This window comes from Mixophyes fleayi, chromosome 1, assembly GCF_038048845.1.
Source record: "Mixophyes fleayi isolate aMixFle1 chromosome 1, aMixFle1.hap1, whole genome shotgun sequence".
Lineage (NCBI taxonomy): Eukaryota > Metazoa > Chordata > Amphibia > Anura > Limnodynastidae > Mixophyes > Mixophyes fleayi.
The window spans coordinates 358,231,272-358,303,360 of NC_134402.1; the positions used below are offsets into that span (position 1 = coordinate 358,231,272).

The window sequence follows — 72,089 nt, forward strand, 5'->3', positions numbered from 1 at the left end:
CTTCATCAGCTTTTTGATGTTTTAAATGATTTGCCAGGCACCTTCTTCCTGAGGAGGCAAGAGAATGGGCCTGCCAGTCTGGCAAGTCCACACTCTATGTTAAGGGCAGAACAGAAACAGTCCAGGGGGTATATTTACTAAACTGCGGGTTTGAAAGAGTGCAGATGTTGCCTATAGCAACCAGATTCTAGCTGTCATTTTGTATAATGTACTAAATAAATGATAACTAGAATCTAATTGGTTGCTATAGGCAACATCTCCATTTTTTCAAACCCACAGTTTATTAAATATACCCTAGTCTGAAGGATCCTGCAGGGTGATCTTTTTACCATCGTGAGGAACCTGAAAATTAAACGGGAATACTTCATTATGTTTTTGTGACAAGTTTCTGTCAGCAGTCTGAGCATCCTACCTAGTTGGAAAGTTTAAAAGGAGAGGTCCTGGAAAATTTTGATTCTTTGACCATCTTCATCAATTCCATCTCGATTTATTTTTTTAAGAATCTCTTCTTTCTGAACCTAGTAGGGCAACTGGCAGATTATGTCTCTTTGTCGCTCTGTTGGGAATCTAGGAGGTCCTAGAGCTCTATGAGCTCTGTCAAATGTTATGAGCTCATTGGGGTCTTGTTCAAGCATATCATTAAAGATTTAAGTGAGAAAGTCAATCAGACCTTGCGTTGGGATGTCCTCTGGTATGCCTCTGATGAGCAAGTTATTCGTGCGGCCTCTAATGTCTAAGTCGTCAATTCTGTTTTGTAGCAGCTTCAACTCTTTTGCTTGGTGTATCAGAGTTTTGCAAGAGTTGATGACGCTCTTCAGAGGCCTTCTTATTTTCTTCCAAGACCGTTAGTCTGGAGGCAAAATTGGCAAAGTCAGCTTGTCTGGCAACTTCTTTGCGCATGATCCCTTTCAGCTTAACCTTTAGCATTTCGAAATCATGCTTGGTTGGCAGTTTCTGTTTGGTTGGAAAAGACTTAAGAAGCTGCAAGACTGTGCCAAAGTCCTGAGACTCTTGATTAATGGGATTAGACTCTTTCCAATGGAAGAATATTTAGTAGCTTCTTCTAATTCTACTAGCGTGAAAGAGAAATCTAGTGCTAAACAAGCCTCTTGAGAAATGTTAGGGAACTGAATATGTTCTGGGTATTTGGCTATTTCTCTCTCTCTGGAAAGTAAATAGCCTTGTGAGGCCAGAGAACGCAAAATTATATAAGCGCGAGTAATAAGCCTGAATGCCCCTGCTATTTCATTGTCAGTATGTTTCACTCTACCTCTTCTGTCCTTAATAGACTGGATATAGCTAAGGGATTGCTGGGACCTAAGAGCCTTAGCTAGGAGTCGCTATGAGACGTTGTCAGTCAAGAGTTATTAAGAGCAGTCCTCGTGGACTGTAGTTACACTACAACCTCTGGAGGTAGATAATTTTTGTGCTTGGTGTCTTTCATTGACAGAAACAAAGCATCCATAGCTGCTGCCATATGTTTCTTCAGAAATCAACCCCAGATGAATAAATTTTCCCTCCCAAACTTCTAGGTCTACTGTCTGGGCCTGGGGGAGTTGAAGAGTGTACCACGATACTTCCCGATATATCTGGATCTTATGGGCAATAAATTCAATTTCTTTGAGACCTCCGGCTTTCCTGAGAATGGCCTCCTTGACCATGAAATAATGAAGCCTGCAAATGATATCACGTGGCATTTCAGATTGCAGGCCCCATGGGTGACCGGCTCTGTGGGCCCTATCAAAATCTAATTGGCCATTGAGGACAGCATTGAAGATTTTGTTAAAAATCTTTGTGAGTGCGTCAACAATTTCTTGGGGAGGGACAGCTTTCGGTATACCTCTCAAAGATTATTTCAACAACCCCTGTTGTTCAGATCATCCAATATTTTTAAGGGTCTCAGAGAGCTCTTTTGCTTGTTGATCAACCAATTCTTGGAGTTTGTCCAGACGGGAGTCTGACTTTTTTGCTGTCCTCCAGAGACATCACTGAATCTGAGATCTGTGTAAGGTACAATTGCACTATTGCTACCTGTGATTGGAGAGTTGAAAGCTTGAAAGACCTGTTTGGTTGGAAGCGTTTTTAAGTGGAAAAATTTCTCATTTTATTTTTCATATATTGCCCCGTTCTCCCTGACACTACACTCAGGCAGTAGCCAAATTAGATATTTCTTCAGTCATTGCTTGTGAGAGCAGTTGAGAAGTAGAAAAGGTGGTAATAGTGGGCAAGTTGGCAAACAATTGTTGGAATGCTGCTTGTGTCATTGACTATCTTGACTTTATTTTCCCTTCTTGTCCTTCTCCATTTAAAACCACTTAACAGCTGGTTATATACTCAAGAATTTCAGATGTTCCTGCATAATGAGGCCAGCTCCAAGTTGCTTATTGGCCTGGCTGCAGATCGAACTGAGGAATTATGTTAATATAGGTGGATCCTGCAGTATTGAAGACAACCGCAGGGTGGCAGAAGATGACTGATTAATTGTTGGGGGATAGAAGGTATAACTGGAGTGTGGTAAATTAAGTTAATTGTGCACCATTAAATTTAGGTAGTACAGTGGGTTAGTACCCACCTAAAGAGCAAGCACCTGTTTAAGCCAAATAGGGTGTGAGAAACTAATGTCCACCCTGGAAAGTCTATTGCAGGAATAGGCCACATTCTTCCCTGGGGTGCCCACAGGTAGGATGTGCTGATGCTAAGGCAGTGTGGTGAAGGTGTAGCATGGAATGGAGACACAGCCAGCCTAGATCAGAACCACACTGCCTTGCCGTACAGGTTCAGGTATGCAGATCAGTGGGATCCAGAATGCACCTACCTTAGCAGTGGAAAGGCAGGGGTCCGCAACAACGGAAAGAGTCTCGCATATCATTGCCCAGCGGGGGAAGGCCGTCACTGGAGGTGTCGATTGGCGGCCACAGTCCTCACTAGATGGAACAGACCTGTCTAAACTGGGATGGTCCTCAAACAATGGGCAATATACTAGGACAAACAAAGTTCTTGCTTGAACTAGGATAAGGCACAAGAAGACTCCAGTATTATGTTATTTCTCCTTTCTCTGCAGAGCCCTAATGAAATGCAACCGTTAACTATGAATGCCAGGCAAAACACCTCCATGTAAAATGTTAAGCAGCCATATAGCACAAGATAGGAACACTGCAGTTGCATGGGAGAGATGTTGTCACATGAACAATGGTATAGGCTAGTCTGCAATTATAACTTTAGCCACTAGGTGGCAGTAAAAAGCTTACCAGATTATGTCACTCACCAGTTGATTGTAGGAAATAAGTGCAAAATAAAATGAAGGGCAGACAGGGTCCACACTAAAGGCTCAGCTAAGAGCACAAAAAAAAGATCATTGTGGCAGTGTGTACAAACATATCAGGGACACTTGCTTGAAGGTGCACAAACTAACTGACTATTATTATGCATATGCCCAATATTGAATGTATGAAGCCTGCTCAGGCAAATGGTGGGTAAGTGAGAGCTTAATATACAGTATTAATGGAAGCTTTGGAGAGTTCACGTATTGCAGACAGCCTCAGTCACCACCAGAAGTGTAGTCAATTGCAGAGGGTAAAGGTTGGACAACCATTCCTCTTACCTGATGGACTCCATGTCCAGTCCGAGTGAAGCGCCCTCTCCTATCCCCCTCTCCTATCAAATTAATGCCCAGGTTCTGATGCCCCAGCCTATCAGAACCTGGGAGCAGCATCATAGTGGAAAAGGGACCTGGACAGTCGGGGGACAGGGGGTCAGTCAAGCCTTCTGTCCAGGCCCCTCACAGCTGTACCGGCCGTACCCACTTGATGGCGGCCCTGCTGCTGTTATCCTATGCAGCGCAGAGTTGCGTCTGCTGAAACTGCTGGAGCTCATAATGACCCTGGCTCATGTACAGATCATGCGTAAAACTCGATGCCCCAGGTCACAGTATACGGAGAGGTGTTGGCTATGCAATGGCAATAGCGAGTATAGCATTGTGACACCAACCTGTGTGATAACAGATTGACCAGGTTCAGGAGCCACAGTACTTTAGCTGATGGTGGAGGACAGAGCCCTAAAACTCAGAGGAACATGAGATGGGCAGGATGACTCTGTGAGGCGGAGGTCAGCGACTGAACAGTTCAATGAGCCAGCAGGGTAGTACAGCAGGTATGGCAAGGCTTTAAAGGTTGGGTGGTATTTTGGTTACTATATCACGGTCTGCTAGTGGGGCGACAAGAAAGGACACAGATAGAGGATCAGTTTAATGGCAGAGCAGATGATGCCAGGTGGTTTTCGAGCCAAGCTGGAGCTCCGCAGGGGAGCTTAGGCACTGATATCTGGAGAGGCTTCCCAGCAATCAATAGCTCCCTTGATTGAAAGCTCTTCTGCTCCTAATGTTGAATGCAGTGGTAGTTTTTATTGCAGCGGCCGTCTGCAGCATATGTTCGGAGATCTCATGTGGCCATCTTAGTTGCCAAACCCCATCCCCCCCTCAATCTTATTGCATAATTGCAAGCTCATTGGATCTAGGACAGCAGTCTAAATCCAAAATTTAACAGTGGTAGTATGGAAAATGTAAATGAATGAAGCTGATCATTTTATCGTCAAAGTAATAGAAGGGGCAGCACAGTAGCTTAGTGGTTAACACTTCTGCCTCACAGCACTGGGGTCATGAGTTTAATTCCCAAACATGGCCTTATCTGTGTCGAGTTTATATGTTCTCCCCGTGTCTGCGTGGGTTTCCTCCCACAATCCCAAAACATACTAGTAGGTTAATTGGCTTGTATCAAATTGACCCTAGTCTGTCTGTGTGTGGTGTTTTTTTTTTTTTGTGTATGTTAGAGAATTTAGACTGTAAGCTCCAATGGGGCAGGGACTAATGTGAGTGAGTTCTCTCTACAGCGCTGCAGAATCAGTGCTATATAAATGATGAAGTGGCAGTAGGTCATACCACCATATACAGGCCCATTTCGACTACTGATTGTGAGCAATTTTGCATCCATTGCATCTGATCGGAATAATTAACTATTTTGGTCAAAATGTGCATGTTTGAGCTGCAAACAGTGAACTAAACTAGACACTTACTGTGTAGTAATTTTATGTGATTAACTGCAACACTATTACACCAGTCAATAAATAGTACATATATTTCCTAAGGTTGCATTTTGTTTGTTTGTGTTGGAAAGCAGGCAACGTACATTCTAAATTCATATTAAAATAATTCTTCCTTCTGCAAAAAAACAAAAACAAATGTGTGGCATGACACTACATACTTTTATCTGCCTTGCTGGATACTGCTATATTAGTAACAGCTGGCCAGGAAGTAGAAGACAACTTTCTTTAGGCAGCATTAGATACAGATCAACTAAGCATTCCAGCAATTTGATGCAAAAATTAGTTGTCTTGGTTGTGGGGGTGGGTGGAGGGTAATTTGTGATATCTACCCAAGACAGGAACTCCTGTGTAAAATAAAAGAGGACATGGCTCTATCCCAGTTACAATTTCCTTCTATCTTGGCAGGTGACGGCAGCAGATCATCCAGGCTGCATTTCAGATACTGATCATCACAGGACAAATAGGATGGTCAGGAAACAGCTTTATATAATGTGTAAACATCCAGCGACAAGGAGTATAAATATATGTATAAATATATATATAATTAATAAACCATGAGGCAAAAGAGATCATGTGCCAGTGACAGCATGCTGATTGCTCTTGCACTTACAGAAACATAGGCCCAGTTAAAAATACTTGGCAAAAGGTGCTATGTGTAAGGAACAATCCTGCAGAAACTGTAATGGTAATAATACTGCCCTACAAGTCAGTTGAAAAGAAAATTAGGGCTCCAAGTAAGATTAATAGAGGAAGATGGGGGAGGGTGGCTGTGTGATCTTAGCAACTGCACAATAGTATAACAGAGTTATGAAACAAAAAAGCAGACAATCCAAAAGGTGTGGTGTAAGAAACAGTTTATCTGAATGTTTTCATTTCTGGGTGTAGGCAACCTGGTTCAGTTGAAGCTGATGGTAAATGCTGCAAACTACGCTCTTGCTCTACTTGATAGCAGTAACTTATTAGGGCATATCACTATAAAGAAGTGATTGTTTATATTTCTATGATTTAGACAAATGCATTTAAACATTAAGATATACCATTTTACCCCAGTTTGCTCACCAACTCCAACAATAAAATGAATGCTGATGTTGTTGCAGCTATTGCCGTCTTTATAACTGAACCAAGTTTACATAGACTATTTTCCTTAATGCAGATAGCTGTAGAATTCTCCATTTAAATATAAAAACAGAAGTTTGTTTTATGTTACACTTTACAATAATCTTTTCAGATTTTAGCATTTTGTATTTGTGGTGGGTGTCATTGCCTGCTTGATAGAATTTCACTATTTGCTCATAATTGATAGCAATAGGACAAATAAGCACAAAATGGATTTCTGGAAGGTTTCAGGAGTGGAAGTTCACATATTTTTTAGATTGCACCTCAAAAGAAAAAGATGTGTACTTTAATAATAAAAAAAAACACACGCTTTTTTTTGTGAATTATTTTCTAGCTAAAAATGATTTCAGGAGTTATTGTGTTTAATTGCACCACAAACAAATCCATTTACAGCTATTTCTAATATTTACAGTGAAATGTATATATCTAAAGTGGAACAGAAACATTTTATTATAAATACTATTTATTAAATAATTTCTTACAGTTTACTTTTATTTACAGATCTATTCCTGTACGTAAGTGACACATCATACATGAAATGCAAACATTTGCATTTAGAAATAAGCCATGGTATAGATAATAAAAAAACAAAACAAGTATACAAGTACTTGGTTCATGTACTCTTGCCAGCATTGTCTACTTTATATAGTCTCATATTGTGACGCATTTTCAGACTGGAAGTTAGACAGCATCACATACCTGAATTACACAATTGCTGCTAGATTTGCTCTGACAATTATATTTTTACCCATAAGAGAAGCTAGATGTGAACCCAGATTTCAACCACAGCCATTTTTTTAAAAAAACCCAAAAAGACCACTGTGCACTTTATAGGGGAAAGCTGGCACAACTTTAAAACACACCAATACATTCACTCATGTACACCTATTTTTTTTCTTTTTACATTAAAATTGTCATTCAGCAGACTTGCAGAAAGAATGAGCACATACTCACACTAATGCATATTTAGTATGTATACAGTGACATACCAATAAAGCAGTATTGTGGTAGCCAATTATCCCTTTTTCTCAATAGCTTTACACGCTCAACATTCATTTAAAACAATCACTAGACAGGATTCAGTAAGATAAGTTATGTACATGTCTCACAGAACTGATCACTAGTATCAGCTTTGATCAGATTACCATTTTCACTTTAGTAAGTGCATGGGTTTTTCCCACCTCTTAAAAATAGATTTGTTGTGCGCAGACAGCTTTAAAACAAAACAAGACTAGGCCGATATGTTAAATTGCAGAACTTCAAATGAGTGGCATTGCAAAAATAAGCATTTATAGTACAGTATTGCTTGTATAAATAAAGATGGAAAGCTATTAATGTTACCAGTCTTTGGTGTTTATGGCGAGAGAAATAAAGAACCACACTAATCGTAATTCTAAACTGATTATTTGTGTGGAGATATAAAAGCAGCATGAACAGAGGGGTTTATCCAGACAGACTGTGCATTACTTCTAAACTATAGCAAGATGCAGTTTTCAAACCCCAGTATTACAATACAAAAATAAGGGACTAATGATTTGCAATATTTATCAGTCTGATTATACACAGTTAAAAGGAGAATTAAAGTTTAAAAAGTGAATTGATGTATAATAAAGCTGCAATCCCAAAGACTTGGTTTTTTTTTTTTTTAACAGCAAGTTTCCAAAGCTCCTCTGCTCACTACATATGCTATGTGACAGTGGTTGCCATGGTAGTCTTAAGACACTTGCAAACAGTATATCAATAGCAGCCTAAAGGAGAAAAAAAAACCCAACCATGTGTTTTCATATAGGAAACCAGTTATATTAAAACAAAAATCTAGGTATTTCAGCTTTAAATAATAATCTGTGTCATTAAACATTACAATTCCAACTGTCTAATATAGAGTATGAGTATTACATGTGAAAAAGTGTGTATGGCCAGTGACTGAAGTACAGTATAGTGAGTAAAGCTATATCCCTGACAGCAGAAGGATCACTCTCTGCACTTTTTTCCAATAATGTGTCATCTGACACAAGCAGACCAAGACTGTATAGAATACATACTAAAGACTGCTGGATAGGTCATAAAACAGAAGTACCAGTTGCCTAAACATGGACATCCAGAAGTGGAAGAGTTATATTTACCATCATGGTGGGTGGTTCTGTAATATTAAAATCACTGCATTAAACATTTGGTTTCCAACAACAATCACCACCTCCTCCGACATACAGTTTTAGCTTTAGTTCTCCTTAAAAACAAGCACACGTGATATTGTCAGCACATGCTTCAATGTATAATGAATGTATAATGTATAATATATAAAGTCCAGAGACTTGGAGGAACAAATAAAGAAACAAAGAAGCAGTTGGGGTTTTTGGTTTTGTTTTGTTTTTTTTAAAGTCAAAAGAATTTACTGTTTACACTACCACCTACTGACATTGTTTTTACCAACGTCCTCATTCACATACAAGGAGACCCAAGGGCTACTATATACAGCTGTTTTTCCAGGTGCACCTCAGTTCCTCTCACCTTGCCTAGTGTGTGAATGTGCGTGTCCAATTACACCACACAAGAAAGCTCCACCCCCCTCCCTTTGTACACAGGTTAACAGCATGGATTTGTCAGTTCTGTGTTGGAAATCAGCTGCATGTAGGTGGTAATGTAGCTCAGTAACTTGTGCAACAGTGTGGTGAACACCAATGACAAAAACCAAGAGGCTCAAAATGTAAATAAGTCAACGGTGGTGGAATTCAAATTATGCTGGAAAGAGTTAGACAATACAACTCCTACTGCAGTCACATATATAAATAGATATTGGATATGGAAAGCTAGGTCAGTAGTTGTTCATGAGAATCTATTGCGTATTTTTTCTGAAAGGGTCTTTGCTCAGTGAATAGAGAAAATCAGAAAGAAACAACGTTACCCTAAATGTTCACTTGAAACGGGTCTGTTAATGGGCTCCTGTGACATTTCCAATGTTCAATACTTTAAGATGCTTAAGGGAAGATTTATTATAGTAAAAACAAAAGAAAAAACAAAAACAGAAAACAGAAAAAAGATTTTCCTTCTTTGAAATAAGCAGCAAGTAATGCTAAGTTGGACTATAAAAATCAATCTTCGATAAGTCATTGAAAAAAAAATAAATTAACATTAGACAAATCTTTAGCCATATTTACAAGGAATGAGAAGAAATTTAACAGAAGCAATTTGGTGAAAGATATTCCATTAACTTTGCATCACTATAATTTTGATGTCAAAAGTGGTGTTAAATATATGTGAATTAGACAGTAAAAATAAAGAATCCACCAACGAAAGACATTTTTGAATGGAAAGCCTTTTTCGATTACTTTTGTGATCGTTTTATTTGACGGTCTTTATTTCCTGCACCCCAATAGAACCTACATAATGAATTATTATGAACAAAAAAAAAAAAAAAAAAGGCTGTACTACCACTACACTGATCTTTAGACTGAATTTATCAAAAACCATCAAGTTATACATTAAATGTGTCAGCCCTAAGAATTGTCTAATAAAGACAGTTTGCATTCCACCACCATATTATTAACTCAAGTCTCTTGTTTACCAATTTTGGTATATCTAGCCTAGAATTTGTAAAACAGTAAAGCATTGAACTACTTTAGATGTCTGAATATTTGTCCCCAATATATCATTTAAAGGGGGGTATTCAATTGTTAGCGTTAACGCTCTCAAACGAGCACTCAAAAAATCTTGGCGTTAATACGGTAATCACTCGCGGAATTTCAGCTCGCCGCTCCCTGAAATTCCGAGAGTAAACTACCGTATTAACGCTTTTCGCGCGCAATATTACCGTATAAACGGTAATATTTTGAGCGTTCGTTTTTTAGCGTTAACGCTAACAATTGACTAACCCCCAAAGTTATATAAAACTCATATTACATCTTGACCTCACAGTAGTCAAGGATTGAATACATGAACTAATCACAACAAAGCCAAAATCGTATTGGACTTATGACATTTCAAGCTAAAATTTCTCGACCAATTAACAAAAGTGTTGATTTTTTTGAAGAGATGCAATTATCCCTAGAATGGTTTACAGTTGGGAAATAAGAACACACATATGGAAAGGAAACCAGATTTTGTGAGAAGGAAATAATGCAATTGAGAACTATAAGGCTAGTTGCAAAAAATGTAAAAATTGCCACATTGTATATCTATGTTTTTTGTGAATTCATATGCTGGTTTTCCTGCTTTGTCAAGTTTTGGGCAGTTAAGGCAATATCAGAAGTCAATCAAGGTGACCTCACATAGACGACATACCAAATTAGAGAGAACACATTTCTTGACTGCTTACACATGAATAACACATCATTGAGAATAAAATGCCTGTTACAAGCATGATGTACTATTGTTATGACATGTACATGGTACATGTTAAAATATTTAAATAAAAGCTCGACATAGGAACACAAATATACAGTACAATTTCACAAAAAATGCAGAAGAAAAAAAAAAAAGAAGTACAATCTGAGGTAACATTAAACACACCACACAGATAAAATACAATGAAATCTGTGTCAATATACTTTTGAGAAGCAATTTTTAAATCAAAAAAGCCATTAACAGAATGATTTAGAACACTATCCCAAAAATATTAGTGACTTATACAATTTCACTGCATTGTCACGTTACCCGAAATATACATTATATACATACCTGTATATAACACATATATAAACATGGCTTTAAGTTATCCTTAGAAATAACACATAATAAACACTGGAAGGAACTTCATGTCCTAAACTTGTATTATACAGCAGTTCATTATATAAAAGGCTTCTAGTTGAGGTTATTTACAACAGGTGTCAAATTAAAGATTTGCTAGTCCTGAAACTGTCTAAATATCAAATATGTAATATTTTACTAATCAGAATGTTAAAGGTTTAAAGGTGCGCTTTCTTGGGAAAAAATTAGATTGCCAGTAATCAAAAACTGAATACATCATTTTGTATAAAAGCATGGGATGTAGCTTAACAGCAAATTACAATATTGCTAATGAAAAACAATGTTTTTGACTGAAACCAACTTGTTTATAGGATGCTCTTGGAACCAAATTAAGTCAATTTTTTTTACTGGAAGGTGTACCTCAACAATTACACAGTAGTGGTTTCTACAATGTCCTCAGTTCTTCTTTCATAACAGGCCAATGAAATCTATTGAAAATAAATTGCAGTCCTGCCAGCAGGATACAGTGCAACATACAAGTCCAAGGGCTGTAAAGGAATAAAAAAAAACCAAAAAAATAAAAACCCAAAAACTACATTTGTAGCAGATGTTTCAGGAATTTCAGTCTGTATATTCAGCTACAATTGAAAGAAGAACAGTGATGTCATCTGGTTTTCCACCTAAAGAAAAAGAAAAAATATGTATAACTTGTGAACTGCAACAATATATTGCCATCTTGGGTTATAAGTCTTCATATCTCCAACCTAAAAGTCTTGTTTGTATATAGGGTCACAATATAGTGGCCTCCACCAAGCGCATTAATAACGGGCCATTCAAGCAAAATCACAGGTTTTTGCCACAATTAAACTCCATATGTAATCATTCAAATATCGATAGTTAAAATATTGCCTCTCCCATACTGTAAGCTACTGTCCCTTATTGCTGCTGAAAGCCCCCCTCCCTACAACAACCTTTATTAACCTTATCAATGCCTCATGTACCTAGAAAATGCCTCCTTCATTAATGAACCCTACTCTCAAATATCTGACAACTTTGTGTAACATTTACATATTTAGTGGCTCTAAAAATTATTCATGTCATTTAGCATATTTTAAATTAAATTTTCTGACATAATGAAATGCATTTATTCAGTAATTGCCACTGATTAAAACACATTTTCTAATGTCAAATAAGAAAAAGCTCTACAGGTTTTAACTATAAAACACATTCATAAAATACATTCATAATAAATATGCCTGTGTGTAAAACTTCATCGTGAAGATCAAAGAACATTGAAAGCAAATTAGAAAAAAGGTTATTAAACATAATTCAATCACCATTTATTTAAATTGCGCCACTAATTCCACACGCTGTACAGAGAATGCATTCACATTAGCCCCTGCCCCAATAGAGCTTACAGTCTAAATTCCCTAGCACGCACACAGAAAGACTAGGGTCAATGTGATAGCAGAGAATAAACCCATTAGTATGTTTTTGGATTGTGGGAGGAAACCGGAGCGCTCAGAGGAAACCCACGCAAACATGGGCAGAACATACAACTCTACACAGAATGGGAATAAAACTCATGATCCCAGTGCTGAAAGGCAAAAGTGCTAACCATTAAGCCAACATGCTGCCCAATTAAGTCAAAGGGGGGGGGGAAATACGATGTCAAGATCATGATAAATAAATGTAGAGAATGTGGAACAGTAAGTTTGTCTATAACAGGCCCAACTCCATAACAGGGCGTGCATGCAAGATGAGCTTTTGTTAGAAAGGACACTAATAGACCTCTGTCATGGAAAACAGTAACTGTCAGAATTGGAAGAGATCGGAAACACAATGCATTGAACAATAGCCTGGGCACTCTGATAGAAAAACACCCAAAAACAAACAATTGTTGAATAAACCACAACCAAAGTCTTGTCTAGAGTTTGCCAGAAAGCACGTGGGAGACTTGCATACAAAGTAGAGAAAGATTCTGTGATCTGAAGAACCTTTGGCCTCAAAGCTAGGTGTTTGTTTGGAACGAGCCTGATACTGCACATCATAAGAACACTATTCATATCCTGAAGGACGGTACTTGGAGCGTAAAATTAAGGAGATGCTTTTCTGCCTCTAGGAATGCAAGACCTGTCAAGATGGAAGTTGCAAGATAGACAATGTTGTAAAACATTGTGCAGTCTGTATGAGATCTAGAATGTGGGAGAAGATTTAGTGCCAGCAGGACAATGACCAAGAGCATATCGCAAATGCAACCTTGGACTGGCTATAAAAATAAAAAAACAAAATCAGCATGTCCTGGAGTGGTCCAGTCAAAAAAAACAGACTTCAATCCCATGGAGTAGATATTGTTAAAGGATTTAAAAATGGCTGTTCAGCAATAGTTTCCTAGTTAACCTCATGGACCTTGAGCAATACTGCAAAGAAAAATGGCAAAGTTGGTAGAAATGTACCCAAAAGCACACAGCTGTAACTGCAGCTAAACAAGTGCTTCTACCAATTATTAAAACAAAGGGTGGTAAATACCTAGTAATTAAAGCAAAACAAAAATAGGTTTTATTTACATTAGATAATTTTGTGTTGATCAGCGGTAAAAGTTCCTGAATAAATCAATTTTGATCACAAAATTAAACAAAAAAACCAAGAGGGAAGAATACTTCTTATAGCCACTTTGTATTTGCAGATGTTATAAATAGCCAAAATATATGTTTGAGTTATTAAAATGCTACCTTAAAATTTTGTCAATATCAAAACATGTGCAACTATTGCAGTTTAGGTCAACAAACAAACCATGTTTACACACAGTACGTTGTAGGTTTTCTGTCAGATTACAGCTTACAATTTTCTCCAGCACCAGGTATCCAATATTCAAAGTAGGGCTGCAAATCTGCAGACTTACCTCTGACATTCAGTCCATAGTCACATGCAAACTGTGCAAATGGTGACATGTAATTGGGATCGTAGGCTAGATCATGAGCTTGCTCCGCAATGCTACGCGCTGTTTGCTGTATACTTTCATAATTTGCATTCTGGAAAGAAGCATAAAATACATTTGACTACACAGCCAACAATAAGTCACAAAATGAAAGTGCCACTAAAGCTAATATATAATGGTGGCCTTAAACGCTGAAATGTTGGCCCCGAATTTAGACAATTAACAGAGTTTGTTAGGGAGTTTGACTGGGGCGGTACATCTGTCAAACTGTAATGCTGGTGTCCTAAGGTGAGCTCAGAAAGCTCACGTCTCCAAATTGAACATTAATCCCGTTGCCCAGCCCACTCTTTAAGCAGCAGATTTTGCCATAGTGTGGATAGTTTAAAGTTCCCTAATGTAAAAGTCACCAATATAAAATAAATGTTTAAAAGAAACAAAAGAATAATGTGCATTTGTCCTCATAGAATGACAGAACCCAATATAGTTTACATTTATCTGTATAGCAAATGTAAAAATAATGTTAACTACAGTTCCATATTAGCCATTTTTAACTCATTGTGGCCAAAAAATTGGATTAATGGGAAATGACGAAGTCTATTTGTATACGATTTCAGCTTTATCTCAAACATCTTCTGTTCTGACATGCTTCAGAAAATGTTAAAAATATATTCGGCAACATTAATAGCAGGTATTTAACATAAACTAGCTTTTGTTTCTGCTTAGAGAGCCACTAAAGCTAAAATACGTTATCAGAGTGCAATGGATAGTAAAATATTGTAACTACTTAAAACACTACTTTAAAAAAGGAAAACCACCACCTTTAACCATTTGCAAATTACATCAATATAACATCATGAATTAACTACAATACTTTCATTTGTAGCTATGGTGTGTAAAGGATCACAGCAGCAAAGGCAAGTATCCACAGACATGAAGGACTTCACTTGTTTTGCAGTGTATGTTATAGTCTGCTGTCATGAGTAGCAGGCAGCAATATTGAAAAAACCCAAAACAAAAACACACTAGTATGTATTCCTATACAGATTTATAATACCAAAGAGTTAAATTGTTTTGCATACCTTTAACTTTTTTAATTCCTGAAGTATCATATAATCAGGCATGTTGTCGAAAAGCCCATCAGTTGCTGTAAGAATAATGTCACCTAGCTGAACATCAAATGAACTACTGTCTGCAGCATCAGGACTGCAAAGAGAACCAGACAGAAAATAAATGCACTTCAACACATCTGTTCAGAAATAAGAACACACATATTCAAATATGCATATTATATAAAGCTTTCCCCAGATCCTACTCCTCCCCAACAGCCCATCTCGAGACAGGGTAGAGGTTAGTAAGCTGCACTTTACAATTGCTTTATTTGAAAGGGAGAATGCACAGATTTTCTTCTTTTTTTTATTTTTTTTAAATATCAGTGTTCTAGAACATTTTCATATCAAGGTCCAGTTCAGTGGTCAGACTGTGCTGCTGCATGTACATTTTACGACATCTGAGGGAGGGGGGAGACAAACCATTCATGTGTCCTATGAACAGCCTGGCTTCTGAACACTCCCATCTAAAAGTGTTTGTTGCCAAGTGTAGTGTTGCTTTCCCTCGCAAGAACACAGTGTGCTGCTGGAAATTTTTTCACACTGATGTGAGAGCAACATGAGACCACTTTGATCACATGCCTACAGCTCTGCACTAAGGAAATGAGAAGTCAGAGCCAAATGCTATATTACAGCATCATTACCACACACCTTCATATTCCCCCAGTAACTCACATTAACCCATATTTGTGTCATTATCCTGGATATAGTACAAACACTAAACTGCTTAATTGCCAGGCATCAGGACATAAACCTATAAAATAGCCTAATATAATAGTAATAATCTATGTAGCACTATTTTCCAGATTCCAACCCCATCTCTTTTAAATCTTTGCAGTGACTTTTGTTATCCAACTTTTCGTAAAACAGCCTAAAAAAATATAGCACTATATCTTTACAGCAAAGCCCAGTTTGTGCCCACCATTCATCCGATACACCCACCTGTCACTAAGCACCACTCCTTCAGCTTCAGGGGGCGCTATTGACAACTGGAATGGAGTGTTGAAGTAATGCTGCTGTTCATCTGACCGATGCACAACTTCTCCTGCTCTTACTACCAGAAAACCAGAATCTCCTAAATTTGCTGTGTGTAAACGATGACTCGTTCTATCCAGAACGACCAAGCAGGCAGTGCTGCTTCCTTAAAAACAAAATTAAAGTGGTGTTAATGCACACAGTCTATAAATACATGATGATGAATAAAAAAGGTCTGAAAGTTCTACTTTCAAAACAATTTTAAGCCAAAGCATCTCAATTTAGGTTAAGGTTACTAAACAGTATTGTGATATTGTTAATACCTACAAACTATATCAGAACAATACAGGTCACAGTAAAATGGATTTACAATGCCATTGGAAGATAACCAATATGCAGAACAGAGCTGGAATTGTTACTTTAAATGGAATGTACATGCAAGACTAAAACTTTGGCTAAAACGCCAATTTCATGTGCGTATCTTCACGTGTGTCCATAACCAAAAGCAAGAGAACTGCATTAAAAACAAGCCATTTACCATTAATCCCCATTATTTGGTACTATAAGCATAGGTAAGCACATGGGGGCTAGAAACTGAACATTTAGCATCTCCCTTTTAGAATAAGGCAATGACCATTCTTTTTGCAAGGTTTATATCTGGGAGTCAACGCAACTCTGAGGAAGTCTTAATGTATAGAGCAATATTTCACTGTTCAGGCAACATAGTTGGCACTTATCAGGAGCATGGACTGAAAAAGGGACAGGAACAATATAAACATGGATTCACTGAAGTTCATAATGGAAAAGCAGCAGCTAAGTAGGGGCGTAAACAAGGCCAGATGGTAAATACCTAGGACTAGTGTCTGCCCATGCATGTTATGAGGAAGGGGGGAAAAGGAACAGAATAGGGGAGTTTACAGGATTTTAAGTTTCTGCTAATGCTTTACATCAGGGCAGTCGAACAGTTCACCAATTACTATCATTTGGGACTATGTTGAGGTTCTTTGTTTGTTTTAGGGAGATCAGTTTTGGGCCATATGTAAATGCACTTAGATGAACTTCCTTCTTGAGCTGCCAAGTTTTATTCTAAAAAAGGAAATGGTTTTCTTATAGATCAATATTAAAAGCTCTGTGCAGCAGCTATGTGAACTAACTGCAAACCTCTACACCAGACATGTCAAACTTACGGACCGCATGCGGGCCAAATGCATTTTTTTTTTTAAGGCCCAGCCAGGGATCAGAAACAAAACAAAAAACACTTATCCGACGCGTCGCCCACCTCCCCTCCTCCCTGAATGTTGAGCGTGACGTCATCACGCCCGACATTTGCAGTGAGGAGTGCACAGAGGAGCAAAGAGACGAGAAGAAAACAGAAGAAAAAGAAAAATAGAAGAGAAGAAAGAAAAAATAGAAAGCACGAGCAGCATGGAGGGCGCAGTGTAAAATGGGAGATAGGTGAACGGGAGCAAGAGCAGCATTAAGGGCGCAGTATCAAGCATTGGGAAGAAAACAAACTTTATTTTTTCTTAACAATAAACCTTACAAAATTGCATATGAGACTTTCATTTTCTTGTGGCGCACACAATCTTAGACTTAGCCCAAATGGTGTTTTGAGTTCGACATGCCTGCTTTACACAAACATTTACGTGGCACAATACATGCATTCATGTTCTAATCCAGGCATGTCCAACCTGCGGCCCTCCAGGTGTTGTGAAACTACAAGCCCAAGCATGCTTTGCCGGTAGACAACCAGTTGATAGCTGGAAAGGCATGCTGGGACTTGTAGTTTCACAAGACCTGGAGGGCCGCAGGTTGGACAGGCCTATTCTAATCCAATGTTAGCCCTCTTTGCTGGCAGATTAATGTGTTCCAACAATAGGACATGGAGACAGTGTATCCTGAAGAAACAAATGGAGTTTTAATCTGTGGAGGAAGTGGGCTGGTATACGGCGGTATACCGTACAACCACTTCTACTGCTTTGATCGTAAAACTATCAAATTCCATTCACTTACATTTTACATACTGCCACTTGTAAACTTCCACTTCAACCACTGGTTTTAATCATATCTGTGATTTTTATTTGGCAGCAGAGGAGGAGAATTTTGATAAAAATATAGCCTAATATAATGTGCTGAATAGTACAGTGTACCTTTCTTTAGAAGTGGATTATGTATTTAAAATGGGGTTCTCCCTCTGACCTGGAAACATACAGCGTAGTCATTATCAGCTTCATAATTTCTCTGTAAGGCGCCACAATGCTCCGCAGTGCTAGACAGTGCGGAAACAGGTCATACAAGATAGACAACATAATTGCAGACAGGAAAACAAAGGATAGGGCCCAGTCATTTTATTATATACACCTGCCTCTTCCATTTGATTCAATACATTATATGTGTGGACCGAATGGGGCAGGGCCATGACGACAACAATTCTATTAAAAACAAGTGGAAAGTCTAACGTTGAAATCAACGGTTTACGCGGGTGCTAAATTCAGATGGAAAATAGTTAAGACCAAAGATTGATTTATCTGCTCATATAGTTAACCACAGTAGTGGGCACCAAATGGGTTGGCATGAGAATCATGAACAGAAAGGGTCATAGATATCTTGGAACAGCACAATATTACAGCTTTATCAACACTACAAAAGTCTCTACTGCATGATTTCCAAAAGAACGTGGCCTTACATTTTGGCAGCACTTATTTATAAGGCATCACAAAAAAGAATTGCATCAACATAAATGGGATGTTCACAGCAATGAAATATGCAACCAGGGATAATGTGCTTACTAGTTTTACGCTATGAAAATGTTTTATATTGCATCACCTTTACACTTTATCTCTACATCAAATCAATACAAACAGAAGAATCCAACATACAATTGTACTGCAGTATTGTTTATTTATGATCCATTCTTGTCATCTATACAGTCAAAGTTATGGTGAATAAATAACTAAATGATTACAATACGCACTAATTTCTGGGAATTCAATAAAAATTTAAAAATCAAGAGACAAACCAAAGGAAAAACTATTAACAATCATATTAAAAAGCATGTGGAAATGTGTCTGGTCAACAAAAAGATTTTTAAACCTGCATGATTAATGAATTTTAACTAAAAAAAAAAAAAAAAAAAAACACCCATTTTACTACATCATGTCTCAGCACAACCATACATTGCAAAAGAAAAGCTGTTTTAGGAAAAACCTCTCTTTTTTCTGGAATTCTAGTCAAAACAAAAACAAAATCACATTAAAGTTCTAATAACAAATACAACAGTATTTGTAATATGCCCACAACTTACTGCAATGTACGATTTCACCAAAAGCATCACAAAACATTTACTAGTCCAATAAAAACTATTTCTATCAAGATCTATTCTGCCCCTTGCAAAGATTTAAAAAAACATAAAAACAAACAAACGCAATGTGCTTTCAGATAAACTTGGATCGTAATTACTGGCCTCAATTCTGTACTAAAAAAACTCATCCATCTCGTGTTCTGTGATTAAAATTAGCTCCTATACTTGGAAAGTCATAAAAATGGCTGAGAAGAACATGCTGCTCCTGTTTGACATTAACATTTAGATTAAGAAGAACATATGTTTCATCAAAAGACCAACAAGTGTCCTGCAGATTACCTGTTGTCAATAAGAAGGGCAAGCTGAAGGTTAACAGAGAAATTATTGTATAGATGGAGTGAACATCTAAACCTTAAAGAATAAAACAATATTAAAAGATACTTTGCTTCATAATGGATATATAGGTTGCTTTAAAACATTTTTATATACTGTGTGCAAAAGGGGGTAATTTATAACAGTCTGATAACCAGAACAGGACCCGCCCCCAGGGGAATGGTACAGACCGGGTTAAGGATCCTACTAATACCTTAAGGAAGGATTTTACTCACAGGTGCACGACATGGGTGTGACTGCCAAGGTGTTGTGTGTTAAGAATAAAAGGATTAGTGGGATATGGTGGGCGGGGCTTCTGATGCTGACAAGCAGCTGGACGATAGCTAGGGCTGGTGGGCTTAGCTAGTCAGGAAGCTGTGGAACATTTGCCAGTTCACAAGCTGCCCCCAGCTCCTTCCTGCTGTATTGTCAGATTTGCTATAGCTTGTAACACTTGTGTGAAATGCCTCCTGATAGGACCTGAACTGTATAGGATTGCCTTAGAAGCTTAGGTTATAAAAAATAATATCAGTTCTTCATGCTGATGAACAGAATAAAACCTTAAAATGCTTTAAAAAGGGCACTTATACAATATTGCAGTAGTGGATTAAAAGAGGGTTTCCATTGTAGGACTAGCTGAAGAGCACCCAAGCACATGTATAAAAACCACTGATCTGTAAAACAAGGGGTTGAAATAGATACATAATACTTTGGGGTAGAGTGCTATCTAAACTCCAAAAAAAAAAAAAAAAAGTTTGCATGTAACCATAACCATTTACTTACTAAATATGGTATAAGCATTATAGAAATATTGAATGAGAACTATTATAAGAAGCCACTGATCTTTCAGTATCAAAGACTACAATTGTCACTTATCTTTGGAGAGATGACATGTAATACTCCGGCTGCTTTGTAAATATTCCTACCTAGAGCTCATTCTACTTACCTAATAAAGGTACTTTGTTCTGAAGCAGCTCACAGTAACTTGAGGTGAGGATTCCAACAGGGTTGGTTGGCACAAACCGTCCTTCTTTCACCAAACGCTCACACGTGCGCATAAGAGTCTCTGAAAACTGAGAAGGGTCAACTCCATAGTCTCTCCATCCACCCACTCCATCTGCCACACCTAGAAGTAATAAAAAAAAAAATGCAGTGTAATTTCCATAGAATCAATGAAAATAAAGTGCACAGTTGCAAGCACATTTTACCTTCACTGTAAACCATGTTTATACAAGTATATATTTGTCATAACACAATCCAAGCACTTAAACATAAAAAGGAATTAAGTGGGATGGCAAAAAAATAATGATTCCCCCATGCATCTCCTGGTGAGAGCTTTATGCCTCAATTGTGTCTTTCACAACCATAAATGTAACAATCTTCCATTATATGCACTTGTACAGCAAAAGGAGGCTAAACCTGCCTTATATTACTACTGCATGATCCCAATAAGATTATAATATACCGTAGATCACACGGCACACTATATCTACCCACGATATACATGGGATGATTTAGCCCCCTTTAAGCGACACGTAATGGCAGTAAGCAGCATAGAGTAGTTCTGGGACTATATAAAATGATAACTCTGCAGACCAAGTTGTTTTATACAGGTCACAGAACGTCAAGGTGAAGTGGGTGCATTGTTCCTTACAATAACCAACTAGTAATTTTTATTTCATTTTTTTACAAACATTTTTTTTTAATAATCAATAATATTTTGGTATGCTTGTTTCTCTAGGACAGAAGAGAGACCTGTAAGCCAGTTACACAGCTGCACAGTTTGCTGCATGGAGGAGGGGCAGGGATGGAGCAGATGTGTTGTGAGCAGAGTAATGTCTGGATGATGAAATTAAAAGGGAGAAAGACAGCAAAGAAGCTGTAAGCATTGTTACAGCAATATGTAAATAAGATATTGATCTGTGACATTACTTTTCATCAAAACTAACAATGATCAGGATATTTTTAACAGCTACCGTACAAAAAGGTTGGCGCACCACCACCAGAACTCAAATACATGTCATCTACAGTACACCAAGCAGACTCCCACTGACAAACAAGGGTCATAGTTTCAACCTTAGAATTCCCATCATCAAATGATCCCCACAGGAACAAGCGTTTTCCAAGCACTCCATGCTCTGAGAGTGTACAATGGAAACTGTTCTGGAAGGCTACTCTGGTTTGGAAATGGCGACCGATTTAGTAACCATAGCATCTGGGTAACCAGAAGCAGTGCTCGCTCCACATCTAGCTTTGACAACTGTTTCCAGCATCTAGTCTGCCTCAGAATATGCAGTGCTTCTCAGTGACTGCAGCAAAAGTAGAATGTGCCTTAATGTGGCTTTAAAATAGGCAGCTTCCAGCAACGCAACAGTAAAATGGAAAGTAGTAATAAAATTTAAAAAAAAATAAAAATCTCAAATTGACCATTTTGAAACTCGTTTATATTACTCTCAAGAATAAAACTAATGATATATTGACAGAAGTTCCCACTTTCATTGCGACTATTAGCAAAATCAAACAAACACAGTGAAATTGATGCAAGTACTTATGAAACACCCATGCATCCCTTTCACATGTATGAGTAGGCGCTTGCTATGTTGAGATCAAAACAAATGAAAAACAATTATTTTACATTTAACAGTACATCAGCTTGAAAGGTTAAAGATATAAAACTGTGTACAAGTACGTGTTGAAACGAGAAGTGAAATAAAGATGCACTTTTATCCTAGTGTTTGGTTATATTTATACTAACTGCACACAGTGCCTTTCTGCACTCTTAGATCAAACAGCGTCTCAGCATCTACTGAATTATTAGTGTCTACGCAAATGGTTGTCCAAACCACCATAGAACCTAAAACACAAAAAAGTTTCCAAAATAGAGTTAGTCTTATACACCCATGCTGATTTATTCAGAGGTAAACATAAATCAGGAGAAAACACTTATCTAAAATGCTAGATGCTGGATAGGCATTAGGCAAAGTATTTCACGTGAGTTTGGAAGTTTTGCCCAGAATACATTCTCTGGGCTTGGGACACAGCTCTGCAACCTAGGAAGTATGTCTAGGTATGGTGCGAGACAGAAGTGGCCAACAGTCACACTCAGCAAGGGGGATTTATCAAAACAGCGTGTAGCTCCATGCTGCAGACCTGTGAGTGCAAATGCACAAAATAGCTAACTTTGATCTGCTCAACTTGGAATTTCTGCATTACTGCCAGTTTTCACACTTCATTTGAGGTTTGACAGGAAATAAACCTTACACATGATTTTAAATCCTATGTCCTGAGCTACTCATTCAGGTCTTGTACTCCATATTGTGACATGAATATCCAGACTGAAAACCACACATGGAAGTGGGAGACCTTGTCTGGCATTACCTTGGATGATGAACAGTGGTGGTTGTGGTTTGAAAACATGGAAGGATGCTAGGATGAAAGAGAAGTTACAGGAATGTATAAAGCTGATATATAGAAGCAGACAATGGCTTTCAAAGATTTAAATTATCTACTGAAACACATTACAGTTGGGACACTGATCTAGAGTGCTTAATACACCTGTTCTGGATTAAAAAAAAAATAGGTCAAAATAATGTTCTTGCTATTGACTTATGGCAAGATGTGTGGCCAGCCTTGTTTAACACACTTGGCAAGTTTGTCCAAACAACAAAATAAAACACGTATATGTGCAATTCAAAGAACCATCAGCCGGTTGAAAGTGTCCCGGTCAGATCAGCATTGATTAATATAGTGGCTTTTACAAATAAGGAAATAACAAAAACACTGTCCCCTTTGGTTAATGCAATGGGCTCTGGATTAGTCTATGTTGTTCTCTTGCTCTAAGGGGCTGATGGCAAGGCCTCTGATTGTATGTAATTATTTGTGTCCTGTATGGATAGGGGCACTTGCTCTAATACATGGGCATGAACGCTTCCAGCATTAATACCCCCAAGGTTGTTCAAACTACCCTCTTTATTCCCATACCTTTTTAAAAATGTAGGCAGATCTTGATGCCAAGTTGATTTGCGTATTGTTTGGCAATTATGATGGAATACAAAAACTGTACACTTTCCATTACTAACATTAGGTCCCCTGACCTACTTACGTTCTAAAATCATGCTTTTTAACATCATAAAAAGCATGTTAACAGGTATGGGGATGGATCCTATTGGTTCCACTAACCACATACCTACTTGACCTTGCAGATGGAAGCTGCAGTGCCTTTTGGATACTGCATGCACCACAATTTACTCATTCTGTGCCCTCCGCCGACTCTACGGCTTCCTGGTCGTATGTGCTTATCCTCAAATCTAACATGATCACTTGGGTAACTTAGCAGTGTCTTGCATATTTGTACACACTCTAGTGGTTACATAACTACTATATTGCATTTGTTTTCTATTGCGTTCTTGAGCAAAAAAAAAATAGATTGTTGAAAGAAAACAAAAACCCACAAAAATCTCTTTCTATAACAAAAGGACATCATTACAGCAAGCAATGTGAAACTGTCTTCCACTGGTCCACTTTGCCCTTCATGCGATCCTTTTAGACAATACAAGATTTTGCCTTGACCCAGCTACGAACTCTGTAATCTGCAAGCAACCTGCTGCCAGACTCCATACCGCTTGGATAGATTAATCAGATTCTGCCCAAAAATAGAGGTCAACATTTCAGCCACCTGCTCTTTTAAACACAGACTAGAAGCTATTTAAAATACAATTACAGGCTATAATGTAAAATGTACAGTAGGAAAAGCTGATTTTTATCATTGTCTGTACTTGACTAAACTTGCACCAACTATAAGACAATAAATGATGAACTGATCAACATTGTGTGACAATTTCTAACCGTGATACCATAACTGTCAAAAGCTGTATGTAGCAGAGTAACAATCTTAGAGAACAGTTATGGATAAAATAAGATCAGGTCATAAAGGTCAAATTAACAGTATTATAAAACGATTTTTATAGTATTTAGAGTAAGTTCTTACTATGCTATTTTGTGGGGGGAAAAAATTAGTGGTTTTCTCATTAAGAGACTGCATTTCGGTAACACTACATGTATATGCCCGCGCCAAATTATACATTTCAGCCTTTAGATGTCCTTACAAAACAAAAAGCTTCATACCAATTCTACACAAGTATAAAAATATTCTCCAATCTGCAGTAGGTTGTGTGCATTACACACATTCTATAGGGATAATATAGAACCTTTATATATGCTGAATGAGGGATTAGAGGTCACTGCAGATTATCATTGAGCAGTGTTTGGCTGTAATGACCTACACCATATTGTCTGTTTTAAGACAATCATGCAATTAATAAAAACATGAAATAAAGCTTCATGCTCGGTGTTATGCAACCTGGGATACATTCATTATTGGGCACCAAGTGCAATCTATGCCATAAAATGAGCACAAAAAAGTAAAATGTATGAATGCTTTTACAAGATAAAAGTTTTACTTTAAAAGAAAAAAAGGAAAAAAAAAAAGCAAATAATTTACCCCTATCCTGGAGAATATACTTTTTGAGTCACCATTTCACCCAATTTGTTGATATTTTATGGCAGCACAAACCTGTACTTTCACTCTAAACTTCAAGTGTGTGAACTACTCAAAAAAACTGCCATGAAATGAGGATTCCCAGAAGTCCATTCTCCTGGGTAGGATCTGCTTAGTCTCAAGAAAGTTCATGTTTGCTTAACTGACTACAGACATCATAAATGATCACTTTTTGTTTATAAAGCACCAACATATTATGCAGCACTATATACTGAGTGGATGATACTGAACAAGTTACATACAATGACATGAAACAAAAGGAAAAGACGGCCATGTTGTTGGGTACACTTGATACATAAGTAATTGGAATAACAATTGTAGATAGTTAGGATTACATTAGGGTTTACTTTTATATAATATCACTTGTGGCTGGTAAGGAGTTAATGTTTTCAAACTTGATCACATGATCTTAGCAAGCATCTACATATATAATGACATTAACACCAAATCTGATACACAGATGATACCATGGCCGACAAGAAATCATTTTCTAGCCAATACCAATTATGTAAGTATGAAATAAATGTGTAGATACACAGACCATAATACTTATAAGCCTGAGGCCTACAGACAGCAAAGGCTGCTATAAAATTAAAATCATCCCGGTTTCTTCAACTACAGCATGAACGCTAATATGTAGCCACTGTCTATTACATGAAGAAGTAAAAGCTGTAGGATCAAGGATTACTGCACTAGAGCTCTGGGGTTTAGACTTAATAGAAGCCTATGCAGCCAACTACAAATCAGGGAATTTCAACAGCTCAGCACTGGTAAGAACGTCTGCTGGAAGTTAGACACAAACACTGAAATTACTGATCACAAGAGCAACTAACACCCTATCCTCAGGCCACGAATTAAAATAAGGAACAAATTATTGACTATAAAAACAGCTTAACTTGTTTTTATGTGTCAGTAACAAAGAGACAGTAATATGAAACCAACCATAAGTGAGGAGTTGCACTCAGGACCTAACCAAAAATCTAGGCCACCTGGTCTTCAGTTTGTCTCCTACTCCATATATACACCACACACTCCCTACCTGCCCAAGCCCTGCAACATGTGATGGAAGTGCCACTATCTTGCACACAGCTCTCATGGCTCATATTTCTTAAGTATCTGATAGGAATACAGCAAATTTCATGCCCTGACAATTAAGAGACAACCGTTGTGAATTTGAAAATTAGTTTTAATACAGCAAAGTTATATTTATCTCACCATGGAATAAACCAGCACCAGGAGAGGTCTGCTAAATGCGCTATCATATAGCAATAAGCGAGAGGCAAAGCAGGGTAGTTGGGAATTAGGTGGGATATTGGGGAGCCAGAACCACCATTCATCTCCAGGACCCCTAAAAGGTGTACCCAATGTGTCCCCCGGAGCAGCCCTGGCTGTACTCACAATATATTCCGGCAATAAAGGTTTTCCGCTTATTTTTAAAGGGAGCCTCCTGACTCCACACAGCAGCCATACTATAATGTGCTGAGATAGATTTACAAAGCAATTCTACATTATCTGTTTTACCTGGAATTCAGTGTTCTCCTCCTGTCCCCATCCTAAACCAATATTTTGCTTAAAAAAACAACAAAACTACACACATAAGCAGGGCACTCTGGGTAACCTGGATACCAGGTCTGTACACACACACATCCAACTTTTAGTTGGTTGGGAATATTTTAGATTTTAAATAAACCTGAAATAACCTTCAGGTGACTTTCACAAGATGAAAATAAAACAGATGTGATTAGCCAAGAGGTAGGTTAAAGATTAGTTCATTCTGTAGGCTGCCAGGATGCAGGTATCTGGAGGACAAGGATATCAAATGCCAACACAACCTAATTTGGACCAAAATTGTTTTACTTAAATGAACCTAGTAACTACTGAACATGTTATAGTGTAACGTCTTGTGCTGAAGTTATACTTCTAAAAAAAAAGCCATTAAAGCACCAATATTAAATTAAAATGCATATTAAACAGCAACTATGTATATATAGAATTCGCTTAGCACGGAAATATTCGTTTTGCGTTTACAGATTGGTATCGCTCATGGATATTGCTTTTCCAGAGCAACAAATGTAGAGCAGGAAGCATTCATGGTACATGGAGCGTTCAGAAGATTGTCAACGTATACTATACAGCATTAACAGAGGAGGTCATGTATCTATTTTAACAGGTGACCAAGCTATGTTCACCAAGCGGTAAGACACTTGTCAAAGTAATGCGCATGGCGTGACAATGGATAAAAATTAGCATTTGAAATAAACGGATTCAGAGCCTATGAGCATTTAGATTATCCATTTAATGTGTAGCAGAATAGCAGGCTCATCTTTCCTCTTGCACTGGGAGTCTTTGCATGTTGGTTTATTTAAGGAATTATTAACATCCCTTCAGACTTTTTCTAAAGTTTCCCCTTTACAAGTTAACATGGCATATCAAGTTTCACTCTATTCTGAATGTTACAATGTGCATTTTAAGTTTGTTAACCCTTTCAAATTTGGACAAATAAAGATGTATACATGTTCTGCCTTTATATCATTTCAGTCAGATTTTATAAAGTTTTCAAAAAGGGTTCTCCTGTCAAATATTCCATCTCTCAATGATGGATTTTAAAATAAATAAATAATGTATACTAAGTGGTGAGCACTTCCAAAGGTGATTTAGTGGTGTGCTACTGCAGCTCTCCTGCATTATGTGCTGTGTAGAGTATTTATCATATCATACAGGATAGTGAAACCTATCACTCATCAAATAGCTCCCGTACAAGCTGGGAAGAGCGCTGAAGCAGTGTGAACTGTCTGCACATCCTCAGATTAGTTCGTTGAACAAAACATTTAATATTTACTTTGAGATCTCTGAGGACGATCACTAATAGCCATAAATACGGCTAAAGTAGGCAAACTATTTTTAACTTCTATATTCAGGGAAAAGACTGCCTGGTTTTCCATGTAGCACATACTGGGCAGATTTTTTTTTTTACACTATGCGATTTATAGTTGAGCTAAAGACGTGCCTCTTTCCCAAATCTAAATATATCTGCACTCTTTAAATTTCCCCAGCCCGCAGTACACCGTGATTTTGGAAGGAGCAGAATAGCAACTTTTATTTGGTTTTACATCTTACTGTAAATTAGGCCATAGTGTTATGGTCACAAAAAGCTTTTCAAAAATTCCACCAAAAAGATATCTTGGGTTCAATCATTCATATAAAACTATTCAAAAGGATGTAGATAGACCTGTCAGAACATTTTGAAACTACAGGCAGCTCTAACCGTGACAATGAGCAGAATGAAAACTATTCCTAGCGATTGTAGCTTGCAGCCAGTCTCTCAGCAACTGGAACCTTTCACTGACAGCTCAATCGATTGGCTGCTTTGCCACAAAAGGCTTAACCAACCAGCTTTCCAGCACGATAATTCACTCTCCCACCCCCATGTTTAATGTTATTTAGGAGTAAAAGCATTAAACTCATTACAGTAATCTTCATATTTCTCAGTTCATGTTTCCCAAGTTGTGTTTTTGTTTTTCTATTTCAAACACTAGCGCAAATCCTCATTTACATTTCCAAATAGGTAGAATGTTATGAAATGTGTATTTTGCGGTGGGTTTTTTTTTTTTTTTTTTTTAAACTCACCACCTATTAATATGACAACTCCCAAAAAATAAAAATAGATAATAATCCCCAGGATCTGTTCCCACTGCTTTTGGTGATCAAGTAAAAGAAACATGCTCATAAGGTGCAATGTGCCAAATTTTAATATGAATAGCCAGCGATGGCGAGAAGGCAGAGCATGAGGGGCATACTAGTAAAATTTGGGATCAGCACCATTGTGACAGAGTCACATGCACTGTGCATTACTTTAGGAGATCAGACAGCCATGCAAAATGCATCAGTGCTATACTGGGTACAATATTCTTTAAAGTTAGTGACTTGTGATATAGATTTTGAAAATCACTGAGTAGAGCTATACAAAACAGCCCACAGATAATAATTGTTTAAAAAAATAAAAATAAATTAGTAACAGTTATTGCCCAGCAGTTCGTGTGTTGGAGAAGCTCATTGCACAAGTGGTAAGGCTCTTCTAATTAGTTTTCCCAACACCAAACACTCTCAAAATCTATACTTGCCAAGTGCTGCGGCCTGGAGATTAGTGCAAGAAAGGTGCCATCAGGAGTGAGCATTGCGCAAACAGTCCATTTATGGCAAGATACGGACAAATGGCATTTAAAATACCGGTACCTAGGATGCCCTTCATATGACCTTCTGCTATACCAGATCTGAAAGCCTGACAACTCTTGTTTGAAATCTGTAAAGAAAGCAGTAACATTGTCACCTTACCACACCTAGTTACAAGAACAGGATCTGTATATAAGCCAGATGATGGAATGATATAGTCAAGGCTGGAAATTATAGTCTATGTGTATATACACACAAACCTGTTCTGCATAAATATAAAATATATATTTCCCTTTTTATCCTTACTACCATCTCTTATGCATGTATCTGGTGAACTAGGAATGGAGGTTTTTCAGTTAAATTTACTTCAACGCCCACAACAGTACTGTAAGGGGGTAACAGAACAATTGGCAAAGCAAACAAAATATACTCACAAAAACAGAAATGTATCTGTGGTAAACAAATATATAGTAGATGTGTATTTTGCTGCCCTCATGTTAATCTGAACACTGGAATGAGCATTGGAGCCTGAAGATGGAAGAACCAAAGTACATCCAACCACTTAATATTCTGTAGAAATATATATTAAAAAATAAAAAAATCTGAACCAGGCTACAACATAAACAAGGCCTTGTAGTGATCTTTCTACATCTGGTTTGAGGTCTACACAATCCGTTTAATTCCTTTTATGGCAAGAATCAAATTAAAGAATTAGTCCCGAACATGAGTCATTGAACATTTTAGGTCTTAATTGTGGAAAATTTCACTCGATCTAGCACAACATACTTCCACTGTCAAGTGACTCATTTTTATTCTGTATCTAATGTTCCGCCACACCCCAGAAAAAGGGCAGCACTATCCAACAGAAACATTCTGTCTGTTCATATGATGAAGCTTCTTGCAGAATAAGCAATCAAAATGTTAGTGTATTGCAGGTTTTGCAGTGTACTTCTTGGTCTATTGCTACGTATACAGATATCAGTTACAAAGCCCATGTGGAAAAAAGGAAGACATCAAATTAGATAGGTAGAGAGATTCCTCAAGGTCAGTCTTCAAGCAGGAGACTAGTTAATGAGAAGCAATCTGCTAATAGCTGCTCTGGTAAATAGCCCACCACTATGAATATAGGATTCAATTAACAATTTGTTACAGTGTCACCATTTCCTTCTAAACAGCAGCAGACTAGAAATTGTTTTGTTTCACATCACCAAGAAAGATCATTTGCAATCTCTCATTTTCAAATTGCTGCATTTAGATCTGCAGATCACGTACAAATAAAAAACCATGCCATTAAACTACTGAAATACCATGTTAATGAGCTGTCCAAAGAAAATATTTTTTCATGTGCCTCTTAACGGATTTGAATTCCCAAAGGGAAGGGGACGCTCAACCATTGCAGCACAGCATCAGATGATATTATGAAGTGTTCACACAACCCAAACAGAAAGTACACATATGGTTGGCTAGTCATCAGTGTGCAATCACGTCCTAACCTGGTAAATAATGAATGAGCTTAGATTGACATCAAAATTATTAGTATCATTAGGTGAAGGTAGGACAGGCAAAAGTGAAGAGATGAGTTTTTAGAGAATGCATCATGGATTGAAGGTTGAGGGAGTCTGGTGAGGCAGGTAGGGAGGTGCATAAGTTGTGAACAGCACAGGAGAAGTCTTGGAAGCTGGAGTTAGAGGTGGTCTGCTGGTGCTATATAAATAAATGTTGTCGATGATGGTTACCAAAAAGGAGAAGTATAGGTCAGAGGGAGATCGTAGAAGGTGGCAGGGAGTGTATCTTGTAACAGTCAGAGATAGATGAAGGAGGAGATGAGGGCTTTGAAGGTGACAGTGAATTGCTTGAAAAAGAGCCAGTGCAGACATTTGCAGAGTTGGCCAATGGATGTGGAGCTGCGAGAGAGGAGGATCGGTATTGCTGCAACATTTAGGATGGTTTGTAGAGGGGGAGACTAAAGCGTAACGTTTTGTAAAAAAGTCAAGGCAGGAGATAATGGATAAGGGTTCTAGGATTTTACTTGGTAAATTTTATATCAGCCAATTTCCTTTTTAAGTATTGTGGTCCTAAAGGAGAAAACTGTAAACACCACCCCTGGTACCAGTTTTTATTATAAATAGATTTATGGATAGTGTTAAAACAAGCATTAATCTACTAGTACTCAACCCTACAATCCCATTTATAGTAAAATATTACTTAATTTAGTGAATCCCCTCACAGGAGTCTATCCAATTATATCAGATTGTAGGAACACAATTATTGTGCATACCACATAGTATTTCTGAGGCCAATTTTCTCACAAAGGCGGGTAGGTGTACGGGTTCTGTGGCACAAGTCCATTTTCTCTTTTGGAAAAAACATCTTTAGTAATTTTCAGTTTTCCATAAGGTGGGGAATATACATGAAAAAGGGAAACCGAAACATCAGTACAGTTTGCTTTTGGCGTTACAAAAAATGAGTACAGTATGAATATGAAGTGTCAAATAATCTAGGCCAGTGGTGAACAAGCGGTCTGCAATGTACCTTTTGCAACACACAGAAAGCTTGACAGATATAGGGAGACATGTATGACTGCAGTACTTCTGTCCCAGGTCCCCCTGTATCTGGTATCACAGGGAGAGTCACCACTCCCAATGCCACAGTGGGACCCAAAAATCATCAGCGAAGTCAGAATGAATGAGCTGCACTCATTCGCTGCCAGTGTAGCCTCGTAAGACTATGTAGAAGCAGCAGCTGCTCAGATTTGTGGAGGGAAGTGCGTTCCTTGTGGGAAGGAGGAGGTATTAGGTGAGAATATACTGTTACAGGGGTGATTGTATTTTACATATTTAAGGAAGTTAAGTACTCAAATTAGTACTATCTGCAATTCAACCCTCAAGCCAAAAGAGATTGTGCACCCTAGATCACTGTGTTGATATGCATTTGTTTACTGAAACTCAGACACACATCATGCACAGAAAACCTTAATCCTGGTTAACACAAGTGGGAGTTGCCATTGCATTTGCTCTGCTAATGTAAAATGAAGTCTCATTTAGATGCCAATGGGACATTGACAAAGGTTAATTTACTTGAACTTATGAAACAAATATATTTTAAAACAAAACAATTCATTGCCAAGCATGAATCGAAGTTTCATTCAACAAAACAAACCTTAGATATACACATACATATGTATGACTTAACAGTTTAAGACAAATTGGCTGTAATATCTACAGTGTTATAATAATATCTTACGGATCAAGCTCTTTGCAGAGGAGAACTACTAGGCATGCGTTATTAGCAATTCAAAATGAAAACTTTTCAGATATCTTAAATACTTTCCATATTGCATCACAACCAAACACTACATTTCCAAAGGAAAAGAGTGAAAGAGACCAACTTGCAAACCAAAAGAAAGAAAATTGTTGATTCTATAAACTAATGAAGAAATATCCTGTTCAGGTTGGTTTACACCAGAAGAAAGACTGGGACTGACGTGTCTTGCCCAGATGAGGTCAAACTACAGATTCCTGTGTCCTCTACATTGGTAAAATGTCTGAAAGTCACTAGGTCAAATTTCAGAAAGAGACTTTGCATTATAATGTCAAGATTATGAATATGATTTACATTAAGTTAACATTTTGCAGTACATCTAATAAGTTCTATATCAATGAGCAAATAGGATATAAGACAAACATAAAAAGTTTCCTTGCCAAGTCATTTAAAACACATTGCATGCTTCCAAGCAAGCTGCTCTGGTACCTGTGGAACATACCGCTGCTCTGGATCCTATATTAAGGCAACCAAAACGTTTAATCTAAATGTCAAGTAATGTCTACAAAAGACACAACTTTCTGAATAGCCTAAATACCCCAAAAACACGTGGTATAAGAGCATGTATGTACCAACTAAACTGGTTTTGGACTTCTGCCAATAAACCCGATTTAATATTTTTAGCTCTAAATAAAGATTCCTGGCTTATTTGTTAATCAGTCAAATTTACCATAAAGTGATTACGCAATATAGAGTAAATGCAAACATATGGGGATGCTGCATAGGTTCATCAATTATAGAATGAAACAGACACTCCACACAAGAACATCTCATTGTCAGTGAGCAGCAGTTGGGATAAAGCATTATTACACAGCTCCACTACAAAACTGAACTGGTTACACGGGATTGCATAACAGTAATTCAGGATCGCACTAGTGTAATGATGCAGAGACATATTGCAGTTACACTAAAGTACAAGTAAACCACTGGCTTGTCCGTGTGCTCTCTAGATTATACAGTGGTCCAGAAATGATATAGTTCATATAGTTGTAACGATTATGTATAGTGTTTCACTACTGGTAATTTACACAGATCAATGTAGGTCTATGTCAGGTATACCGGGCAGGTGCAGCCAGCACTCGTACAGCTGTAGCCACAAGGAGGGATAAAGTGCCAGCAGCCTGCCTGGTGCATGGTAAGTGCCACTCACCCAGGACATCAGCCGTCCGGTGCCGGGCGATGAAGCACGCGTCGTCCCCGTAGCACATGCCCTTCTTCAGGATGCCCTTCCTGGCATCCTTCCCGAAGCCGCAGCTAGCGGTCACTAGGCTATAGTCCCGGGAGTCCGTCTGGGAGAGCCCCCCGAGGACCGCTCTGGCCACTAGCCTGCCGTATGACAGTACCGAGAACATGGCCCCGGACGGCCCCCCGCGCCTCTTGCCCTCCTCCTTGTCCTCGTCCGTGTCGCCCGCTTCCTGCTCTTCCTCGCCGCCTTCTCCAGCTACACTCAGGCTCCTCCGCCCTTCGGTGCTCTCTCTCCCCGCAGTCCGTGTGCGTGCAGCTCCGCGTTGTCCCCGCACTCAGTGCCGGCTCTCACGCGTCCAGCTGACCTCTGTCGCCATCTTGGACCGCACTGACACTCCGGAGGCCGGAGGAGGGAGGTAACTGCATCCAGACATGTGACCGCCTGACGTCAGCCTACGTCACTAGGATTCCCCGCAGTACCCAGCGTGCAGTGCGCGACTACACTGCTGAGTGCTGTCACCTGGCTGCAGGATCTCTTTATGGTCTATGGGCCGTATATGGCCGGCACCTCTGGGGCAAACTATCTGGGTATATAAGTCACAGGGGTAAGCAGCATACGTTCTAGTTCTATCTATCTATCTATTTATCTATCTATCTATCTATCTATCTCTGTATCTCTGTATCTCTGTACAGTGTTAGCCACTGACTGAAGCAGAAAAATATCTTTCAGTGGATCACTAGGGGATTACCCGCTCTCCAGACAACTGAGCTCTTAATGCTTCTAGATTCATTGGAATTTCTGGGACACAGTACAGCATACTATAATACTGGCATTATATGCTTTAATATTGCACCAAGTATCAGACAATGTTCCTAATATTGTAGCATATATATGGCCTAAATATGCACTCATCAGTGGATCATTATTGCTCATGTTAGTAAATGCTGTTGGTCATAATTTGAAATCATGCACAAGTCGATAAAAGACAAGCCAAGTGTCGTGATCAGGGCTGTGCGAGAGGGGCAACTGTCCAGGGCACAAAACTAAAAGGGAGTTCACGAAAATTATTATTTTAGGCTTATTTAATTACACTTGAGGGCTAGGGGGCGTAATTTTTCCTTCCTGTCCTAGATGCTAAATTTTCTAGTTACGCCTCTGGTCTTCATCTTCCAACCACACTGACTAACAGGACCTAATGACAGCCTGAAGTAGTATGGATACCCATCCTGATGGACCAAGTTGCCAGGTCTTGTCTAATCTGGCCACCTATGTGGGTAGCTGAATTGGATATTAACGCTTTATTTTGCAATGTTGCTCCCAAGCAACTTGAATTTCACATTACTTTTATGTAATAACATTTATATTTATTTCTCCCATTGGTAAAGGTTCTCTCAAGCAACATCTAAATGTGTGTTTACAGTAGACAGTTGTTTCAGATGTTTCTATTTGGATTTCTAGTGAATGAATACAGTGCTTCAAGAAATGTTTTCCTTGAAAATTTCAATGCCAAATAAAGGGTTAATCCTGTCAAACAGCACTCGCTACAAGCAGCAAGATTTTCCAGTGTCAGGCTGGCTTATCACCACAGACAGTAGCACATATATATTGAAGTGTGAGTACTGTCATCTCATATACAGGCCCAGATTTCTAGAAAGGCCTAAGCCAGAGACTACGGTGGCGTTCGCTCAATTTACACATCATTGTTGTAATTTGTGTTTCATTTACTATTTACGTACTATAGACATCTAACAATGGACTCAATTAGGTTTGAACTATTTCCATTTATTTGATATCAACATAATACAGTGAAGGTTGGAACCATGATGAACTACTGTAATTGGAGTTTCAAGTGAATACTTCTTAAATTAGTAATTGTGAACCATTTATTATTAGACCAAAATATTCATCATACTACATATTTCAATTAATTTTACTGTGAAAAGTATGTGACTGGAAAAGGACTGAGTAGCAAATAAGCAAAATGAAGATTAAGTTCCAACCATTTATTATGCTTCTCTGGCGAAGTGCCTGTGAGAATATGGGCCAGTAAGATCAGTGCTGACTATAAGGTAGACCAGAAAAATAAATTTTACAATATCTGGAGGAATAAAATCACAGATGTTTCTAGGCCTTATATTACGTAACATACACATATTGGGTAGTCCTATATTTGTTCGAACTAGCTGATTATCATTTGTGGTGAATATCTGGGGTTTCCATAATTAGGTTAAAGTAATTATGGGAAGGATCAAGGAAAAGTGTATTTTTTAGTTAAATTTAGCTGCTTTAGACTATTTAATGCTCTTAAAATAAGATATTTATTTTGCTATGCAACCAAAAAAACCTTTGTGTCCTGAAAATAATTTAATAGGATACACAAAGCAATTAAAACATATTTCTCATTTAAACAACCATGTAGAAAAACTGTGAAATGTGGTCTAGTCAAGAATATACATATTGCCAGGTCTTGAAAATGTTAAACCTGGATTTAGTGATTATTTTTCAATATGAAGTTGCAGTACCCTAAATAGATGTTTTGTTTAATATAAGTAATACAAAAGTGGAAAAAAAACAAGATGTATAAAGAGAATTTAGGAGAATAAATTATAACATTCAATATTGAGGCAGCTCCGGTTTTAGTCACGAGAAATGGAAAGATTGTGGGTCAAGTGCTGTGTTCCATGGTCACACAAGTATCTTGTTTAACCATGACCTGCGGCTCAGGCTATAAATAGGAAACACTTCTAATATTCCTGTCTATGTCAGGCACTATAACCTAGAACTGGGTGAAAGGTGACCTGTGTTATGTCTAGTGAAACTGCATTTAAATCTTGTTCAGCCAGTCTCCATTTCCTGCCTAATATATTGGTTAGAGTAGTGTGGATTAGTCACATTAGTAAAATATGTAAATAATACTGAACAAATATCTTATTGTAACAAATTACAACTACACAATTCTCCGATCCTTTTTCTCCTCATCAAGGAAAAGATCAAAAGAACTGGAGAGGAAACAATTTCTGACAGGAATATAGAAGTTGTGCTCGCCTTGGCAAAACTATAGACATAGACTGTATAATGTACGTATTACCGATAAGCTAGAAAGGGAAAAGGAAAGGCAATGGTAAGATAATCTATTGTGCGGATTACAATCGTAAAGCAATTACATATATAGGCCTGATATAGAGATACACGCAATTGTTGAGGTTTTACGTATGTATTTTAAGTTGCACATATCTTACGATATATGCATCTCAAAATACAGTGTATATATACCGTATATACTCGAGTATAAGTCGACCCGAATATAAGCCGAGGCACCTAATTTTACCACCAAAAACTGGGAAAACTTATTGACTCGAGTATAAGCCTAGGGTGGGAAATGCAGCAGCTACTGGTAATTTTTTTTTTTTTTTTGAAAAGCTCACTTCTGTTTAATTACTGTAATTTCAGTCAGAGTTTTAAACAATCAGGATAATCACAGTCTTAACAAATGATTTCAGAACTCAAACATTTCTATAGTGATTCTATGCACATGGAAACACAAAACAAAAAGACAAGATGATTTGGAAATCACCTGGCAACTCCAACTAGGTAAAGAAAAAACAAGGCAAAACAGCGCAAATTTAACCACAAAAACCTAAATAAAAATGATAGGTTAAATCTATGAATTTATTTTTAGAACAAAAATAACAGTACATGACAAGGAACATTCATAAATGATTATAAAATCATTGGGTACAAAGTAACAAATAAATCAAAGATAATTTAAGCAATACCCTAGGGTGCTCTTGTGTAATGTTAATTGATGCATCTGCAGATCATTGGGTTTGTAAATTTAAAATAAAATAAAAATGAAGCTAGCTCCTTTTAGCTCTCTCTATATAGCTGTTTTACCATGGTATTTTTTTTCCATTTGTATAGCCCTATTGGTACTCTCTCTATGTTTTGCGCCATTATCAAGGTTTTGGGGTTTTTTTTACCTTTTTTTTTTTGTTGTGCATATATAAGTAAAAGGCTTCTCTCTCTCTCTTAGCCAATGTATGAAACCTTTTACTATTCTTTTCAAATGTGTACTGTGAAACAGGAACAACAACATAGACCACTGTCACCATAACGAGGAACACATAGAACAGTACCATTCAGATGCGCTGGTAGCCAACCCTGGGGTATCCCTTTTTAAGGCGTAATCCTTTGTGACAGAGGTGTCACCCCACAGATCCACAACAACATCCCCAGAGATTCAAGAAAAGGATGAAGCTTACTGGTCCTCAAAGTCCTTCACTTTATGCTCTGATTCTTCAATCAGTTCAGCAGCAGCTGTATTCCCGCGTTAGTCCTGACATCTCTCTCTCTCAGCCCCGCAGTGGAACGCATGTGCGTTCCACATACAGGAAGTTCGGCATTTCTGTTACAAATGCAAAACTTCCTGTCAGTGGAACGCACATGCGTTCCACTGCGGAGCTGAGAGAGAGAGTTAACAGCTCAGGGACCGGACACCAGGTAAGTTCACCCGTGTATAAGCCGAGGGGCCTTTTTCAGCATACAAAAATGTGCTGAAAAACTCGGCTTATACACGAGTATATACGGTACTGCTGCATCAAGATATTCTCAGGTTAGAGATACACCAGTAATCATCAACTTCAGGCTTTTTTTTTTCTTTTTTTCTTTTTTTAAAGTACTAAATAAATCCAAATAAAAAATATTATGCTTTTTCCCCATAGCCTGGGCTGGTTACTGCCAAAGAAGGGGAACAATTAGCGCCCCCTGCAAAAGTGTTAACTATGCCGGACTAATCTGGTTACATTATATCAGAGAAACCAGCCCCAGCCCCTATGGGAATCAGGACAGCAAAAAATGTGTGGAGCCCACCCCCACTATGGACAACCAATCCCGAGTCCCCAAATTGAATAGCACTAGGGCTCATCCTGGCACCCCTTGGGCGGGGAGTAAAGGGTAATAATGTAGAGTTTAAATTAGAAAAAATACTAATGTAATATAGTCCCAGCAAGGCCAGTCAGAGAGATAGTGGAGCACTGCAAGGTAAATGTGCATATGCCAGTCTGTGCCCAAAAATCCAAACAGATTCTAGAGTGTTCTGCAGTGCAAGACCACCCTAGAGTCGATGTGTGTGTTTTTCTTTTGCTGTAGATACTATTGTGTATTGTGTTGTTGAGTATTGTGTTCCAGCATACTTGTGCAGCCATAGGCAAGCACCAGCCATAGGCATGCTGGTGCTTGCAGTTTTAAGTGCCAGTATGCCCAAGTAGACTGTCACTCACCGGACTGTGAGTGCCATTTCTCCTGTGTTCAGGAACCGTGGCCGTCCGCCATCCTGAGGGTCTGCGCATGTGCAGCCCTTATGAAACCTTCAGTACCTGTTGCTTTTAATTGATTGGATGATCAGGCAACCTTCCCTATTTAAACCACCTGTGATCATTACCTGGTTGCCTGATCTTGGAGTCTCATTCCCCATGAGCCTCTGAAGGTGTTCCTGTGTTTCCTCGTGTATTCAGCTCCAGCTGATTCCTGTCTACTACGATTGTGGTTTCCAGACCACTTCAACTCTCCTGTGTTCATCGTGTCTGCACTCAGCTGATTCCTATCTGCTGCTGCTGCCGGATTCCAGTCCTCCTCAACTCTCCTGTGTTTCCTCGTGTATTCAGCTCCAGCTGATTCCTGTCTACTACGATTGTGGTTTCCAGACCACTTCAACTCTCCTGTGTTCAGCGTGTCAGCTCTCCACTGATTCCTATCTGCTACTACTGCCGGATTCCAGACCGCCTCTACTCTCCTGTGTTCAGCGTACCTTCCCTCCGCTGCCTCCGCTAGTCTGCCGGATTCCAGACAGTCTCAACTCTCCCGTGTTCATCATGTTTCCAGTTTTACTTACTACTGCTTCCTGAGTATTGCTCCGTTGATTACCGGTTACCTTCCGTGCGCTGCATCAACCTGATTACCGCTTCCATCCTCCAGTGGTCTCTCCTTCTGCCGGCGTTCAGCCGTTCAGGTATCCCTGCACGTCTCCTTGACACCCTGCTCTCCTGAACCGCGGTATGCATACTTTACATTGACTTTGCTATTGTATTGCATATCTGTCTGGACTGTGTTGTGTTCATCTCCGGAGTCTTCTATCTACTGAAGCTATTGTTACTATTGACTTTGTTTCCTATTACCTGGATCGCTCTAGTGACTTTGTATATTTCAAGCAGCGCTTGTCAGTTATTATTGTATTGTGGATATCCTCGTGGGATCAAGTTCCGTGTGCCCCGTGTATCCTCTGCATTACATTCATCTCCTCGTGCCCCTCCTCACATATATATAGCAGTGGTACAACTTGCTGACGCAGACCACTGAGTCCTGTTTCCCATTGGCACCAGTTTCAAGTATCCTCTCACATAAGCAGTGGTACAACTTGCTGTACGCAGACCACTGACTTCCCCGTTACCTACTTGCACCTGGAATCCATTCCTTCACTATAGACAGTGGTACAACTTGCTATACGCAGACCACTGACTCTCACTACCTCCTCTCTACTCCTGGACATTCCTCCTCACTATAGCAGTGGTACAACTTGCTGTACGCAGACCACTGACTCCCCTCACGTTTCCTTGTCCATCTGGTTCCTCGTGTACATCCATCTAAGTCATTACCAGTTGCTGCTAGTCATAGACTTTCCTTGAGCATTCTCTCACCATCTGCTGATTCTCCTGTTCCGTTGTCACCCTGCTACCAGAGGACCATAGTACCAGCTATATTACTCTGGTAAGAACATCATCTGGTGATATCCTGGGCAAAGACTCCTAGTGCCCGTGACATAGACAATAACATTTTATCTAATTTATACTTTACACTATGAGCCTAGCATCCACTGCACCAAGGGTACCAGCGTGAGCCCCAGTATTATTCCGGGGTCTCTATATGTTTTTGGCAGGCACGATATGGTTTTCGGCTATTCCAGGCTTGGGATAGGTTTATAATTATGACAGTGTAACAAGCCCAGTCTAGCATAGCCATGTGATGGTAACTGTTTTTGCTGGCATACCTCACATAATTGGCCCAGGCTATAGCACTGGTCCTGGTTACTCATTTACATGGGCTGCCTGGCAAATTTTAGCCTGGGGGCGAGATTTTAAAGGAAAAAATTACAGTTAGCCCAGTGAGCCAGCCTACTATAGGAACGGTCCGAGGGGGGCAAGGCCCAGCCGGTCTCTGCTCATTTAGGACTAGACATCACCTGGGTTTTTTATTAATTTATATCTTTTCTATGCAGTAAAATATGTTGATCCGGTCATTGTCATCAGTGCGTATGGAGCAGGCCTTTGCGACCGGCACTAGATATAAGAGGTGTATCAGAGATGCGGTAAAGTCTAACTAGAAGTGTACTGAACTTGCACGTGCATGTCCCAATATGTTTATCCAGGCGTAAGGGGCCGTAACTTACTTAACACTCTAAATGAGCCTGCATGTGCAGTGTGACAATGCTCCATGAAGAAGGTCACTAGCTTACCAAATCGTTACCACAGATGACATTTTTGTAAATTAAGCCTTACTTTTGCTGGAGGACCTCTATGTGCATTTCTTTATTTTTATTTACAACTTTTTTGGATTTGGCACCCAGACAAGGCTATATGTAGTCTGGGCAATGGTCACTAAGGAGACTGAAGAACAAGTATATGAAGGAAAGTTAATGTACAACCTATACATGTAAAATGCTAGCTTGCTACTTTCTATGAATAACTTTTAAACCAAGCATCTTAGACATGGAAATAGTTCATTGAGACAAGTGTACTTTCATTAACTTCCTCATGGTACACACATAAATCCTATGCACTCAGATATACAACATTTATAAGTACTATTAAACTTACCAGTGGGATTGTTGTTCAGTCTCTATAGTGAATCTCAGCCACAACAAGAGACATGCATGACATATTGAGACGCATGTTGGCGGGAGCTTTTTGTATATTTAAGGTTCTGAGTTGTAGTTTGAAAAACTAATGTTAGTGATTGTGAAACATTGCTGTAACTTGGAATAACAGATATACAGTCGTGGCCAAAAGTTTTGAGAATGAAAGTATTGGTTTTAACAAAGTTTGCTGCTTCAGTGTTTTTAGAGCTTTTTGTCAGATGTTCCTATGGTATACTGAAGTAAAATTACAAGCATTTCATAAGTGGCAAAGGCTTTTATTGACAATTACGTTAGGTTTATGTAAATAGTCAATATTTTCAGTGTTGACCTTTCTTTTCGAAGACCTCTTCAATTCGCCCTGGCATTCTGGCAATTAACTTCTTGGCCACATACTGACTGATGGCCGCCCATTCTTGCCTAATCAATGCTTGGAGTTTGTCAGAATTTGTGGGTATATGTTTGTCCACCCGCCTCTTGAGGATTGACCACAAGTTCTCAATTGAATTAAGGTCTGGGGAGTTTCCTGGCCATGGACCCAAAATGTTGATGTTTTGATCACCGATCCACTTAGTTATCACTTTTGCCTTATAGCAAGGTGCTCCATCATGCTGAAAAAGGCATTGCTCATCACTGTTCTTGGATGGTTGGGAGAAGTTGCTCTTGGAGGATGTTTTGGTACCATTCTTTATTCATGGCTGTGTTCTTAGGCAAAATTGTGAGTGAGCCCACTCCCTTGGCTAAGAAGCAACCACACACATGAATGTTCTCAGGATGCTTTACTGTTGGCATGACACAGGGACTGATGGTAGAGCTCACCTTTTCTTCTCCGGACAAGTGTTTTTACAGATTCCCTAAACAATCTGAAAGGGGATTCTTCAGAGAAAATAACTTTACCTCAGTCGTCGGCAGTCCAATCCCTGTACCTTTTGCAGAATATCAGTCTGTCCCTGATGTTTTTCCTGGAGAGAAGTGACTTATTTACTAGACTTTTTGAAACCAGGCCATCCTCCAAAAGTCTTTACCTCTCTGTGCGTGCAGATAACCTCACACCTGTCTGCTGCCATTCCTGAGCAAGCTCTGCACTGGTGGTGCCCGATCCCGCAGCTGAATCAACTTTAGGAGATGATCCTGGTGCTTGCTGGACGTTTTTGGGCGCCCTGAAGCCTTCTTCACAACTACTGAACCTCTCTTCTTGAAGCTCTTGATGATCTGATAAATGGTTGATTTAGGTGCAATCTTACTAGCAGCAATATCCTTGCCTGTGAAGCCCTCTTTGTGCAAAGCAATGGTGACTGCACGTGTTTCCTTGCAGATAACCATGATTAACAGAGGAAGAACAACGATTTCAAGCACCACCCTCATTTTAAGGCTTCCAGTCTGTTATTCTAACTCAATCAGCATGACAGAGTGATCTCCAGCCTTGTCCTTGTCAACACTCACATGTGTTAACGAGAGAATCACTGACCTGATGTCAGCTGGTCCTTTTCTGGCAGGGCTGAAATGCAGTGGAAATGTTGTTTTTGGGATAAAGTTCATTATCATGGCAAAGAGCGACTTTCAAATTAATTGCAATTCATCTGATCACTCTTCATGACATTCTAGAGTGTATGCAAATTGCCATCATAAAAACTGAGTCAGCAGACTTTGTGAAAATAAATATTTGTGTCATTCTCAAAACGTTTGGCAATGACTGTACATACACATATATACTAAGAAATGTTCATGTGACATGATGTCAATATAGCTAATCTTAAATATTTGCTAGACACTTGCTAATGTTATTATAGTTTTTGGCATATTGCAATATTGGATGCTCGTCATGGCTGCAGAGAAATCAAAACTAGCTAGGAATGAGCATTCACAATCTTCCAAGACTCACATGCAGTCCCTGGTGATATTACACCAAATAGAAATGCAAGTATTATAATTTTTCATAACAGAAACATAAAGATGTATGCTTTTTAAAAAATAAATAAAAACAACTTTATTTAACTGGTAAACAAAAGATACAATTGTACAGGTAAAAAAGTGCATAGTAAATTACTATTATGTGACCAAGTTTGTCTTTTTTGTTTATCAATACACAGTAGAAGCCACAAAAATATAATAACTTTAGTTAGATAACAGTATTATAAATAGGGAAGGGAGGGGGCATGGAAACAAAATAAAAGGGGAGATGGGGGAGGGGGTACTACAGGAAAGTTTCATCATGGGTAAGGTTATTTTAAGAAGTACTAAGTTATGATCATGAGCGGTTCTAAGAGACTGGAGGAATTTTAGTAAAGGGACAGGACCTTTTTATTCAGTGGAGTTACAGCCCTGATTTTGGGATTCAACAAAGAGCTATGGCATTAACATGACCATATATGTAACAAACTGAAGCAGAAGCTCAGGCAGAGATATAGACCCCTGCTACAATGTATAGAGCTAACAAAGATGATGTGATAACTAGTGGTAATGATATAGTATAAATAACATTTAGTAAAGGCAGACCTGCAAATAAGGAATTCTACTAATAGACATTGGGCACTCGTGAAACCTGTTACAACAAAGAACAGAGCCCGGGATGCACCTGAGATCCTTCCTGATGCTGCACAACCAAACCCAGTGGAACCAGCAAATGCTCCAAATTTGGCAACTTCTATTGAGCTCTTTAGGGAAGGACATTACAATTTGCTTTTCTTCTATCAGTAATTTAATGAGGGTAATCCAAAGACAGCTCACTAAAGGAATGAAATATTTGCATTACATCTATCAGAGCCAACTGCGTATGTGTACCTCTTAATGTATTGACACCAGCCTTGTGCACATGAATACTGCAATTAACAGTCTTACTGGGGCAGTAAGAGAACTCTGTGGCCAAATGCAACATATACTCATGGCCCGCTTATCTGTGCCATCATCCTCAGAGGCAAGCAGCCAGAATACAACGACAGCAACATCAATGCCACATACTTCACAATGTTCTATAGTGCGTACCAAGGGAAGAGATGGCCTTCACCTAGGCATTTCCAAGATCAAGAGTTCCCAGCTAATAGAAAAATAAATCAGTTAATGCTGTTGTTGTAAGCATTTGTGTATTTTTATTTCAACATTTCATTCAAACAGTTTATTCTTACAGTTCGTTACAGTTAATATTTATACTGTCAACTTTATGAAAACAGGTATTACCACTTGTGCTCCATGCTCAGATGACTATTAGTGTAATTATGGTTTAAATATTATAATCATCTGTGTATTTCTTCAGCCAATTAGGTTATTTTAAGAAAACATACACATACCCTTTAATTGGTGGGGGAGGTAGAAATCACATTGTATTGTTATTATAATGAAGATTCTACAAAGCAGTGAATACAGTTGAATGACAAGTATTAAACAATTTTTGGTAATGGTGTACCACACTCACCTGAAAAAATAATTTTGGATTAGTCTGACCTACCTCCCCCCTTCTGTATTCTCCACATCAGCTGACGTTATGAACACCCCTGCGTCGTCACGCACTACTGCCGGTGGTTGGGTTATGTTTTAGTTAAGCACCAAATTGTGCAGCAGAAGACATAACACATAACAGAATATCAACCACCTTAGCTGGGGCATAAAGAAGCACACCACCAGATTTATCAAGGCATCTAAACCTTGTCTTCAATAGGCCAAACGTACGTTCTGTCACACCTCTAGTGGATGTGTGGTCCGCATTAGATCTCTATTGTGCAGGACTCTGGATTCAACAGTGATGTCATTAACCAGGATTGACACCCATATCCTGAGTCACCTAAAATGACACATAAATAATAAATTACAAATTAAAACAATAGAAGGCAAGCATCAATAGGATACATTTTGGTATATATTATGATTGAAAGTGCATGAATATTAGTTCACATACCCAGAAGCCTTACCTCTGGCATTTCACCACTCTGAAATTTAGCATAGAGCACCAACTGGCACAGGATATAGGCATCATGGTAAAAGCCAGGTAGCCTGCAACAACACGATTTTCATGTTTGCATCACAGACCATCTGCACATTCATAAGAATTCAGTGACTGTAAATTAAATGTCTGTTGGTTGTTATGGCAACCAGTGCGTCATAAACTTGTAGAACTAGCGGTAGAGGTTTTCACCTATAGCAGCCGCCTTTCCCATAGAGACTGGTTATGCTCACAGGTATCGGATGCCCCCAGGTCTTATACTCAGTGTAGTACAATTTAGGAACAGGCCAGAGGTCTACGGTCCGGAACAGAGTGGGTAATGTCAGACTGGCCTAAACTTAGAACAGGCAGGGAGGTCAGATACAAGCAGGGTCAGGGCCACAAGCAATGATTCAAGTCCAGGTAACAGGCAGAGGGTCAGGGCCACAAGCGAATAACTTATCCAGGTAACAGGCAGAAGATCAGGGCAACAAGCAGGTATCAAGATCCAGGAAACAGGAAGAAGTCATACACTGAAGTCAATCCAAAAGGCTTTCACCAAACACAGCACAGGAGAAGGTTAGTTAACAGGAAACTGGATGCTATAACCAGCAGAGAGGCTATGCCCTCCCTGCCTTAAATATTTTGATGGGCAAATCAGAAAGGAGGAGGACAGGGCTGACAATCAGCCTCGGAAGGCTGCTAATTAATTACTAGCTTAGAACTAGCATAGGTAATAACATAAACCAGGAACATGTATAAATATATAAACAAATTAAAATCATATGAGAGCTCCCCCTGGAGTTGGAGGATGTCCCTACACCCTCTTACTCTATGCCACAAAGATAACCCCAAAGAATAATAACAGTGCATTGTAACTAATCATCATCACCATTTATTTATTATAGCGCCACTGATTCTGCAGTGCTGTACAGAGAACTCGCATCAGTCCCTGCCCCATTGGAGCTTACAGCCTAAATTCCCTAACAGACAGAGAGAGAGACTAGGGTCAATTTTGATAGCAGCCAATTAACCTATCAGTATGTTTTTGGAGTGTGGGAGGAAACCGGAGCAGAAACCCACGAAAATACGAGGAAAACATACAAACTCCACACAGTTAAGGCCATGGTCGGTGATTGAACTTATGACCCCAGCGCTGTGAGGCAGAAGTGCTAACCACTAGCCACCGTGCTGCCCAACTAATGCACGTGCCCGGCTGCTAGATCACGCCAGGATGCGGCGTACCATATCTCTTGCATAGGGACAGGAGAGATCCCAAGAGTCTGTAGGTACACTTGGCAAAAACCATAGATTTGGGCAAATAGCAGCTTGATACATCTTGCCTCTGGAGCAGTTAATTTTGTGTCCAGAAGTCTCACTATAGGGTCTATTTATCATACATAGATTCTCTGTTAAAACTGAGGTTGCTGCAAAAATCAGATTTATGAAAATTTGCATCTCTCTTTATTTTTCCAAGCAGTCCCCATAACAGTGTGTGGGCAATGAACAAAATTAAATTGTTTTCGCTTTTTTCATTAACATAATTGAAAGGTTTGAAAACTTTCACTGCTGACAGCTCTGCTCCGAAGAGCAGAGCTGCACAGCGCATGTGTGGAGGGATCATGTGATCCCTCCCTGCCACAGGACTCACCTTCTTGCAGTCCAGGATCTCTGTGTGCATGCCCGAGGTTTTCGGTTTAGATTTTTGGAGGTCTATTTTATCAGAAGTGCTGGTCACAGGGGTATATTTATCCAAAGAACCACTTATTACTGCATTGAAGTCTCCCTTCTCTAATTTGATATAACAAGTTCCACAGTTTCTCAAAGTATTGACGTTGATTTTGACTGCAGGCACACACTTAGGGGGACACACAGTTGCCTGGAATTCCCCCTTATGCTCTTGTCACCACCTCCACCTCTACAATGCAGAGGCCAGAGTTTTTCTTCGTAGCCCGGCAGCCCCAGTGACGTCATGAGGCTGTCAGAAGAATGCAGCCTATTGCTGCTGCTCACGACACATTGGTTTCCCCTCCTAAAAGGGACCTCCTGCTTCCTCCACATCAGTGCTATTACCATAGAGCATACTTGCCAACTCTCCAGAAATATCCGGGACCCCCCTGAATTCTGGGTAGTATTCCCGGGGAAATAGGGACTCCTCCCACATCTGCCAACTTCCTAGTGAAGTGGGCAGAATCAGAGCCGCAATGACGCGATTCTCAGGGAATCGCATGATTTTGGCCCCACCCTCCCATGTAAAATGGCACGTACGCGTAATTATGTCATGGGGTGGGAACAAAAATGATGTGATTCAACAAGTCCCGCCACCTCCGTCCATCCCCACTTCGGAGGGGCACTTCAAAATTTTGGCAAGTATGCCATAAAGAAGTCAGTGTGTGGCCATTTAGTTTAAACAGTGCTGATCCCACCTCCACCTCTACCCAGGTCAGTAGCACTAGTACTTACATGTTTTCCCCAGCCCACCTCTCTATCCTTCCTCCCGCATGTTTGTGTGTCTCATCTGATTCTCTTGTCCCCCCTTTCCTTGTGTGTTTGTCTCTATCATTTCTCCCTATCTCTGTTTCCTGTTTGTGTTTCTTTCTCAATGTTGTATGTGTACCTCTCCCTCTAACTCCCCATGTTCTCTCTTTCCACATTGTGTTTGTGTGTAGGTGGGGGGGGGAATAAAAAAAAATTATTATAAAAAAAAAAAAGGATATTAAATTTACTTTAAATATATTTGAAAACTTCCATTAAAAAAGAATAAAACATGTTTTTTCAATTATATAACATAAAAAGTATTGCGGCAAACATTGGAAACCCCTCTCTAAAAATTCTGCGATTGCCCCTGGACTGGAAGCATAACTGTTGACTACAGTACATAAGAGGTTATTCAATTTTGCAGTAAGAATTAAAAAAAAAAAATCTACCTTATCTTTAGATGATTGTAATAAATTGAAGGTAATGCAGTGAGCCAACCCCCTTTTCATTTGTTTTCATGTTGCATGAAAGGATTTAACTGAACAGAGTTCAGGTGTAGATTATGTATTAAATGGGTTCCTTGCATAAAACTAAATTACATTTATGTGATTTTAGTGAGGCCCTTGATATTATGTGATAATATCTTAATTGCCATATAGATCAGTTAAGACTTGTGCTGAAAATAAATTAGCCTGGCTTGGCCATGGCTGTGGGTGCTTACAATGGGGAGCATGGTTCGGTGTAAAGAACACACCTTGGTTGGCAAGGGGCTCAAGAACCTTAGGGGGGCATAGCGAGACAGGGTATTTATAAGAGAAAGTGAGAAAAGAGAGGATAATTTGAAGGTAGATTCTCCATCATATCAAGCCCGACCGACTACTAGTAGAGATGGACATATGAAAATGGGAAATGACTCTACAGTTAGGGAAAAGAATAACTATTTTTTGGGACAAAGAGAGAGAAGAAGGACAAGACACAAGTAAATGAAACATCTGTTCATATTAAAAAGAGGGGGAATAGAAAAGAGGAGGAAATTCTTTTTGAACAAAAAAACTATGTCAGAGAATGGAATGTCTAAACATAGAAGGGAAAATAATGGAGACACCTATTCGACTAAAATATACAATCTGAGTATTTATACTCTATCGAAAGAGGAGGAATCTGTCCTGAAAAAAGGTCTAAAATTTTCTCCAATATATAATCTGAAACCATTTAATTTTTTTGTTGACTTACAAAAATTCCTTAGGAAATTGACACTTAAAAAGTTTTTTTGCACAAAAAGAGAACAAAACCGTAAGTCCAAAGAAGACAAGTAACTTTAAGAAAAAGTCTACTTTTAATCCAACCTATCTGAGAAAAGGCCATATAGAAACCTTTGGATGATTAGTATTAGAAGAAGTGGAATCTTGGGACAATATGGCAAATAAAAGGAATAATTTAACTAAAGGGGAAAAACAAGCTTTAACTTCATTGAAGGCTAATGAGGATATAGTTATAAAACCCGCAGATAAGGGTGGAGCCATCGTTATTATGGATAAATCAAATTATATTGCAGAGATAAACCGACAATTAATGGATGGACAGACTTATTTAAAATTAAGAGGAGATCCCACTATGAGAGTTATGAAAGATCTGAAGGCACTAGTTGAGAAATATCAGGTACAAAGGACAATTGATGAAGAGATAGCAAAATTTTTGATCCCTGATAATTCAACAGTACCTTCTATATATATTCTCCCTAAAATTCACAAGAGTACTACCTCCCCCCCCGGAAGACCCATTGTGGCGGGGGTTAATTCTATAACATCTAAACTTTCAATGTATGTGGACCACATTTTACAACCCCATGTACTGAACATCAGGTCACACCTTAAAGACACTCGTGATGTGTTGACGAAACTTAAAAATATTGAATGGCAAGACCAGTGGTTTATGGCCACAGCAGATGTATCTTCTTTATACACGATCATCAGGCACGAATAAGGTCTGTCAGCCATAGCAAATAAACTAGAGGAGGGGAATGTAGATGAGGAAATGAGAAACTTGGTATGTGAAAGTATCCAATTTATTTTAAATAACAATTATTTTTATTTTGAAGGTCAGTTTTATTTACAGCAGATAGGAACGGCCATGGGCACCAGGTTCGCCCCGTGTTACGCCAACCTCTTTATGAGTGTATGGGAGGATGTGTATATCTGGAAGGACGAGAGATGGGGGACGAACCTGGTGTCCTGGCTTAGGTATATTGACGATATTTTCTTTATCTGGAAGGGAGATAGGACTTCCCTTGATCTTTTTTGTAATTTTTTAAATTCCAACTCTTTTAATGTTGTTTTGACATACGATATTAGCATGGATTCGGTTAATTTTTTGGATTTGACGATCTATGTGAAAGAGGGTGTGATACATACCAAAACATTTACGAAACCAACCGACAGCAATTCCTATATCAATATGTCCAGTCATCATCACAAAAATTGGCTCGATAATGTACCAATGGGACAACTCATACGGATTAAGAGGAATTGTACGGACGAACAGATATGTGAAGATCAAATCACCCAAATGAAAATTCAATTCTCATAGAAAGGATACTCTAATCAATTATTGGAGAAGGCACATACTAAGATCAATAATATAGAAAGAACTTCCTTATTGGAACCAAAGAGAAAAATAGATGAAAATAAAACAAAAGATGTCATGTTCATTACACAATATAACAATAAGCATAAGAAATATGAGAATGTTATTAAGAAATATTGGAAGATATTAACCAGTGATCCGGTTCTTAAGGACGAGCTACCGAAAAAACCAAGATTTATATATAAAAAGGCTCCCAATATTAGAGATCAGGTAGTCCGTAGTATATTACCTAAGAAATTGAACCAACAACGGATAGCCACCACAGGTTTTTATAGATGTGGTATGTGTATATCCTGTAGATTTATTCCAAGCACTGAAACTAAAATAGTTGAGTGTACATCCACAGTCAATAATTTGAAGTTTAAGATCCAAGATTTCATTACCTGCCATACAAAAAATGTAGTGTACCTAATTCAATGTAAATGTAAAAAACAATACATAGGAAGGACCAGCCGTCCGCTAAAAATCCGTTTAGCGGAGCATGTGAGGAATATAAAGAGGGGATACATTAATAACACTCTATCAGCACATTGTAAAGATGTCCATAATTGTGACATCAATTCAATAGAGTTCTTTTGTGGTATTAAGAGAATCACTGATAATTGGAGGTGTAATGATGTAGATATAAGACTAGCTAAAGCAGAAATGGAAAATATCTACAAATTTAAGACCCTGATACCTGAAGGCTTAAACGCTGAGTTCGAACTGAAATGGTTCCTAGAATAATAATATAGGAAACAATTATTGCTGATACTGGTTTCTGTAGGTCTGATCCTCTAAAAGATCTGGATGATTGTCATTAAATCAACAGGAGAGGTTGATATTTGTATGTTATATGATGAGTATCATTTGGGGAATATGAATTATGTCATCAGAGAAGGAACTGGTTACTATATGAAATATGGGAAACATCTATAAATTATATGTCTCTTATGGTGATTATTGTTTTTGTGGTGAATTGGTGGTCTAGAGCTTAAACTGCTTGAAGAACTCATACCAGTATAGATTAGATACATTTCAATGGGAGCTAATTAGTTATGAATTTGATTAGCGTTATGGAAAACACTATATGATATTAGTTATGTAGTGCTGTTATCCCGTGCAATTGTTTGTTGCTCCATTGAGCTGATACATGATTTCTGATTGACGAATCCTCTTATTGTCTCTAAAAGGGAAAAGATCCATAGTCGATTTGATAAGTTGGTAGCATAATTGTTTTTAAAATTGTTTTTAAAATTGTTTTTATAATTGTCTTTATGATCATTGCCTATACCATTAGAGCGATTGTATCATTAGCCTGAAGACCTATGTGAATAATTTATATAAATAGTAAAATGTTGCTCTGTTTTTGTAATCGGATTACCCGACCGATGATTGGACACTTTAGGTTTAAATGGAAACCGAATGAACTCTGTGTATGCCTTGACAAAGACCCCAGAGGCGGGGTTGAAACGCGTTGGTTAACACAGATCCGCCCACTTGACAGCAGTGTTACACGAGCCGGAGGAGAGAGGACTGTCTAGCGGTGATTGCCCGGGAGTTATTTCATCTACACGCTGACTCTTCACTTAAGTCCGGTACGAGTCCACTTACTGTTAATGTTGGGATATCGTATAAGATGAGATGATTTTATTATGGTGTTTTTAAACTGTGAAAAATAAAAACCCTGATGATATTATGTCAGATCCTTTTTGTATGCTTCTCTCGTTGTATATAATACGATTGGGCTACATGTAACAACGGGATCAGACGTGGCGTTCTATATCAATCAGTGGATCGAGTTCACTGTGTAAGTGATTCAGCCCATTTTCTCACTCACTCTACACGTGTGGTGCTTTGAGTAACCGTTAATTTGTACACGGTGAAGTGGATATTTATTCCTTAAGATAAGGGATTAAGGAAGATTGGTTTGTTCTTAGTAGGTTGTAATACCAATTGGAAATACTAATTTGATATCCATTTATCCCTTTTTTTCTAAACTCTACGGACTATAATACCTGGAGAGTTTATAAGAAGATAAAACTAAAACCTTCCATATGACATCTGCTTCTTAAATATCATCTATTAAGAAGATTACATGATTGGACCTATAAGAAGAGGTTGATTCACGTGGATATTATATGGACTTTTGAACTCTGTGGTGAACTTGTTATATGCGCCTATATACCTGTATTATATTATTTATAAGAAATAGGGGTGACCTCCACTCTCAAATACCTTGTACTAACTATTAAACTACAGTATAAACATTAGGATATTTCAACTGGTGTTCTAGTGTCTAAAGATAACATTTATAAAAAATGCTTAATTTTAGTTAAACAACATAAAGGAGACCAACAGCACTGAAGGTAAGTAATAATCAAAGCTGGTATTTATTTATAAAGGAGAGAGATGAGGCTGCTGCTTATACAGAAAGGGATAGTTCTATGCTGGGCTTGAGGAGAAAAGTACAAATCTGGGTCTTGTAGAACACTGAGGTTATCTAGTGGCCAAAGATGGTAAAGCAAGGAGTGTAAGAGGAGACTGCAGGGGATAATCAAAAATAATAAGTGAAATAATAGCATAGCATGTCTCATTCATTTATTCAACCCTATACCGAGTCACTGGGTATAGGAAAGGCACTGACACAAAGTATACAGTTTCAACTGCTGACCTACATCATTGAAGGTGTCTCCACCTGCAGAGTGAAGCACTCTGCTATGATTATATATATGCAGCTGGATATATACACATTATGCATACACATATACACTATATGGACAAAAGTATTCTTACACTTAACCATTACACCAATGGTGACTGTAATAACATTGTATTCAAATACATATACTTTAATATGGAGTTGGACCCCCTTTTGCGGTGATAACAGCTTCCACTCTTCTTGGAAGGCTTTCCACAAGATGTTGGAGTGTTTCTGTGGGAATTTGTGCCCATTCATTCTGTAGAGCATTTATGAGGTCAAGCATGGATGTTGGACGAGAAGGTCTAGCTCGCAATCTCCGTTCCAGTTCATTCCATAGGTGTTTGATGGGGTTGAGGTCAGGGCTCTGTGCGGGCCAGTCAAGTTCTTCCACACCGAACTTGTCACAAACAAAGTAATTGGATGGCCTTACCTGCTGGTATTAGCGCTGCTACGTAAGGAGGCGCGGAGTCTATCCACGCCCCAGGTTTTCACCAGGGAACCCCGCAAGGAGTTATGGGCTTAGCCGCTGAGACGTGTCGGTCGCGGTTCTCCCAGGTAGCCACCAGCGAGGTCACGTGAAACAGTCCGAGGTCAAATCCGTGCAGGCAACGAGGTACAGAAGGATGAGGCAGGAGGGTAGTCAGGAAGCCGAGAGTCAGAACCAGGATAAGGAACAGGAACCAGGGAGAATCCAAAGAATAGTCAAAACAGGCAAAGGTCAATCCGGGAGAGGCGGCAGGAGATATATATATATATATATAACAGGGAAGCCTAGAGACAGGTAAGGAGACTAGATACTCTGGCACCCTAGTGATGCCAGAGTCTAGTTTAAATAGAGGCGCCACCCCTGTCATTGGTGGAGTGGAGCTCGGCGGTCAGCTGATCTGACCGCCGACAGGAACTGCTGGCAGGCGTCTCCGTTGCCTAGCAACGAGACGCGATGTTCGGGCGCATGCGCCTGGGCTCCTGTGGCCGGAAGTGACGTCCCGTTGCCTAGCAAAGGGACGAGCGGGGATCGAGAAGACGTCCGTCCCGGCACCAGGTAAGAGTGCGGGACGGCGTCTGACAGAACTCATCAAACCATGTCTTTGTAGTCCTTGCTTTGTGCACTGGGGCACAGTCATGTTGGAATAGAAAAGGGCCTTCCCCAAACTGTTGCCACAAAGCTGGAAACAGCATTGTCCAAAATCACTTGATATGCTGAGGCATTAAGATTGCCCTTCACTGGAGATAAGGGACCTAGCCCAAACCCGAAAAACAGCCCCATACCATTATCCCTCCTCCACTAAAATTCACAGTTAGCATAACGCAGTCAGGCAGGTAACGTTCTCCCGGCATCCGCCAAACCCAGACTCGTCCATCTGACTGCCAAACAGAGAAGCGTGATTCGTCACTCCACAGAACACGTTTCCACTGCTCCACACAGTCCAGTTTCGGTGTGCTTTACACCACTCCATCCAAAGTTGGCATTGGTCTTGGTGATGTGAGGCTTGCATGTAGCTGCTCGGCTATGGAAACCCATTCCATTAAGATCCCACCGCTCAATTTTTGTGCTTACATTAATGCCAGTGGAAGTTTCGAAACTCTTCAGCTATGGAATCAGCAGCGCATTGGCAATTTTTACACACCATGCGCCTTAGCAGTTGTTGACCCTGCTCTGTGATTTTACGTGGTCTTCTGCTTCGTGGCTGAGATGCTGTTGCTCCTAAACTGCTTCTACTTACAGCTGACCGTGGAATATCCAGCAGGGATGAAATTTCACAAACCGTCTTATTGCAAAGGTGGCATCCTATCACAGTACCAGGCTTGAAGTCACTGAGCTCTTCAGAACGACCCATTCTGTATCACAAATGTTTGCAAATGAAGACTGCATGACTAGGTGCTTGATTTTATACACGTCTGGCATCGGGTCAGAATGAAAAACCTCAATTCAATAATTAACAGGTGTGGCCGAATACTTTTGTCCATATAGTGTATATTAATTCACTCCATGCATTTCTTTAGACTGGATGCTGACAGTTGCAATATTTGTTTCTATTTATCACAAAGCCACTCAAGTTGCTGCATATTTTACTAAATAGCTAGACATTTCTAAATTATTTTGCATAAGAGATCTGCAGCAGTTACAACAGTGGTGGGCAACTTTGGAAGACGCATGGGGCAACCACCCTCTAACCTTTAAAAGGGCTGAACATTACCCTAAATCTCAGTAATAAGTTAAAACAATACATACAATCAAAGAATTAAATACCTATCTGTAATAACATATCGGCAGGCATTTTAAACAAGTGTTACTAGCTATAACAAACAAATGAACAATAAAGTAGGAAGGAGTTGGGGCCGCAGGTAAAGGCTCGGAAATCCGCCTGTTGCACAACACTCGGTTAGAACATACAACAAAATGACAGATGAGTAACAGAAGTAGAAAAGTGACAAGTACAAACAACAAATACACTTTTATAATAAGAGGAAATGTTATTTATTTACATCAGTCACTGCCCCAGTAGACCTTACAATGTACATTCCCTACCACAGGCACACTAAAGCAAATCTAGACCAAAGTCAAATAACCTACCAGTATGTTGTTGGACTATCGAAGGAAACCAGAGCACCTGTAGGAAAACTAAGCAAACATGGTGATAACTAATAAAGTCGATGCAGATTTGCCCAGGCTGAAATTGCACCCAGGGTTGCCAGTACTGTGTGGCATCAGTGCTTACCACTGTGCCATAGTGTGGGGGGTTAATATGCTCCCTATAAAATAAATGTGCTGAGCATAAATTGGTCCATTGAAAGTAGTAGTTTGATTCCAATTACTGGCACTGAGTCATTTTGGACCCGCCCCCCGTGACGTAATGACAGTGAGGGCCGGGGCCAAACGCCGCGATTCACCGGGAATTGCTGCGTTTGGGAGCTAATTCTGCCCACTTCACTAGGAAGTGGGCAGATCCGGGATATTGCCACACTCGCCCGGGAGACTCTCGCAAAATGCGGGAGTCTCCCGGACATTACTGGAGCGTTGGCAAGTATGCCATTAAAAACAGATACAACTGCACAAAGATGAGATGAAGAATAAAGTAACAGCTTCTCTAAGTGACCCCCATTGTGGTGCTCTATATGGTAACGCAAAGGCTGTGTTCACATAAGTACTTTTGCCCACTTTGCTTCTACAGTAATACCTCAACCAGCATTATAAATATTGTATGTTGCCTGGCAAAGACAGGATTACACAGTGATTGAGTGGTAAATGATGGTAATACAGTGTATAGAGACCCAGTACTGGAATGTGGTATGCAGTTCAACAGTATAAAGACAGACACACAAACTTGAGTTTGCAGATAGAACACAGTGTCTCAATGGAACAGTGGTGCTGCAGAGGCAATCTGGAGTTACTCTTGGAATGGTACTGGCAATAAGGGTATACAAGGTGTAATAGGAACTCAGGTTTGTAGACTTGTAAACAACATTCTCTGTCAGATATAAAAGCCAAGTGCATATATCCATGGTACACAGAAACGCAGGATGAGCAGTCTGCTATAGGAAAGAACAGGATGTAAAATAACACAGGACATCAAGTTGCTTACAAGAAGATAAAGATGAACGTACAAAAATATGAAGAGGTTATGCAGAGCAGTAAAGATAAACTATATCTTGAGTGACTCAGTATGTCACTAGAGCAGCACCTCTGGTGGAACTGAGGTGCTGCAAGAACTTCAACACAAATAATATAGTCTAAGTAGTTGGGAATTAAATGTAAAAAAATCCTGCTGCAACACTCATTATTTGAAACTCATCTATGAAGTACACTACATGGCAAGTGGTGATACTGGATGGTCTGCCCAGTGCACATTAATGTACACATTCTTAATGTTAATGTCTGTTGTCAGTAGACACTCCTACAAACTAGTGTACCTAGGTGTGTGGAGAGTTGGATAATCTTTAGAGCATACTTGCCAACATTTGTTTTCTGGCTTCCGGGAGATGCCGGCTGGGACGTGGGCATACAGGGGGCGGGGCGCCGAGATCGCGTCATTTTGGCCCCGCCCCTTGACGTGATGACGCAAATCGCGTCATTTTACAGCGGGGGCAGGGCTAAACGCAGCGATTCCGGGTGAATCGCGGCGTTTAAACCGAATTTTGCCGATCAGGGAGATTGCCACACTCGCCCGGGAGACTCTTGCAAAATGCGGGAGTCTCCCGGACATTTCGGGAGAGTTGGCAAGTATGCTTTAGAGACTCACTGTACAAAAAGTGTAAACATCAAATTAAAAGTCCAGCCTCCTACCACTTTGGACCCACCAACTTTTTACAGTGTGCGCCCTCCATAGAGGAATAGATCCCCTTAAAAATGAGTCTTCATCCAATTATCTAATTTCAATCATCTCGCTCTGCAAAATGAAATCAAACAGAAGTCTAGGCCCTCCAAAGAGAATTTTGTGCTGCGCCTTGGCTTTCTTGTGCTTCATAACTTAGGCCCATTGTGTTTTAGAGTGTACATTAAAGTAATATAAATATCTATATTGACTTGTGTAATTAATGAGACTGGAACCAACTCTTATATATATTTACTCTGTACGCTATAAAAATAAAGACTTAAGACCAGTTGTCGAAGTGAAAATTTTGAAGTGGAGGTATAGAAAATTAAAGTCAATGGAATTTGAAAGTTTTACAATAAAAACAGTAGAAGTGGTAGTATGGCATACCACCGAATACCAGCCCACTTTGACCACTGCTTAAAACCCAATAGTATTGGTACTATATTTTTATCATGTCCATCGGTCAGGTTAGGTAGATGTCCTATAAATAATTGCTAACTGGCCTTAATTTTCTGGGATAGTCCCAGGTTTTTATAGAATGGTTACTGGAAGCCTTTGTTCCTGGAAGTGTCCCTATTTTTCAACACTAACCAAGTGTTGTGATAAATCCTCTTATTTTGCACATGAGCTGCAATTCTTACCATGTATTCATATTTTTTGGGTTTTACAATAAGTACATTTTGAAGTAGTGTTTAAAATGCAAAACAAATTATAACTTCATACTAATTACTACTTCATTATAACTTCATGCTTCAACTAATTATAAAGTTCAGTAAGCATCGTAATGGGGATTGTCATGTATAAGGTCCCCCTAGACAAGTGATGGGCACCTGATACACTTCATGGGCAGCCATCTAACCTTCAAAAGAGTCACACGTTACCCTTAATCTCATTAATAAGTTACAACAATAATCAAAAAAAAGACACTTATGTGAAATAACATAGACTACATGGTCAAAATTATGTGTACACCCAAACATCACACTGTTGGTCCCTTATTTGCTGCTATAACAACCTCCATTTTCCTGGATAGGCTTTCCACTAGATTTTGGGCACTTATGTTGTGAGTGATCCAGTCACATTTACAATCTGAGCGAACCTCGTACCCATGGCAGTACCCAAAATTAAAACTAGAAAAATAATTATGTGATAAAAATCACCTGAGTACAATGTAATATAAATCCATTCTATTGGACATATGCCAATTTAATTTATTTATTTTTGCATAAGATAAGCATTAAAGTACTTGACATGTACACCAAAAATGTCTACACATATATCTGTATATATTTCTTTTGCATACTATTGACTTGCGTGTCCTTATGCCTGGAGATGTGAATGGGGAAGAAGAGGGGCAGACATCATAGGCCTAGTACTGTAAATGCAACTCAACTGGGCCTGGAAAGATACGCATATACACCTGCCAAGAGGTGTATCTCTTGTGGGTCCAGAAGGGCCAGTGCAAATATACATTATACGTAATCTAACCACTTCTGGTTAATTGCGGATTAACTCTTCCAGCTAATTATACTTAGCATACTAGAATTGTGACTATATTACATGAAGTTATGCCCATCTATTTGCATTAATTGATTGACATTTCCATTTTTCTACTATTATCATCATCATCACCATTTATTTATATAGCGCCACTAATTCCGCAGTGCTGTACAGAGAACTCACTCACATCAGTCCCTGCCCCATTGGGGCTTACAGTCTAAATTCCCTAACACACACAGATTAGGGTCAATTTGTTAGCAGCCAATTAACCTACCAGTATGTTTTTGGAGTGTGGGAGGAAACCGGAGCACCCAGAGGAAACCCACGCAAACACGGGGAGAACTTTTATTGATAACTGTCAAGACACTTCTCTCTCGTGTGTATACAAATAGGATGGTGCAACTTTAGCCATTACTACCAGCACTGTCAAGCAACACCGCTGACATACGCTTGCTGCAAATGTTACTGGTTTTGTGCATAAACATGCTTTGTTTATGCATGTCTTTTCCTATGTTTATTATAAGTCCAAATGTGCCCCAAAATGGTGCAAGGAAGCTCACCAAGGTAAACTTATTAAAATCAGTCTGTTTTGTTTGCTGTAATGTTATTTATAAATGTTTTATTACCATTTAATTAAATATTAAACAATGCTAATGTTTAAATGCTTGTCAAGCACAATGTTTTGTGGTCTTTGCAATTTAAATTATTAAAATGTAAAATCACAGCACTATATTCAGTATTCATTTGTCGCATTTTTCCCTGTATTGCAGCTTGATGCAATTTACAGGAAATGTTTTTGTTCTGCTTTTCTCACATTTTTAAAAGTGTGTAAATAAGAAAACTTCTTGCTAGCTCAAGCCCAGATAGATTACAAGACAAATAAATATTACAGATGGGGTAATAAAACTGGCAGACTTCTGGCAAACATGTCTAAATCATACTTGCCTCAGTAGGCGACGTCCGGGAGAGGGGCGTGACTAGAGGGCAGGAGGGAACGGGGATGCCTTGAATTGCGTCATTTTGGCCCTGCCCCCACGAGTAAAATGATGTTTTGTCACGGGGGGGGGGGGGGGGCGACGACAAAATGACGCGATCCTCTGTGAATCGCGTCATTTTAGCAAGCGAATTGCGGGATAAATGCCAGCTCTCCCAGGAGTCCGGGAGACCGACCCGAATTTCGGGAGTCTCCCACACTTTCCGGGAGGTTTATGTCTAAAACCTTTAGACATAGAAGTCACATTGTTGGAACTTTACCGAACTATCCACCATCATTGCCCCCACTTCCCATCTTTTAACCAGGCACATACCACCCTTATTCCAAAGCCAAACAAGGATCTCATGTTGATGTCTTCCTATTGCCCTATTACATTGCTAAATTTGGATTTTAAAATCCTCTCTCGCTTTATGGCCAAACGACCACAAAGTATCCTGCATTCCGTTAACCTTGCACCAATAAGGTTTTGTTCATGGCCGCCATTCAGTATGGGGCATCCGCACTGCCATAGCCTCCATAATAGCTTCCTCCCACACCCCCAACACATCCAATGTACTTATTAGCCTAGATGCCAACAAGACACTTGACACAGTGTCTTGGTCCTTTTTGTCAGTAGGACTGGATGGGGAGTTTGGAACAGCCTTTACAGCACTGATCAATTATTTCTAATACACCCCATTAACCTCTTTAATAATTAACACACTACACGGGACAGGGGTGTCCGATGTGTCACTATTAGGCAGTGGGTCAATATTGAAAATGATGGACTTTTCCAGAGACAAATCTTTCAGGGACGTCCTTATAAAATGAAGGACAGCTGACAGCTATTGAAACAAATAAAAGACTAAACCTAGTTCCTGAGGCAGAAAATGACACCGCTTTCAAACTCAATCTTTTGCTTTTACTATTAATCTCTGGGAAAATGGATTCTTCCCTGCGTCTCTCCGCACACTGCTGCGGACATATTTGTTAGCCAGTATTGTATGTTGATTCTAGTCTTTCAGGAAAGCCGTCATGAGCCCGGAGAAAGGTCACGTGACGTAGTTTCCTGGAGCTCGGGTAGCTGTTTATAGCAACGCATTCAGGTGGCCGCCATGTCACTGGTTCAGCGCTGTCTTTGGCTGGTGTTTCTGTGCGGGACTGAGGCCGGCAGAGCCGCAGGACCCCCGGGCACTGAGCCACCTGACACCCAGCCCGGCGCCTTCTTGTTCTATAATGACACCGATCTGCCTGAGATGCTGGGTAATGAGACCCATGAGGGCACAGAGGGGTATCCATCACGTGACCACGAGCATTATACAGGGCAGCCACCCCGTATAGTGACAGAGTCTGTCACCCCAGGACTGCCCCCCTCGGACACCACGTCACGTGACCACGAGCATTATACAGGGCAGTCACCCCGTATAGTGACACAGTCTGTCACCCCAGGACTGCCCCCCTCGGACACTCATTCAGAGGCACCAGAGGTGATTCCAATTCTCCTGGGAGACCCCAACTCACCTGAGCTCCCACAGTCTCGGTCTATCTCTGCTTTTGTAACCAGCGGTAAGCACAACTCTACAGTAATTGTTGAGAGTGTCAGTCACATAAAAGGGACACTTATGTTTTATTATCAGCAGAGATCTAAGAAGGAAGTAATTGTGAATCTCTAACTTATCGGTATTCAACTTGTGTTGGTGCGGCTGTGGATGGGCAGGCATCCTGTCACATATCTGGTGTAGGTGCCCAAACTTACACACTTCTGGAAGAAACTCCCTAAATTAAGTTCACCTCCTAGCAACCTCATCATCTACTCCCGTATCCTATCCCTGACCTATCCAAACACACACAAAAACTGATAGGACATATTGCAGTGCTGTAACTAGGTGCCTCATAGCCCTTAACTGGAAAACATAGGGATCTCCCACTATTCAAGCACTTATTAATAAAGCCTGGCAAATATTCAAAATGGAGCACATCACTAGCAAAATATGCAACCCCCTCCCCCCTATATAATTTACCAGGACTTGTCTTGCATGACCACAAACTACAATGATAGCCCATCATACCCCATGTAAATCACCCCACATATCAACTACTCTCCTCCTGTCTTTGCTCCAGTCGTCTTCCTTCACTTTACCCATCCTAAAATTCCCCCTATTTTCCCCCTCGCCTCTAGTCTCTCACATTGAATTCTCCTCCACATAGTTCTAATGGGTTTATTTCTTAGTTTGATAATTTGTATACTGTAATGATCACCCTTTTTGTTTTGTTGTTATGTCTCCTCAAGCCACATGTTCTTTATTCATTTGAGACTGTTTCCCTTTCCCCCTACCCTTCTTCTCTCTTCTGTACCCCCATCCCCCATCTTATTATTGTTATTTAAAATCCTAATAAAATATATTTAAGAAAAAAAAGGGACATGTGTGAAAGAGAAATATGGGATGAGAGAATCAGGGGTTTAGTGTCACTTGTCTGACTACGTTTAGTGTTTGGGGTAGACCATTATTAAAGGGTCTGAGGGGGCCTTGGGGTGAATACTCCTTGGGGATTATAGTGCAATATACTTGTTATGTATTGCATACAGTAAGTGTTCCAGACACGGTTTATGAATGAGAATAGGGCGGTTGGCTCATTCTGCCTCCAGTTTGAAGCAATCTGTCATGGCTGCTCCCAGGATTGCCGAATGTGCTTTGGTATTTTTGGTATCCCTTTCGGGAGCAATTAAAAGAAAGGGGAGGATGGGAGTGGTAGTCCTGTGAAGCATGTTACATTTTTCATGCTGTCTGTTCCATATTGATAGCTTGGAGGGAAACATTGGCAACTTCAGATTATATCTTGTTTTTTTACTGCTACCCTGTAGAGGGGGATGATGGGAAGCTACACTTAAGTTATATCAAAGATATTCAATCTCTTTTTAGGGCATTCATCATCATCATCATCATCATCATCATTTATTTATATAGCGCCACAAATTCCATTAACTTTGGTATTCAGGCTGCACAGCTCAACTTGGACTAACAGCACCCCACTCGTAGGATATTTATAAAAGCTTGTGCATAGGAAAGATATGCTGTGACAAATAACAAAGAATCGGATTCAATGCTATTTTCCTAGTACAGTTTAGAAAATGAAAGCAAAGATCTGATTACAGCAACTATTTCTGTGCACCAGTTTTCATAAATACCCAAGGTGTACAGTGCTTCTGGTGTTAGTAGGATAGAAAGAAGACAGCTAAGGTTTTTTGTATTTTCCAGACCAGCCCCCTAACTGAACTATGGTCCAGGTTTGGTCAAAATCGGATCGGTTGCTTTACAGCCTTTGAGGCTAGACCAGGTATATCCCGCTTCTTCCTTTGAGTCCTGGATAACACTTTGTGGCTACACAAAAATAACATCACTTTGTGTAGTTCACTCACGAACAAGTCCTGTAAGGGAACACTTATGTATAAAAATAGCTCGCCAAGGATGGCCTACAAATGAATTCTGTTTTGTTAGAATTTTGCACTGATGTCTACAATTTAACGGTTTTATTTTTGAAATTAAACTTTACTCTCTGATATAGTTTTTATCGCTTTCTTTTCTATTGAACACATGGACAGTGATTGCTTGGCTCAGTGGTTCTACAACTGTGTAACTTGGTTGGCCCCACCTGCAAGGTCTATCCACTACCAGATCATAACATGTCACCAGTGCCACCTGTTTATTGGGCAGACAATTAGTTACTAGCATTACATTTAGGTGTAAAATGTGTATTGAACCACAGCAACCAATCAGCAATTAGTTTATATCTGCATATTGCAAGTTATACAATAACACACAGTTTCTGATTGGTAGTTATGGTTTAGTGTAAATGTTTTACCTAGATGCAATGTTGGTAACTTATCCATACTGGAAAAATAAAATGACATACAAAATAGGACAACCATATAAAGCTTTATTAGGGTATGAGAAAATTAAAGTAATATATTTGCTAAATCGGGACAAAGTACCATTGGATTAGTAATTTTTACACCTTTTCTTTTATGTAAAAAATTATTGAGGATGTGGAATTCCCCTCCCAAATTTATGTCCAGTTGTCTTGTTCAAGGAATACCCCCATATTGGTGTCCCATTTTAATTCATGTGGGTCTTTGGAATATGTGAGATTAGAAGAAAGACCTAGGGGGATTTTCCCATTAAATGTTCAGAGGGTAGGGTGCCGAAGCTAGACTATACACTACAGCTAGCCCAAAAGACAAATTACAGGATGAGTATGGGCTGTTATTGGCCAAAGTGTAGGTCAGTGTTGGCTAACCTGTGACACTCCAGGTGTTTGTGAAACTACAAGTCCCAGCATGCTTTGCCAATATATAGCAGCTTATTGCTGGAAGGGTATGCTGGGATTTGTAGTTTCACAACACCTGGAGTGTCACAGGTTAGCCAACACTGGTGTAGGTGGCAGCCAAAGAATGACATAAGAAAGGGTAGTCAAGATGGATACTGCTTCTATATCAACCCATAGTCTAGAAACGTATAGAAAAAGAAGTGAGAAAGTTTTAGGATGAATTTTAAGCGGTAGCAATTGAGATAACATCCAAGGTAGAATGTTCATTTTGATAGAGGTAATGTGACCAATCCAGGAATCCAGTGGATAGCAGAGGAGGGGAATTGGGCTGATATAAGGGTTTTAGTTATATAGGTGTCCAAGTACTTAATCTTGCTAGGTACATCTGATATGTGTTGGAAAAGTTTCAACTAGAATGGGTCCTTTTTGCATACACAGGGGTATATTTACTAAACTGCAGGTTTGAAAAAGTGGAGATGTTAACTAGAATCGGATTGGTTGCTATAGGCAACATCTCCACCCGTATTTTAGTAAATATACCGCTTAGCCTTTTATGAATTGAGATCAGAAACCTGGGGGTAAATGTATGAACGTGCGGGTTCTTCAACACCCGCGTGTTCGGCGATTAAATTTCAAGCGGCGCTGCATTGTAAAGGGAAGTTTCCCTTTACAATGCAGCGCCGCTTGAAATTTAATCACTGAACACGCGGGTGTTGAAGAACCCGCACGTTCATACATTAACCCCCTGATCTTCAGCATCACAACTATCCTAATCCCAGTTAATTCAAATTTTATTTTACTCCCTCTCCATGTTTCCTATATTCCCAAGCACTAAAATAAATATATTAGACACATTCTGAGTGCAGCTAATTGCTAGATTGTCCACTGCCTGCTATTTTATCAATGGTCACAAAGCGTATATGGCTGACATACCAAACTGAATACATAATATCCTGAGAAACTCTTCTGCCTTGTTCCATAAAACATGAGCCCTTTATCACAGCCAGTCACTCCTCAACATCTGCAATAGAACTTCTTAATGATTACAATTGTCTTTATGTTTGCTGTTTTTTACTTGTTTGTTTATACCCCCCTCATATTCCTCACTCCCCTCCTCTGTCTTCTTTCTTTGCCTTTTTTTATTAAAAATATTAAAATTATATAGATAACTGGTTTCCTTAGTTTAACATCAGGGAATGGCAGGTACTGTGTAACATTATTGCCATATATTACCTGCAATGTGTGTATCATACCTTTTGATGCCTAAACAATATTATGTATTAAATTATTCAAATGAAATCTATAATTGACCGATTTTGAGATTCCATTTGAATAATTTAATACAAAATATTAATGTACTGTATTGTCATCCATGGATTCGTGGGAATCTGATGTCGATGCATATTATAGAAATACTTCCTACTGATAGAAATGTTTCCATTCTTTTCTTAATAGTTGTGTTTAGCTGTGAATGTAATTGTACTTTGTTATCCGTAGTTGCCAGCCTGTGTGTCTGTGATCTGCTGGTGGCTCAGTGTGATGGTAACTGCTGCTGTGATCCTGACTGCAGTGCTTCTGACTTCAGCGTCTTCTCTGGATGCTCCATTCCTGTTGTAATGTAAGTCATGGTTTTGTTTTGTTTTTTTGTATTCCCTTTATTCTGCTGAGTATGACTGTAATGGAATTCTGTTATGTGGATCAGTCTCTGTTGGAAGTAGCAAGCTGGGAGATGTAGCATTAGCCTCATGTGATCCTTTATTGTCTCCATCACAAACCATGGGCATCTTCAAATGCTGAGCTATGGACAGAGGAGATATAGTGCAGCAAAACACATGAAATCAGAACAGGGACTGTAGTGTGTTCTGCTAGCTGTGTGAAGGCTTTGGGTATGGAAACCTTCAGGTTAACTCACAAGAAAAGAGAAGTAGTTTGTTGGTGTGTTGAATCCACATTGATCAGTTGGATATGTGTAATTTGTTTGGTATGGAGGGAAGATTGACGCCACAATCTTCCTGCACTGCTTTGACATCCTTAATCTGTGCTTTCATGATGTCTGATTAGATACTAAACTGGGGACATCTAGACAAGTAGGAGATGAAGACTGAATACAATAAGTTGCTCGGACACTAGTCAAATGCAACTAAAACAATAGCACACTTGGAACACTCACTTCTATTCGACAGTTACTACTTTGTTGTTTATGGGTTTGTTTAGTATCAGAGTGGTTTATTCAGGGCCCATCTGTACATTACACAGCCTGGCTCATCTCAGCAAGCATGAGGACATCCAATCACGCTGTCATTTTAAGTCAGAGTATCAGGTCCTTCCCTGTTCTAGGGCACACAGATCGCTGCCAAAGCTGCTTAGCAGAAGTCCCGATTGTAAGTACTAGGACTTTCCCAAATAAAACAATGGAAGCATTTCATACTGAAGTCCATAGTAATGACACTCGTGAGAACCAGACCTAGGCAAAAAAAAGGGGAAGGACAATGAAGCATACTTGCCAACTCTCCCGGAATGTCCGGGATACTCCCGCATTTTGCGAGAGTCTACCAGACGAGTGTGGCAATCTCCCTGATAGGAAGTGGGCAGAATTTGGTTTAAACGCCGTGATTCACCCGGAATCGTGGCGTTTAGCCCCGCCCCCACTGTAAAATGACGCAATTTGCGTCATTCCGTCACGGGGGCGGGGCCAAAATGACGCGATTTCGGCGCCCCGCCCCCTGCACGCCCACGTCCCAGCCGGCATCTCCTGGAAAAAGAAATACAAATGTTGGCAAGTATGCAATGAAGGCAAGCAATTTTGTAATTATTTGGGAAGTTGAACACCTATTATATTTTTTATAATACATAGTTGCAATTGTTTTGTACTTTAATGCCATTAACTTGTAATAAACTATTTTCTATATTTCAACTCTTAAATAGGTTTAAAAATCTGTTTATGAAAGATTTATCATGTTATGTTCATATACATGCTTTATGTAGTTTAGGTAATGAGGATAAAGTTACAGCTCAAGTCCACAGAGTGGCGCTGTTACCCATTAGTTTGCAAGTACGTAAATTTTATGCTCTTGCTTCAATACAGTTTGTTTTTTTGGGGGGTTTTTTTGTAATATTTTTGGTGAATTTTTCACAACTAAAATATTAAATATAAAGACATTTTGAGAATATACGTATTAAAAAATACCAACAATCTAGAAATCTAGAGATGACACATTCTAGACATGTCAAAATATTTATCTAGGTAATTGCAGGTATTTAAAAATATCTCATCACAGTGTATTATCACTTCTTCCCCTTCCATAGCATAATTGACACATAGGGGCCGATTCAATTCAGCCACGTTATTCTAGGAATAACACAGCGCTAATAGTATTACCGTTAATACGGTCATTTTAACCCAGATTTTTTTTCTCACAGCCTTGCAAAAATCATCGTTAAAATTACCATACAAATGGTACTAGCGCGCAGGCCATGTTACTTTCGGCAGTAACGCGGCCAATTGAATTCCCCTCATAAACTATCTCATGTATTTCAAATGGTTTACACCTGTAGCCTTACCTTAATTATCATGGACAAGCATGTGGATTAGGCCAATCCATATGAAACTTGATGAGATTTGTCCAAAGTTTAGTGGATCAATTATGCACGTGGCTAAAAATTCTTTGTGTGTTAACACCTAAATATGTTTTGTGGGGGGGAGGGGGATTAGCTTTGATAAATACATAAAAACATGTCTAGAATAGGACATATGACTAAATGGTGCCTTGTCCATCACTGCATTTTAAAATGTTAATGCCACATTTACAATTTTAGAATGCAGTGTGCACTCTTGGATTAACACACGCTCAGAGGCAGGCTGGGCTGGGGAACAAGGGGGCATCTGCCCCCCCGACCCGATCCCATAGTGGGCTACCTTGGGCTGGGTGAATGGACCGTCTGCATTTTCTTTCCCTTTAAAATACTCCAAATACTCGAATCTTGTCTAAAATTTTCCAGCCCTCCCCTGCACACGCTACCAGTACAATAGGTTGTACACATTTAAAGAGCTCATTAGTTTTCATGCATTTTACTCATTTCCCCAATGTATGTGTATAATTGAGCCCAAAGAGAATATGTAGGAAACTCTGAAATGCTATGCCCCAGGTTTTCGATCACGTTATTGGGATGTCCACCACTACCAATGAAAGTGAGTATATGATCAAGACAATATTCAGTTGTGTGGTAGCACAATAGAGTTTCAATAAATATGTTTCATGTTCTTGCATGCAAATTGTTTTGTTAACAAATAGCTGTCAGAATTGTGTTTAAAGAACTGTGTTTGAGAAATAGACTAAGGAACAATCTAGAATCTCAGCTAATTTTTTTTATTTTTTTAATCAGATATACATAACTGTATTTATTTTATTTGTTTACAGTGGTGACAGCCAGTTGTGTACACAGGAAGCCATTCACTATTCAATAAATGCTTCAAAAGTTCCTCAAAGAATAACTGAAACAGTGGAAGTAGTTAATCCAAATATTTTCTGCATTCAAGCAACAAACTGTGAGTACCTGCTGATAGCATTCACCTTATAATTACAAAACATAAAAAGAAAATGATGGACCCTTACTCTTAGCACTCTATAGTATAACTAGGTGCTTCCCACATTCACCACAGTTTTTAAAAATGTATTATTTTACTGCTATCCAGGATGCTCTAGTTTGTGGCATTCGTCTTATTCCAGATGTATGTGGTCTAATAGTAGATGACGAGACCTAAAATTAATATTTCCTGACAATAATTTACTATTTTTTACCCAGGAGTTTGGGGTATTATCCAATTTTATATAAATGTATCTAAGTCTAATATGTCATAAATGTAACCTTCCATAGTGACTATAGAATGTACTTCCCAATCCTGTATAACATGTTTAATAGCCTGTGGGCTGTGACCCTGGAGGTATGTATGATCTCAACTTTCCCTTCCATCCTTCAACTATTAAAATTAGAGGAAAGCTCCACTCAAAATGTGCTTGTTATATCCTTCATTTAGTAATATTATTGGAAGAGTAGTCTCGCCCATCTGTCAATCTCTATTGTTGTGTAAAGGGGAGGGAATAGGAGTAAAATCTCTGGCTGTTATCTGTTCAGAGTTAATTGATATGTTGGCGGAAATTTTCAGCTCACAAGAAGGCAGGTTAGGGCCCTTTCTTATTTTTTTATTTTTTTAAAAAGTATATGGGCGCAGATTTAAATATATAGGTTCTTATTAGGAGCCAAACAAAAATAAAGCAAATTTGCACCTTGGTAAAGCTATGTTGCACTTTGGGTGGGCAAAGTTAAAATGTGCAGACAGATTTACAGTTGGGGTCGGCCGTGTCCTAGCTCAACTCTAAATTGCAGCATAAAAATAACGCTGTCCAGTATTTTTGTGCTACATGTAAATAAAAAATAGCCATTTTTTTCCTTTCCTGCAAAAATATATATAAATGCATTTGCACCCCTTGCATTGCATCATGGTTTGTCCAGGAGCAGATTTGCACCTTTTTTGTTTTTTTTCCTCTTTGCGCCTTATTATAAATGAAGCCCATCATGTGCATTTTCAGTCCGTTGTAAAATGTGGTTAATATGCAGTATGAATTTAAAAAAACACTTTAAAATATAGGGAGAAATGCATTATAAACACAGTAGGTTTTTTTAAGAAACGTTTCCATGCATATAAAAAAACAAAAAACATGTGATAATGTTTTTCGTATGGCAAAAATTGCCAGTGTACACACACCCTTAACACAACCTAAACAGAAGCTCTATATCTCCACCGTAGGGCAGCAGAAAAGTTATGTTCTCATCAATTGGGGGATATGATTTTTCTAACTTTCTGTGGCTTTTCCTTTTAACTTGGAAAGATTCATAATTTTAAAGGAATAGTAACCTTATTTTTCTTTCTTTGCAGTAGAATTATTGTAATAATCCTGTCCAGATTACATAAATACCTTTTTATATATTATATATTCCCTCTCCATCCCTCTTCCCTGCCATCTTTACCAGAGCAGCCTTGTTTAGTGGCTGGTTGTGTCAATACATTTGTATGTTTTTATATTTTTTTATTATTATTATTATTATTTTAAAGTTCAACTAGTGAATTAAAAATCTGAGCTATGTATTGCTTCATGGCTGCAGATTGTGTATCAGCTTTTTTACCCTATTATATGTGGTACATAATATGGTAATATCTACACAATAAAGAAAGCAACTTAGCTGGAAAAAATAAAAGTTGCATTGTTGATACAATCAGAGACAACTGAGAAATACAGTGATGGTGAGGGAGCTGGATGCCCACGACTGTCTTGTGCTCACACACACGTCCTCAGGACTGACGAGCTATAGAGACACACTTCTATTAATTAATAAAATTATAGTATGAATTACATCTTACACATAGTATTCCAAAGCAAGTTTGGAGGTTTTTTTTTCGTTTTTTTTTTATTTCAATTATAAAATAAAATACTTTTTGTAGAAACCCATATGCTAATTTTTATTAAATCCAAGGAGTCCCTCAATATTCATCATCCCTCATGTTGCAAAAGAATTAAGCTCCTTTTCCCATTCAAGTTAGAACGGGCACTGGTTCTAATCCTGAGAAGATGAATATATCTGGATCCTGATTATGCACCTTATTAATAATGTTGACGTTTCAATTCCTTTGTACCATTTACATTTATTGTTTTGCCTTTTATAGTAAAGTGTAAATGGACAAAATAAAATGTACACCACAAATTTAATTTATTTATTTATTTATTTTTTTTAATTATTCACCTTCCATAGAGCTATAGCGATATCTGGCCAGTGATCACAAATTTGCAAAAATGACATAATGTACAATTGTATCCACAAAGCCATTCTGTGTCATATCCAAGGATAATGAACATAAACAACCCTGTCCAGATAATATAATGACCTTGCAGAAATATACAGAAGGTATTTCGTTAGTCATTTTGAGGAAGAAATGCCATATTCGGGGTCTTGAATAAAATCAATGAACTGTGCTATATATGAGAACAGCAGAGGTATCTCTGTAATAATAAACAAGCGTTCTAATGTTCGGTTTTTTAAAGCTATTTTTAAAAAGATTCTTTTGTCGGGTGCAACATTTTTTATACCTATTATTTATTATTATTCTATAGACTAAATTGTAATAGAAAGATCTTTTATAGATTCTATTTTCTATTTTAAACAATCTATATCTGATAAACCTGATATGTTGAGCATGCTCAGAAAAGTGGCCTCTTAATTCTGGTGATTGACTATGCCCACAAGTAGTGATCCAACCATTTTCTGGTATTGGCCAATCAGAATTTTCGAACTTGAACTATCATATTTCTATATCGGTGATAAACAACATGATACACTTTAGGGACCGAATGGGCAGCCCACTAACCTTCAAAAGTACCGCACAGTAACTCTGCAAGAAGTTAAAATACATTTAATCAAAGAAAGCAACACATATCTATAATAACACATCAGCAGACATTTTAAACATGTGTTAC

The 72,089-nt window shown here is 39.0% G+C and overlaps 2 protein-coding genes across 2 annotated transcripts in view; one reads left to right on the forward strand and one right to left on the reverse strand.

Annotated features, from left to right (window-relative positions):
- Positions 1–8,557: 8,557 nt before the first annotated feature.
- PPTC7 (protein phosphatase targeting COQ7) lies at positions 8,558–34,232 on the reverse strand. Its single transcript, XM_075178428.1, has 6 exons — positions 33,787–34,232; positions 20,535–20,714; positions 15,883–16,081; positions 14,914–15,037; positions 13,799–13,928; positions 8,558–11,576 (listed from the first exon to the last, which is right to left on the reverse strand). The coding sequence occupies exons 1-6, from the start codon at positions 33,986–33,988 to the stop codon at positions 11,518–11,520; spliced, it is 894 nt and encodes a 297-aa protein (XP_075034529.1). The 5' UTR covers positions 33,989–34,232; the 3' UTR covers positions 8,558–11,517.
- A 27,056-nt stretch (positions 34,233–61,288) lies between these two features.
- TCTN1 (tectonic family member 1) overlaps positions 61,289–72,089 on the forward strand; it is a 38,274-nt gene continuing 27,473 nt past the window's right edge. Inside the window, exons 1-3 of the mRNA XM_075178450.1 lie at positions 61,289–61,800; positions 66,058–66,178; positions 68,979–69,106. Of these exons, the coding sequence (XP_075034551.1) occupies positions 61,350–61,800; positions 66,058–66,178; positions 68,979–69,106 (700 nt within the window). The 5' untranslated portion in view covers positions 61,289–61,349. The remainder of the gene's footprint in view (positions 61,801–66,057; positions 66,179–68,978; positions 69,107–72,089) is intronic.

Coding starts and splice junctions, on each gene's coding strand:
- PPTC7 (XM_075178428.1), bottom strand. CDS start 33,988: ATGTTCTCGGTACTGTCATACGGCAGGCTAGTGGCCAGAGCGGTCCTC. Junction 15,038..15,882: donor GGAGTGGTGCTTAGTGACAG/GTGGGTGTATCG, acceptor TTCTCTTTGCAG/TCCTGATGCTGCAGACAGTA. Junction 11,577..13,798: donor CTATGGACTGAATGTCAGAG/GTAAGTCTGCAG, acceptor CTTTTTCTTTAG/GTGGAAAACCAGATGACATC.